Source organism: Chlamydotis macqueenii, unplaced genomic scaffold (assembly GCF_036417535.1).
Source record: "Chlamydotis macqueenii isolate bChlMac1 unplaced genomic scaffold, bChlMac1.mat HAP1_SCAFFOLD_185, whole genome shotgun sequence".
NCBI lineage: Eukaryota > Metazoa > Chordata > Aves > Otidiformes > Otididae > Chlamydotis > Chlamydotis macqueenii.
In genome coordinates, this window is record NW_028239077.1 from 199904 (window position 1) to 269690 (window position 69787).

Sequence of the window (69787 nt, forward strand, 5' to 3'; positions counted from 1 at the left end):
GTCTCTGAGCCCTCTCCAGCCCCTTGGCAAAATGGGGGGTTGGGACTGACCCCTCTTCCTGGGGCACCAAGGACCCCGGGATTAGGGAACACTGGGAGGTGGGAGGAAAACTGGGAGCACAGGGAAAGGGGACAGCCAGGTGACTGGGATCTTCAGTCACTGGAGACACTGGCAACGGGGAGCCCTGGTGAATGCTGGGCACCAGGAGATGGGGGCTCAGACTGGGGGAAGTGCTGGGGTGGTTGCAGTGCTGCGCTCCAGCCCACCCCACTGCCCTTACACTGCAGGCTGCAGACTGGTCCAGTCTCCAGCCACAGCCTCCTCAGAGCAGAGAGCAGAGGGGAATATCCCCTGCCCTGGCCCTCACTCTGCCGCTGCCCGGGGCCACCGCGCCCTCCCAGACAACATGGGTCTCACTCTGAAGATCTGCCCCCAGACACTGGGTCCCAGTCACCCCATCCCCAGCAAGGCTCTGGCTCCAGTTCTGTCCTTGGCTGGGACTTGGCTACAGCTCACCAAAGGCCCTTCTCCCCACCGAGCGTCCCTTCCACGCCCTCGTCCTTGGCCCAGGCCAGCGCTGTCCCTGATCAGGATGTCACAGGGGGTCACAATGACGCAGGTGCTTGTCCCCAGGCAGCCACTTGGAACTGATTGCGGGGACGGAGCTCCTCTGGCAGGTGGAGGGACGTTTGTCCCGCAGCGCTGATAAAGCCACGTTTGCCCACAGCCTGCGGCACGAGGAGCCCGTTGCACAAGACCGGTGCTTCACAAGAGTGCCCGTCTGGGAGGTGCGCTGAAACAGCCCGGATGCCTCGGCTCCCTCCAGCCCTGGCAGCAGGCAGAGCCCACGGAGGAGGGCAGTGCCGAGGGGACTGGGGAGGAGCAGGTCCCGGGGCATCCTGCACACCCGGGCTCCCTTGTCCTCTGGGGACAGGCTGGAGCCCAGAGGCAGGGGCAGAGATCGCGCAGAGATCAGGGCGAGCACAGGTGTCCCCATGGCTTCATATAGCATGGAACAATTTTAAATGGGTCCCTGAGCAACGACAAGCCTTTGAACAGATTAAATGGGAGATTGTTCATGCAGTAGCCCTTGGGCCAATCCAGACAGGACAAGGTGTTAAAAATGTGCTCTACACCGCAGCCGGGGAAAATGGCCCTACGTGGTGTCTCTGGCAGAAAGCACCAGGAGAGACTCAAGGTTGACCTCTCTGGTTTTGGAGCCGGGGATATAGAAGTTCCGAGGCCTGCTATACTCCAACTGAAAAAGAGATACTGCAGCATACGAAGGAGTTTGAGCTGCTTCGGAAGTGGTTGGTACAGAAGCACAGCTCCTCCTGGCACCACAACTGGCAGTACTGGGCTGGATGGTCAAAGGGAAGGTCCCCTCTACATATCAGGCAACTGATGCTACGTGGAGTAAATGGGTCACACTGATCACACATTGGGCTCAAATAGGAAACCTCAGTCACCCAGGGATCTCAGAACTGATCATGGACTGGTCGGAAGGCAAAGATTTTGGAATGTCACCAGAGGAAGAGGTGACTTGTGCTGAAGAGGCTCCACTGTGTAATAGTCTACCAGAAAATTAGAAGCTGTGTGCCCTGTTCACTGATGGGTCCTGTTGCATTGTAGGAAAACACTGAAAGTGGAAAGCTGCTCTGTGGAGTCCTGCGTCGCAGAAGCCACTGAAGGCCAAGGTGAATCAAGTCAGTTTGCAGAGGTGAAGGCCATCCAGCTGGCTTTAGATCTTGCTGAAAGGGAAACATGGCCGGTGCTCTGTCTCTACACTCATTCATGGATGGTGGCAAATGCTCCGTGGGGGTGGTTACAGCCGTGGAAGCAGAGCAACTGGCAGCCCAGAGGCAAAACCATCTGGGCTGGTACATTGTGGCAAGATATTGCTGCCCGGTTAGAGAATCTGGTTGTAAAAGTACGTCATGTCAATGCCCATCTACCCAAGTTTCAAGTCATGGAAGAACGTCCACCCCACTACTTACATCTTGGCTATAACTCCCACATCTTTCCAAGGATGCTTAGGGAAGAAGAACAAAGAGGTGATCTGGATTGAACCTTAATGTGGGCTACGGGCAAGGCACAGGTTTCTCCAGCCCCCGCAAGCTTATGGCTTCCCTGTGGCCTGAGGGGGAAACATCCTTCTTCTCCCACTAACCCCATCCCTCCAAGTTTCACCTGGGGTATCCATTCAGGCAGGGCCCAGGGTGGGGATGGAGACAAAGATAGCATGGGAAATTTGGAGACTCCAAAGAGGACGGGGGTGGGGAAGACACCAAGACAGGACACTGGGATGAATTTGCAGACCCAAAGGGACTGGGCTAGGGGGTGCTGATTGGACAGGACTGTGTGGGATGCTAGTGAAGGGTAAAGGAATTCAAGCGGAAGGAATACAAGGACTTCAATTGAAGTGGCTGGTGGGAACAGAAGAAAGAGTTCTGAGAGGAGCAAAAGGAGGGAGGTCCAAAAGTGAGGAATGTGGGGGCACAAAGGCAAGAAACCGATGAGGGCCCTTCACAGACGTTGCAGTGGGAGGTTTTCCTGAGTTTCAATGAAAACAAGGTGTCACTGGTTTTGTTTTCATGATGACAGTGGCTCCTGTTGCGACTTCAAAGAAAGATCTGTTTGATTTTATCGACATGAAAAGGGATAAATCAAAATACACTGGTAAGTGGTTCCTGAGAACTGTAAATGGCTCAGACTCTTCACTGACCTTCTATGTCATTCTTAAGGATTACGGATATGGATCTTTACGGGACACTAACTATGGATAAGAGCTCTGTTGTGCATCAGCTGTGAAAAGATTTAAGGCAATTCAGTTGAATATTTGCTTTGTAAAGTGCCTGAAGGGCAGCAGTCATCTGGAAGATTTTAATTTTGACTGCTTCCACTTTGTGTGTTATTAATTAGATAGCTAAGTTACACAGTGTTGAACTCTTTGTCATATTTAACTGTACTGTGACATTATTTGAGTCCTGAAGATATTTTGAAAAGAATTGATGAGTTGCATGCACCATCATAATTTAGGAACATTGACTTAGGAGATGTCATGGTTGCTTTTGAGATAAATGCCAATCAGGTGAACGACATTTGATGGCCACTGAACATTAAAGGTGCCCTTCAGGAAAACCCACCTGCTGGTTTAATGGTGTTTAAACGCTCGTGGTTTTGTAACAGTAGTGCACTGAAAGAGTAAAATGTCATGAGTTTGCCATTTTGACAAAGAGATGGACAAGAGACTTTGCGAGGTTGATCTAAAGTGTAGCTAATCCTACTCGTGCTGTCCTCCTCCGCGTTGTTCCAGCAGGGCTGAGAGTACTCCCGATGGTTTCTCGGTTTTCCTGCAATCACCTCTGTGAGGCAGTGGAATTTTTACCACAGTTATTTTCCACATAAAGTTTTAGCACGGTTGTTCTTCTCAGGCTTTGACCTGCGATGAGATATCCCGTTGTTTTACAGGTGAAATGGGAGAAAAATAAAAGAGCATGTACTACTTCTTCTTTGGTGGAAACGCTTAGTTTACCTGTTCGTCTTGCATACGTATATAGAGTTGGAGCCTAAGCAATCGCCCCAGCTCTCCCCTGTACCGTTTGGAGATGCGTCTTCCCCTGCCCCATTGCAGGAAACTCGGGGATGGAGGCAGGGAGTGAGAGGGACACCAACAGAGGCAGGCATGAAAGGGGAGTGTAAGGGATGGGGAGGTAGAAGAATCACAGAATCATAGAATGGTTTGGGTTGGAAGGGACCTTCAAAGGTCATCTCGTCCAACCCCCCTGCAAGGAGCAGGGACATCCACGACCAGATCAGGTTGCTCAGAGCCTCATCCAGCCTGACCTTGAACGTTTCCAGGGATGGGGCCTCCACCCTCTCTGGGCACCCTGGGCCAGTGTTCTACAACTCTCAGTGTAAAAAAAATTTTCCTAATATCCAATCTAAATCTACCCCCCTCTATTTTAAAACCATTACTCCTTGTCCTGTCACAACAGGCCCTACTGAACAGCCTCTCCCCATCTTTCCTGTAGGCCCCCTTGAAGTACTGGAAGAAGAGGGGAGAGGCTACTCTGCAGCACAGGCAAACACGTCACTGGGGACAGACAGTGAGGGCTCTGTGGTCCCCATGATTTCATCTTGTTTCCCATCTCCCAGTACCCTCCAGTTCCCTTAGTACCTGCAGAGAGTGGAGGGGAAGGATAGCACTCAGCAGGTGATCTGTGTCCTGCTGTACCGCTTTTGGCTGGGATAGAGTTAACAACAGATTTGACCAGAGCGTATTAGAGGAAACTTACTATTTTTACATCTGTTTAACAGTTGCTGGTCATTATATCGACTTATCTGCTCTTGACATGAGTTTATGTGATCTTTGCGATGCTCCCTGTTTTGTTGTACATGTTAAAGACTGGTTTTGGCTTTCGCAGTTTGCTGTGCCGTGTAGCAGTTCGTGGTGCCTTGCCTCGGAGATATACTATAAAAGCACCGGCCTTGAGCTTGATCTGGTATTGGAGCTCTGCTCTTACGGCGTTACTCCGCTTTGGGAACCACCTCACGGAGACAATTAACAATTACACTTTTCACCTTTTCTTCTCTGAAAGCTTTTTGGTGGAGGAAACACAGAATGTCACCTTCACTACCTCCTGAGTGGCAGATATTTTCTCCCTGATTACAATAGCTCTTTGGGATCCTCAGCACCATTGGGTAACCAATGCTTCTCAATAATATTTTTTTAGCTTTTTTTCTAAAGTTAACCAACTATTTAGGATTATCACTCATGCTCCAAGGCGGTGTGGTTATGTGTGGCAAGACATATGGGAGAACAGAGGCAGATAATGGTTGTCACCATTGATGGTCTGGGACTTCAACCCGAACAAGTGCAGGATCCTGACGGAGTGACAGAACATTTGAAAAAAGGGTGCCCTGGCCCTGGCTGGATGCTGTGGTTTAGCCCTAGTCACCGCTCAGCTGCTTGCTCTCTCTCCCACCCTGCAGCGGGGGGGGGGAGGGGGTAGACAACTAGGAAGAAAGGAATACCAGTGGGTTGAGATTAAGACAGTTTACTTGAATAGCAAAGAAAAATGACAATGGTAACAAAATATCAGGATACTAAGATATACAAAAAAAGAACGATGCACAATTTCTCACCACCTGACATCCCGATGACTGATACAGGCTGTCCCAACAGCGATCACGGGAAATGAAACTGAGCAGCAAGCAAAGGACAGAGAGAGAGATGCTCCCCATGCCAACCCCCACTTCTATACTGAGCATGATGTTTACGGCATGGAATACTCTCTTTGCCCAGTTTGGGTCAACTGCTCTCCCAGCTTCCTGCGCCTGCACGTTAGCGAGACCTGGGAAGCTGGAATGTGCCCTTGGTCTCTCTAGCAATAATTTATAACATCAGTGTGTCCATCAACATACGTCACATACGAAATCCAAAACACGTTGGCTACTGAGAGGAATATTAGTTCCATCCCAGCCAAAACCAGGACACTATGCCAAAGAGACACAGCTTGTGGCGCTGTACTGGGGCCTGGCCCACACTTACTGAACACTGTTCTGCACTATTCAGCACCCTCACGAGGAAGAGAGTGTCTCTGGATCTAAAGACATACAAACAGACAGGGTGGCCAAACCAGAGAGCCAGCCCTCCATGGTACCAACTGCCCCCATAGTCGAGACGGAACAATGGAAGATGAGGTCAACTTATGAGATATGCAAAAAGATTTCAGCCATCATCCAGGAGAGCAACTTATCAGCTGGTTGTTCTGATGCTGGGATATTGGGACCAATAGTCAGAATTAAAGGATAAGGAAACCCGATATTTGGGATATCTCCTCAGTTTCATCTGTGGCAGGGAAGTATCCATCCATCAAATCCATGTCTCTCCAGTGTAGAGGATGCCATGCAGGATAGTGTCAAATGTCTTGCACAAGTTCAGGTAGATGATATCCGTTGCTCGTCCCTTGTCCACCGATGCCGTCACTCCGTCATAGAAGGCCACCAAATTGGTCAAGCACGATCTGCCCTTGGTGAAGCCATGTTGGCTGTCACCAACCACCTCCTTGCTCTCCATGTGCCTTAGCATGGTTTCCAGGAGAATCTGCTCCATGACCTTGCCAGGCACAGAGGTGAGGCTGACCGGCCTGCAGTGGCCCATCTCTTCCTTTTTAAAAATGGGGGTTATGTTATCCTTATCCCGGTCATTAGGGACCTCACCAGACCGCCATGATTTCTCAAATACGATGGCCAGTGGCTTGGCAACTTCATCCGCCAGTTCCCTCAGGACCCGCGGATGCATCTCATCCACTAGGCAAGTCACCTGGTCATGGAAGGAGATCAGGTTGGTCAAGCAGGACCTGGCTTCATGAACCCCTTCTGGCTGGGCCTGATGCCGTGGTTGTCCTGCATGTGCCAGGTGATTGCACTCAAGATGAACAGCTCCATAATCTTCCCTGCCACTGAGCTCACGCTGACAGGCCTGTACTTCCCCAGATCCTCCATCCTCCTTACAGACCTTCTTGTAGATGTGCATCACATTGGCAAACCTCCAGTCATCTGGGACCTCTCCTGTTAACCAGGACTGCTGATAGACGATGGAGAGTGGCTTGGCAAGCTCCTCTGCCAGCTCCCACAGTACTCTCGGCAAGGGGGCATTCGTTGTTAAGGCATTTGTCTGCTCAAACCACCGCTGTGCAAACTGAGGCCCTGACTCCCACGAAGGGGCTGGACAGTTCCTGCTGCTGGGAAGCAGAGAATAATTTTTTTTTGTTTCCTTTGCTTCCACGTATAGACTTTGCTTTTCCTTATTAAGCTGCCTTTGTCTCGACCCACAAGTTTTCCATCTTCATTTCTTCCCCCTGTCCTGCTGAGGAGGGCGTGTGTAAGGGTGGCTTGGTGGGCACTTGGCAGTCAGTCAAGGTCAACCCACCACACTGATGAATGACAACTAGTTTCTTCGCTAATTGTAGTCTTTTAACAGTTCACTATTTGCTCTCACGATGCTGCTTGCAGACCTGCCCAGTGGCACGGCATACTCCAAGCGAATACTTAGAATCGGTGTGAGTATTTACAGCCTCTTCTCTGGACAGCTGGAAAGTCTTTGTTAATGCCACCAATTCTGCTGCTCGTGCACTCAGCTTCGGACTAAGCGGTGAAGCCTCCACTACTTGATTTTCAGTAGTTACTGAACAACGTGTAACCCGGTTACTGGTCAGATCACACGAGGACCCCTGCAGACTATGTACACATCGTTCAAGACTGGGATCTGGAAACGGCGCATCTGTCTAAATATTTTCAAGTCTTTTTGGTTTCACAGGCTGCTACCACACAATTGTGAATATTCCTGGGTGGATGCCTTTTGTCAGTTTGTTGGGTTTTTTTTCCTACGTTCCTGCACTAGAGCTTCTAGTCTCCAGGTAGGTTCACATTTCCACTTCCTCATGTCCTCCCCCTGGTCATGCAGATAGCACCATAGGGTGGCACGTGGTGCCCTTTCCTTTGAGCAGAAGAAGGCTGACTCTTAAGAGGAGAGATCTTGGTTGGCATGAGAGAGGAAGACATGACTTTTAAATGCTGGGACAATAGTTGGGACAGTTTCTCCACACCTAAGATGCAGGCTTGTAGGGAGGAAGTGACCTTCTCTTTCAGTTCCTGGAGCTGGCTGGCCGGTCCATACACAGTTGGTGCCTCCATGTCCATCCAGTTCATCATTGCCAGGGTGCTGGCATATGTTAAGTGCCTATCAAATGCCCAGGTGGCCAAGAAGGCCAATAGCGTCCTGGCTTGTACCAAAAACAGTGTGCCCAGCAGGACTTGGGAAGCAATCGTCCCCCTGTACTCAGCACTGGTGAGGCCACACCTTGAATACTGTGTTCAGTTTTGGGCCTCTCACTACAAGACAGACATTGAGGTGCTGGAGTGCATCCCAAGAAGAGCAATGAAACTGGAGAAGGTTCTAGAGCACAAGCCTTATGAGGAGCAGCTGAAGGAACTGGAGAAAAGGAGGCTGAGCGGACACCTTATTGTTCTGTACAACTACCTGGAAGGAGTTTGTGGCGAGATGGGTTTTGGTCTCTTCTTCCAAGTAACAAGTTATAGGACAAGAGGAAACAACCTCCAGTTGCACCAAGGGTGGTTACATTGGGTATTGGGAAAAATTTACTCGCCGAAAGGGTTGTCAATCATTGGAACGGCTGCCCAGGGAAGTGGTGGGGTCAGCATCCCTGGAGAGGTTTAAAAGGCATATGGATGTGGAGCTTAGGGACATGGTTTAGTGGAGCACTTGGCAGTGCTAGGTCAACAACTGGACTTGATGACCATACAGGGTAAATAATTCAACACTGTGTAACTTAGGTCTCTAATAAATAGCACAGACAAAGCAGAAGTAGTCAAAATTAAAATCTTCCAGGTGACTGCCTTCTCTTTAGGCAATTTCCAAAGCAAATATTCATCTTACGTCTTCTCACAACCCATCTACAACAGACCTCTTATTCACAGTTAGTGTTCCATAAAGATAAAACCAAATCCATAACCCTTATAAAATGACATACAATGTCAGTGAAGAAGCTGAGTCATTTACAGTTCTTCTGAGCCACTTATCAGTGTATTTTTATTTCTTTGCAGCTGTGACAGGAGTCTGTACCATCATGGAAAAAAAAAAACAGTGACACCTTGGATTCACAGACACTCAGGCAAACCTCCCACTGACTTCAAAACCTAAACCAGATTTTTACCACCAGCCTTTGATTCCCAGCTTCTGTCGCATAAAAATAAGTTATTCGCACAGCCTCAGAGCCAAAGGACTGAAGCAGACCACTCTTTTACTGTCAGACACGTGACACGGGCTGCTGGATGGTTTTGGAAGTGAACGGTGACTGAGAAGTAGGACGTGGCAGCTTGAATTACTGTGGCACATAATAAAGAGAGGACGAGTTTACAGAGGACCGTGGGAAGTATTCATGGCTGAATATCTGATCTACTGTCATAACGTTGATGTCCCATGAACTCAGTGTAGCCAGTGAGTCCAACGTGTTCAGTGCTGCTGTTGCTCAGTGCTGCTAGTGCATTTGCTGGTGGTGAAAAGTGGTTCCTTCTGACTATCAGCTGCTGAGAGACACAAGTAAATACGTGTGCATCTCCTCCCGATTGAGACCTTACTGACCCTATCTCCTCCCAGTGCTAGCTTACACCACCAGTAAAAATGCTAGTCTTCTCGTTTTGCAGAAATAAATAAGTTTCTGACTTATTATCTATCTCTTCTGGTAGTTGCGGGCATCTACAAAGAGGTGAAACAGGGGTGCCTGAGCTTGTTGATCCCAAAGATGCCCACCTCCATTACGGATGTGTCCCTGCTAAGAGAGGTACCAGCTATTCCCTCTGCTGTTTGGGGCACTTGCACCCTTGACGAGAGCAGCGATGGCAAATCATGAGTGTCATGACTGGAAAGACCGGGTGCATTGATGCCAGATTGCTGGAAAAGGTCTTTGTCGGCCTGTCTGAGCCGGGCCAGCAGCTTTACCCAGCAGCTCTCCCCGCTCAGAGTGGAGACCTGAACCACTTGCACACAATCGCACACTGCCCCTTCCTCACATGCCCAGGGCGCCCAGGATGGCGATGTTTCAGACAGTGGTGCCGTAGAGGACATCACCCTGGAAAGCCAGGGATAGCTGCAGGGCAAGCAGGGGGAGAGAGGGAAAGGGACACAGTGACCCTGGAGACAGCTCCATCACCCAGGCTGCTCCAAGCTCCACTCCTGCAGAACGACCCTGGCTCCAGGCTTTCCCAAAGGAGAGCAACACCTCAGCTGTGGGGCTGTTCCTCTGGACGGCCCCTGCCTCTGGGCTCCAGCCTGTCCCCAGAGGACAAGGGAGCCCGGGTGTGCAGGATGCCCCGGGACCTGCTCCTCCCCAGTCCCCTCGGCACTGCCCTCCTCCGTGGGCTCTGCCTGCTGCCAGGGCTGGAGGGAGCCGAGGCATCCGGGCTGTTTCAGCGCACCTCCCAGACGGGCACTCTTGTGAAGCACCGGTCTTGTGCAACGGGCTCCTCGTGCCGCAGGCTGTGGGCAAACGTGGCTTTATCAGCGCTGCGGGACAAACGTCCCTCCACCTGCCAGAGGAGCTCCGTCCCCGCAATCAGTTCCAAGTGGCTGCCTGGGGACAAGCACCTGCGTCATTGTGACCCCCTGTGACATCCTGATCAGGGACAGCGCTGGCCTGGGCCAAGGACGAGGGCGTGGAAGGGACGCTCGGTGGGGAGAAGGGCCTTTGGTGAGCTGTAGCCAAGTCCCAGCCAAGGACAGAACTGGAGCCAGAGCCTTGCTGGGGATGGGGTGACTGGGACCCAGTGTCTGGGGGCAGATCTTCAGAGTGAGACCCATGTTGTCTGGGAGGGCGCGGTGGCCCCGGGCAGCGGCAGAGTGAGGGCCAGGGCAGGGGATATTCCCCTCTGCTCTCTGCTCTGAGGAGGCTGTGGCTGGAGACTGGACCAGTCTGCAGCCTGCAGTGTAAGGGCAGTGGGGTGGGCTGGAGCGCAGCACTGCAACCACCCCAGCACTTCCCCCAGTCTGAGCCCCCATCTCCTGGTGCCCAGCATTCACCAGGGCTCCCCGTTGCCAGTGTCTCCAGTGACTGAAGATCCCAGTCACCTGGCTGTCCCCTTTCCCTGTGCTCCCAGTTTTCCTCCCACCTCCCAGTGTTCCCTAATCCCGGGGTCCTTGGTGCCCCAGGAAGAGGGGTCAGTCCCAACCCCCCATTTTGCCAAGGGGCTGGAGAGGGCTCAGAGACAATTCTGCTTAGAGACGTCTGGTTTGAGGCTGACAGCATCCGTGGGGGAGTCCCGGAGGCGAGGGGCACTGGGAGATGAGGGGATCTGGCTTTGGGGGGCTGTTGGAGGGTGGTTTTGTGTCGGAGCAGTGGGATGCCACCGCTGCCTGCAGATGCCTGGGCCCTTCCCTGTGGAGCCGCCTCGTGCAGGAAGCTGGACTGATGCCGGGGAAGGTGGCCAGATCAGCGCCAAAGGCGGGGGTGATCCTGTGCTGGGGCTGGGCTTGTTGCAAGGGCTGATCTCTCCGTCAAGCCTGACTTTGCCCTGGGGGCTCTCGGGGTGGGGAGGGGCAAGGAGGAGTCCTGGGAGGGATAAATCTGCCCCTCGCCTTCTCCAGCTTCACCCAGAACTCACCACATCGCAGAGGAAGATGAAGGTCGCAGTGCTCAGCGTGGCCCTGCTCTTCACCATCTTACTGTGCACCCCGGAAGACGCTCAGGTGAGTCCTCAGTGCCACAGAGAGGGGCTCAAAGTTGGGGATGGGTCTTGGCTGCAGGACATCAGCTGTCCTGTGGAATGAAACCGTAGTGGTGAGCGCAAAACCCCTTGGCTTGGCCTCTGCCTTTTGCGAGCAAGGGGCTCCTCCAGGCTCCCGTGCACCCGCAGCCCTGGGCAGTGCAGCTTTCTCCCTCCCACAGTTCCATCTGTTCCCCTCTTTCCATGCAATTAAATTTCTGGTGCCCAGAGACCAGGATCCTCTGTGATCAGTTGGACCTCTCCCCTCCCTGAGAGGGTCCACCGCAAACTCCTGTGATGGCCCCCACAGGTTTCTTGTACTGACGCTGCCACATCCCTCCCTTTTGAGCCTCCCCATCCCATCCTCTTGGTTCCCTCCGATATCTTGTCCCCAGCAGCTCCTCCTTGTCCTGTCTCCGGTCCCCAGATGCCCTCCCTTTGACTGTTCCCAATGCCTTTCCTTCAGTCTTTCCCTTCAGTCCTCTGCCTTTCAAGCTGTCCACTACCGCAGGGTCCCCAGATACCCTTCCTTGAACCCCCACTCCCAAACACTCTCCCAGGCCCCTCATTTTTGTCCTCTTCCTTCTGCTCCCACCAATAATCACCTCTCCTGAACTCCCTATATCCCCTCCACTTGAATTCCTTTACCCCTCACTGGCATCCAGTGCAGTCCTGTCCACTCAACAATCCCAGCCCAGTCATTTGGGGTCCGCGAATTCGCCCCACGGGCCGGTGAGGACACTGTGGGTCCTCCCCACCCCCATCCTCTTTGGAGTCCCCAAATTCCCCACGCTATCCTTGTCTCCATCCCCAGCCCTGCTCTCTGCCTGAACAGGTATCCCAGGTGAAACTGGGAGGAACGGGGCTGGCGGGAGAAGGGATTTCCCTCCATTTTCTGCCTCAGCGCAGGGGTAAACCATGGGCCTGGGAGGGACTGGAGACATCCGCGTTTGCCCCGCAGCCCTACCGAGACCTGATCCAGACCACTCCTTTGCTCTCCTTCCCCTAGGCATCCTCGGAAGGAAGCGGAAAGAAAATCCTGGAAGTAAGTAGTGGGGCATCCAGTCTGGGGAGCTGGAGGGCACTCTGGTCCTCCCATCCCTTGCTGCAGCCGGGGACATCCCAGTGACCGGTGAGGGCTCATGGTTTCTCTACAGGCGCAGGTAGCCGGAGTCTTGCGACTGAAGAGGGCTAAGGTGGGTACCATCAGCTCTGCCGAGCCTAAGCCCTCCCCTCCCATGGCCACGACACTCCAGGGAATCCCAGTGTGTCCCACTACACCGCGGCGCACCTCCCCGTGAGAGACCGCTCCTGCACCCCAGTGCTTCCCTAGGGAGGCAGCCTTCACCAGGGACCCCACTGCATTCTCACGCAGCCCACCAGAACCCTCGGCATGCCAGGATGCCCCCGTACGCAGCCACACACCCGGGTGTCCTTCCCCAGGACTCACGCTGCTTTCCGTGCGCCACCATACCAGCTCCTGTACCCCATTTTTTCCCTGGATGCACCTTCCCCAAGGAGCCCATTGCTTGTCCCTGCCTCCCAGCACACCCACGTGTATCCCTAACCCTCCTTTTCTCCCCAGCCCGCTGAGCCTGAGCTGGTTGGAATTGTGTCTAACAAAGACCTGCCTGTGCACCTTCATGTCTAGGTGAGCAGCACCGCGGTGTCTCCACTCGCAGAAAGAATCCTGGGGCCCGGGGGATCCCTGGACCCTCGAGGGTGGGCAGAACTTGGGTGTGGGAGAAGGAAACAGAGGGGACCTTCCACGATCCATGTCCCGGGGTGAGCTGGACAGCTGCCCCCATGTCTCTCCTTGCACCCGTTGGGGCTCTACAGGCTCCCCGTGCAGGCCGGGCAGGCGCTTCTGGTGCCGTACGGACTCTAAGGAGTACCATGAGGGCTGGGCAGGGTTCTGCGGGGTTTACGGGCGTCCCGGGGTAACGGCTCTGGCTGCCGTGTGGATCTCAGCAGAGCCCAGTCCAGTGCCGGGTGTACTGAGAGCTCCAATTCTTGTCTCCTTCTCTGGGTCTCTGCAAGGGAGACACTGGGGACAAAGCTCCTCTCGTGTCCCAGTGGACACGACGGGTCTCATTTTGGACTGGCTTTCAGGACTGGAGCTGGCGGTGACACCCCTGTCCTGCCCCCGGCCAGCGACATGAGGAGATGATCATCGCTGGATGACCCTACCCGATCCCCTGGGAGCCCTGGGCCGTTTCCCTCTAACGATCAATAAACTCCCTTCAGCAAAGCCGCTCTCTGCCCGCGTGTCTGTGTCCAGCTCCCCTCTGCTCCGCCGGCGCCTGGACACCTGGGTCCTCTCCGGCTGCATCGCCCTGATGAGCAGAGTGGCTGAGGGAGCTCGCACGCCTGGGGCGTCTCCGTAAAGGAGATCCCCTTCCCACCCTCCCCAAATCAGGGCGGATTAGGGCAAGTGTCCCGGTTCTGGCTAGGACAGAGTTAATATTCGCCTGAGCTGGGAGGGGAACTGGAGCTGGTGGCCCCTATGGCTGGGGTAGTTAACTAACGAGCTAACAGCTGGGGTTAATTTACCCAAATTAGCCCAAGGGCTGGTCCATCCCTCTGACATCGTGCTCAGGGTATCAGTGAGGAGGTGGTGGATGCCCCATCTCTGGAAACATTCAAGGCCAGGCTGGATGAGGCTCTGAGCAACCTGATCTGGTTGGAGATGTCCCTGCTCCTGGCTGGGGGGTTGGACTGGATGGGCTTTGAAGGTCCCTTCCCACCCAAACCATTCCATGGTTCTGTGATCAGAAGCAGTGGCCCTGTCTCAGTTCTTCACCACCCTCCGTGTAAAAATTGTTTTCCTTATGTCCAGTCTGAATCTGCTTCCTTCTATTTTGAAACCATTACCCCTCGTCCTGTCACACCAGGCCCTGCTGAACAGCCTCTCCCCATCCCTCCTGCAGCCCCCTTGAGGCACTGGAAGACCGCTCTCAGCTTGTTTCCGGGGGACCTCGGAGTCCAGGAAATCAAGCCCCTTCCCCCCCGCCCATGTCTGGAGGACCTAGGCCTCAAAGGGTCCCAGGCACACATGTGCCCTGTTCCCCGCCATCCCAGGACACAGATATTCAGGCAGGAACAGGAGAAGACCGGGTGCCACCGGTGACAGGCGGTCTTGGGGCTGTGGGGGCCTGGACAGCAACGTCACTAGGGTGCTGGGCAGGTTGGCCCGCGGAGAGGAGGGCAGCGTTAGGTGGCATCTGTCAGCGGGGAACACCCCAACCCCGGGGACATGCCCCACCTTTGGGGGTGGTGGGGGGGGGGATCTGTCACCTGGAGACCCCCACACCCTGAGGATACACCAGGGGCACCACTACCCACGACCTCTGCCATGAAGACACAAGTGCACCTGCTAAACCCCACACCTATTTGGCCCTACCCAGGCTGCAGGGTGGCACTGGTGGCACTGGTGGCAGAGGGGGTGAGAGTTACGTGTCAGGGAGGGGGTCTCAGATACCCCCCTGGTCCCCCATCTTGTCCCCCACTGCATCCTCACATTCTCCCCCGCTCCTGTGTCCCACTGTCCTCACCCCACATCCCCCCGTCACCCCCCGGCCCCTGCTGTCCTTCACTGCTTCCCGTGTCCCCCCGGCCAATCTCCATGTCACCTCCCTGGTCCCCAGCGCCCTCCCACACCCCCTCACTTCTCCCCATTGCTCCCCTCCAGTCCTCTTCCACGCTCCCAGTGCCCCTGCATCCCCCCTAGTCCCCAAATCACCCCCTCCTCCCCACACGACCGGCTGCTGCGCCCCACATCCCTCAAATTCCCGTACCCGCCGGAACGTCACCACCACCAGCGCCCGCTCCGCCCGGCCCTGCTGAAAAAATCCAAAATCCCGGCCCTGTGAGGATCGGGGGGGGGGCGGGGGGGGGCAAACCGTGAGCGGGGGGTGCATCCAGCCCTGGGCGGGGGAGTGAACCTAGCCCTTGGAGGGGGGTAGTACAGCCCTAGAACGGGCAAAGTGTGCCCACGAAGGGTCGATCCTGCCCTGGGGGGGTCGGTCCTGCCCTGGGGGGGTCGGTCCTGCCCTGGGGGGGGTCGGTCCTTCCCTGGGGGGGGGTCGATCGTGCCCTGGGGGGGTCGATCCTGCCCTGGGGGGGGTCGATCCTTCCCTGGGGGGGGGGGGTCGATCCTACCCTGGGGGGTCGATCCTGCCCTGGGGGGGGGTCGATCCTGCCCTGGGGGGGTCGATCCTGCCCTGGGGGGGTCGGTCCTTCCCTGGGGGGGTCGATCGTGCCCTGGGGGGGTCGATCCTGCCCTGGGGGCGTCGATCCTTCCCTGGGGGGGGGGTCGATCCTGCCCTGGGGGGGGTCGATCATGCCCTGGGGGGGTCGGTCCTTCCCTGGGGGGGGGTCGATCCTGCCCTGGGGGGGTCGGTCCTTCCCTGGGGGGGGTCGATCGTGCCCTGGGGGGGTCGATCCTGCCCTGGGGGGCGTCGATCCTTCCCTGGGGGGGGAGTCGATCCTGCCCTGGGGGGGTCGATCGTGCCCTGGGGGGGTCGGTCCTTCCCTGGGGGGGGTCGATCCTCCCCTGGGGGGGTCGATCCTGGCCTGGTGGGGTCGGTCCTTCCCTGGGAGGGTCGATCCTGCCCTGGGGGGGTCGGTCCTGCCCCGGGGGGGCCGGGGAGGGGGGGGTGTAAATCCGGGCGCACGGGGCGGGCCCCGCTGGGGCTGGGCCCTGCCTGCCCGCAGGGCTGGGCCTGGGCCTGGGCGAAGGGTTTTTCCGGGTTCTCCTGCGCCGGGGGAAGTATCCGGCCCCACAGGGAGGTGGTCTCCTTCCCCCACGGTGAGGTGTCCCCCCACGCTGGCCTGCCGCACAGCAAGCTTTCCCTTCCCCGCGGCACCCCAAGCCCCCGCTGTGAGCTCCTCTGCCCCACTGACGTGCGGAAAACGGACTCCACAACCTGTAAGACTGTAAAGTAGGTATGCTTATTCAGCGCTGGGCAGCACAGGGGGGTAGTCCCACCAAAACCGTGCGCGCCTTACGTGGCAACTCACTTTGAATTTTATACAACCAAGTGTTACATACACATGAAGTTAAAAAAACACGCCTATACATATGCATGAGCTATCCCCGCTCCGTATTAAAATTAGTTCCAAGAGGTCATTTAGGTATTACAATTAGTTCCAAGAAGTCATTTAGGTATTACAATTAGTTCCAAGAGGTCATTTGGCCAGTTTTAGCTGGCTCCTGAAGGAGGCCCCTTGGTTCTTATCAGGACTGTCCTTGTGCGGGAGGTGCAGGACTTCTCGCAGGAGACCCCTTGGTTCTTATCAGGACTGTCCTTGTGTGGGAGGTGCAGGACTTCTCGCAGGAGACCCCTTGGTTCTTATCAGGACTGTCCTTGTGCGGGAGGTGCAGGACTTCTCACTTCAGATAAAGAGTTCAAAGCACAAAGCAAGACCCCTCGGTTGGGGAATGCAAGACTTCCCCCCCCGGGTAGTTTTTACAGTAGCTAGTTAGCAAAGCATCAAACGCTATTTGTATTAGCATGCACAGCAATAATCAATAAATGCCATATCTATTAAAGTTTCCTTAGCCCCTCTTCTCACCACGGCGGGGCCTTCTGCGCCTCTCCCCGCCGACCCTCTCTGCCCCACGGCAAGCTTTTCCAGCCCTGTGGCAAGGTCTCCGAGCCCACCATGAGCCCTACGCTGAAATCTTCTGCCCCCCCGTCGCCCCACGATGAGCTTAGCCACCTCACAGCAATCTCTTAACCTCTTCTGCCCCACAGCAACCTCGCCAGCCCCATAGCCAGCTTTTCCACCTCGTGTCAAGGTCTCTCGCCCCACAGTCACCCGCTGTTCTGCCCCACAGCAACCTCGCCAGTCCCATAGCCGGCTTTTCCACCTCGTGTCAAGGTCTCTCGCCCCACAAGCAAGCTGTTCTGCCCCACAGCAAGCTCATCTACACCCCAGGAAGGTCTCCTGCCCCACGGTGAAGTCTCCTGCCCCATGGAGGACCCCGTGATCCGCATACCCCCCTACCACTACGTCCACGTGCTGGACCTCAACAGCAACGTCACCCACGTGGAGGTTGGGCCCCACACCTATATCCGGCAGGATCACGAGAGGTGGGTGCCGTGGGGCGGGGGAGCACCCGCGGGTTGAGGGGGGGGTCTGGTTCCTACATCGGGCAGGACCGGAAAAGGCAGGTGATGTGGAACAGGAGGAGACCTACGGGATGATGGATCCCACCCCTGTGTCTGTCAGGTGGAGTAAATGTGGGTGCTGTTGGGTAGGGGGTGGGTTTGTGTGGCTGTAGACCCACCCAAATTTATAGCCAGGTCTCTGTAGGGCTACGGGGGGTGTTTTGGAGGGCTCTGAAAGGCTGATGGTACCACCTGTCCACAGGCACCTACATCCCCCGCAAGGAGGTGGAGGTGGCCGAGACACTGCAGGCCACTGTCATTGGGCACAACCAGGCCATCCGCCTGCGAGCACGCAAGGAGTGCCTCAACCGCTACGGGACCCGCCGTGTCACAGGTAGCACCCGGTGCCACCTCGGTGGCCTCCCGGGTTCAGCGGCCTTGATGTCAGCTGTCATGCTATCACCCTGTGTCACTGGTGCTGCCCCCTTAGCACCCATGGGAGCCCTCTGTTGCCTGAAGGCACCGCTGGGACACCCTTTGCCACCCCACCCCTTATCCTTTGGGACCCTTTTCTCCTAGCACCTCTGGGACCCTTCTGTCATCCTCCAGCTCCATGTCATCTGACAACACCCCTGGGATCTCCACCACTCCCATCCCACCCCCCGGGACTCCTAGGACCCCCAGCACCCCCTTCCTACCCCATCTCTCGGTGCCTCTGGGATCCCTAACATTCCCATCCCCCGTAAACCCCCTCCCACCCCACAGCATCTGTGGGATCCCCAACACTCTCATCTCACCCCCTATAAACCCCCTCCCACTCCACAGCGCCCCCAGGATCCCTATCTGATCCCCCCAGCACCCTGGGATCCCCAACTTGCCCATCTTACCCCCCGCCATAAACCCCATCCCACCACACAGCACCCCTGGGACCCCGTCTTATCCCCCAGCATCCATCAGACTCTCAGAACCACCAGTACCTCCAGGACTCCCATCCCACCCTCAGGACCTCCCAACACCCTCAGGGTTGACATCCCACCCGTAGGACCCTTTGCCCCCACGATCTGTAGGACGCTTGAGATCCATAGGACCCTGAGCACCCCTAGGACCTCTCTGGCACCCCGTGCTGCGTTTTGCCCAGCACCCTCACGTCTCACCCCAACACCCCTAGGACTCCTGGTCCCTTCCCCCCCTAACAAGCACCCCAGCATCCTCAGCTCCCCCAGCACCCATCACCCTGCTCCCAGGTGAGGAGTGGCTGGTGAAGCAGGTGGGCGCCTACCTGCCTGGTGTCTATGAGGAGGTGATGGACATCGAGGACGCCTACATCCTCACTGACAAGGTACCGGGCATCCTAACCCTCACCTCCTTGGTGTCCATGGGTGGTGAGGCCCTTCTGGGCTGGGTTTGGGGGGTCCTGTGTCCCTCTTCCCCTGCACTCATGAGTGACTGGAACTCTCCAGGATGGGTGAAGGGCCCTGTCACCCCCTGATTCACCACGACCCTGACCTCTTGCACACATGGGTGATGAGGACCCCACAGAGGGGCCTTGGTATCCCTCCAAGCCACTGTGTTCCTGTGGCCCCTGCACCCATGAGTGACCATGATTCTCCAGAAGGTCCTGTCCCCTTCACCTGTGCTGTCCCTGTTCCCCCTGCCTCAGTGGATGATGAAAACCCTCCTGTCCCCCTCCAACCCACCATGACCCCTTGTCCTGCTGCACCAACCGACGGGTGATTAAGACCCCCGGGATAGATTTGAGGGTCCTACACCCCCTGCACCCACAGGGGATAAGGACGCCCAGGATGGACGTGTCCGTTGTCCTGCACTCATGGGTGACAAGAACTCTTTGGGATTGATTGGAGAGTTCCTTGTCTCCATTCCCCTGCACCCATGGGTGACGAGCACCCTCCGGGATGGATGTGGGGTACCATCAACTCCCAGCCCATCACATCCCTGTCCCACCTGCACCCGCAGGTGATGAGGACCTTTCAGAGAGTCCTCTAGCCCCCCCCCCACGGCATATCCCCATCCTTGCTTCACCCATGGGTGACAAAGGACCCTCCAGGGGGTTGTGCCTCGTCCATCCGCTCCATCTCTGTCCCTCTGTACACACAGGCAATGAGGTCCTTCTGGGGTGGGTTTGGGGGTCACATCACCCTGTCTCCCTGCGCCTGTGGCTGACAAGGCCTGTTGGGGCCGGCTTCAGGTGTCCCAACACCCGTCACGTCCCTGCGTGTCCATCTCTTGCAGAAAGCTCTGCATCTGCGAGCAACGCGGACCTTTGAGGACGAGCAGGGCCGGGTGCGGCGCACGGGTGAGGAGTGGCTGGTGACCCAGGCGCAGAGCGAGGCCTACATCCCAGATGTGTTCGAGGAGGTGGTGGCTGAGGTGGCGGTGACGACGCTGGGCCCACGGCAGTACTGCGTGGTACTCGACCCTGTGGGGCCCAATGGGCAGCCCCAGCTGGGCCAGCAGCACGTTGTCAAGGTGGGCACCCAAGGGTGTCTCCTGGGGACCTAATGTAGCCCGTAGGTGTCAAAGGTGGTCCCGAGGGACCCTAAGACACAGGTTTACTGCTACTGTGTCACCAGGGGACCCTAAGGTGCCCTAAGAGACCCAAGCGTGGCTCCCAGGACCCAAGGGTGGCCCTATGGGAGGAAAACTCATGTACGCATAGGTGTCCCAAAAAGTCTCAAAGGTGGCCCCAAGGGACCTCAGTGTACTCCTGAGGTGTCTCTGAAAGTCCTTAAGGCGTCCCTGGGGGATCCTAATGCACCCTTGAGGTGTCCCCAGCGGTCTCTAAGGTGACCTTGAGGGCCCCAGGAACCACAGGTGGCCCTGATGTACCCAAACACATCCCCCCAAGATTGCGAGGGTGGTCTCAAGGGACCCCAAGACACCTACATTAGCTCTGATATCTTTCTGAGGGACACTAAGCTTCCATAGGAACTGATGAGTGCTCACCAGAAAACAGAATTTGGCCCTGACACACCTGTAGGCACCCCTGAAGGTCTTGAAGGTGGTGCGCAGGGACCCCAAGACATCCCTGAGGGACCCCTGATGCACCCGTGTCTCTGCTCTGTGTCTGACCATGTCCTGCCTGCCCTGTACCACCGTGTGCCCGTGCCCCTACTTCATGTCCCAATATGTTCCTGTGCCCCTGCCCTGTGTCCCCACCACTTTGCCACATCCCTGTCCTGCTGGTGACGTGTCCCTGCATCCCTAGGGCAGGGCACGCAGGCGGCTTGGGCGCGTGACTCCGTTTCCTCTGCTTCGCCTTCAGCGCAGCGGTGGAGAGCGCGGGGGCAGCCCGGGCAGAGGCGCAGGCCCGGGCGGAGGCCGCCCGCATCGAGGGCGAAGCCGCCATCCTCCAGGCGAAGCTGAAGGCCGAGGCCATCGCCATAGAGACGGTGCGCGGGGCGGGGAGGGGCCGGGGCCTGCCCTGGGGTGGCGGCCCGCGCTGGGAGGCGCGGTGGCGGGGGACGGGGTGCTGTCCCGACGGTGCCGCTGCCCGCAAGGAGGCGAAGGTGTCGCGGCTGGAGCGGGTGCACGCGCAGGAGGTGCGGGCGCAGCGGGCGCGAGGGGAGGCGGAAGCGGCGCGGGCCCAGGCGCTGGCAGACGTGGAAGCTTCACAGGTGCGGGAGGTGGCGGCCGCCCCGGGACCCGACACCATCCGCGACATCGCCCGGGCTGGGCCTGAGCTCCAGGTGAGGTGGGGGGCAAGGGCTGCCTGCGGTGGGCTGGGGGAGAAGCTAACTGGAGAGGGTGGGGCGTGAAGCCGGCGCGGCCACCCGGAGGAGATGGAGCCGGTGGCGGCGGGCAGAGACAGGGCTTGGCTGGGGTCGCCGTGGGAGGGTGGGGCTTTGCTTGGCGTGGCACCTCTGGTCCCCGCGGGGTGGGGTCCCCATAGGGTGGGGTCCCCGAGGGGTGGGGTCCCCATGGGGTAGGGTCCCCGAGGGGTGGGGTCCCCATAGGGTGGGGTCCCCGAGGGGTGGGGTCCCCATGGGGTAGGGTCCCCGAGGGGTGGGGTCCCCATGGGGTAGGGTCCCCGCGGGGTGGGGTCCCTGCGGGGTGGGGCAATGGCTGCAGGAGGCAGGGAGTGCGGGGCCTTGCTGAAGGACCCTGCCCCTCTCCTCACAGGTGAAGCTGCTGCAGGGCCTGGGGCTGCAGTCCACCCTCATCACCGACGGCACCGCTCCCCTCAACCTCTTCACCACTGCCCGCGGGCTGCTGGGGCTGGCCTCACCCCCCGAAAGCTCTGCCCCCCAGGCCCCCACCCTTTGAGGACCCAGGCAGCCAGGCTCTTCTCCCTCCACGGGACCCCGGTGTCCGGAGCAACCGGAAGCAGCCCAATAAAGCGAGCAGGCGGCAGCAGCGGTGTGGGCATGGCGGCGCGGATGCAGGGCCTGGGGCACTGGTGTCACTGGTGGCACGTTGTAGTTCAGCCCCGATCGGGACCAGATTTCGCAGTCTCTCTCTCACCCTCCGAGAGAACAGGGGGAGATGATGGAAGAAAAACGGCTCGAGGTTTGAGATAAGGACGGGGGGAAATCCTTAACCCCAGTGGCGTCGGGAACGTGAGGCCATCCAGGACAGGTGATGGCCCAGTGACACCAGGGGTTGCGGTGCTGAAGCCCAGAGGGACTGCAAGGCCAGAGAGGGGTCAGTCCGGGGGGGACCTGTGATTTCACAGCAGCACAGTGACCCCCGTATTGCGTCATCAGGTAGAAGCGACCCCCTAAAACCTGGCCTTGCGCGTTTGTCTCTGGCCAATCCGGTACTGGGGTGGGGGCTGCCAGGGGAGCACCAGGCCAGATCTGGCAGCCCATGGCAGCCTCCAAGCCCTCTCCCGTGTGGTTTTCTTTGCTCCAGCCTCCCTAGTCGCTGCCCCACAGACCCCCTGCGAGCCGTGGGCTGGCTGGGGGTGCTGCGCTCGTTAGGAAGGTGTTCAGTACGCGGGATGGACGGCACAAGTCACACCTAGGCCGTGGTGTGACCAACCAGAAAGCTATTGTGCACGTAATGGACATTGTTCGATCCCTGAATCCTCTGGATCCTTCCATCTGATTCCTCTCCAAGCATCTTGCGCAAGGCCTAGATGTTCATCCCCAGCACCCCTTGAGGGGTCCCGTGGGGGCACTGGCACGGTCGCAGTTCAGCCCCGATCGGGACCAGACTGCGCAGTCTCTCTCTCGCTCCCCCCACCCTCCGAGGGAACAGGGAGAGATGATATAAGAAAAAAAGGTTTGAGATAGGAACAGGGAGAGATCCTTAAAGTTACGGGCAAAACAGACTCGACTTGGGGAAAACCATTTATTACTAAAACCAAAGCAGGAGAATGAGAAAGAGAACAAGATAACCTCCCCCCCGCCCCTCCCTCTCCCAGGCTTAACATTATCCCTACCTCCTTCCCCCGAGCGGCACAGGGGGGAAAAGGGAATGGGGGTTACGGTCTTAGAACCATGGAATGGTTTGGGTGGGAAGGGACCTTCAAAGGCCATCCAGTCCAACCCCCCTGCAAGGAGCAGGGACATCCCCAACCAGATCAGGTTGCTCCTGATGCCATGTCATCCTCTGCTCCGTCCTGCAATTCTTCTTCAGAAGCTAACAGAAAAAGGAAAAACCTGCTAATAAGCACAAGCACTCTCTATTAGGTTCCAAGCAACTAGTTCTTTATAACTTAAGGAAAAGAAGACAGAGAAGTCTTTATAGTCAAGAGGTTCAAAACGTGAACTACAATCACAATGTCAAATCAAAAAACTACGATCTGAAATTAATTTAAAAAAACCAAACTGTTGCCACACGACAACGAACCAACCGCCCCCCGCTGGGATCCCATCCCAGGGAGAGAGACACAGACACGGATGCCGTGGAGCCAGCTCTCAATTTACGTCGCAATATATAACCGTACGCCCGCGAACGCACCCGCCCCCTGCGCCCACGTACCTACCCGCGCCTAGCACGAGGCGCTGAGTCAGCAAGCGCGCGAACCGCCGCGGTCCGTTCTTCCCGTGCACGTGCAGCCCCGCTCACGGCCTTGGTGCTGCCTTGCAGGGCCCCGCACCAAGCGGCACCTGTTCAGAATTAGACTCTGCGGGAACAAAAGCAAAGGCCGATGTTTCTACGGCCGTGCCCGCTTCCACAACAGGTAAGTAAAAATCATACAAAGTGATCACCAACGTAACATGCGAAACCCCCCCGAAGTTATTGCATTAGAAGAACTCTGCAAACATGGTCTTCTAATAAAACAGAAATAGCTTAATTTTAATTCCAAGACCAGAAAAGCGTTAGGATTTTAAAGATTAAGCTTTTCTTGGAACATTTTGAAGAGAAAAGGGACTTCCTTTGAGTTCCTTAATTTTTCTTTTTTTTAATTTCTTTCTATATAAACCCCCAAAACGCTTTCCAAGTGACAGAGCATTCCCTACCCCGCTGGTGCGAACGACGTATCCGCTTACGAAGGAAACACAACGCTCCGTCAGCCGTCAATGCACCTGCGGAGAAAGGAAAAGCCGTAATGAAAATAGCTACAACTTCCCCCTCACCTTTGACAAACAAGCAGCCAAGTGTTCCACAGGAGTTGCACTGATGTCTCATAATACTTTTGATTTTACCTGACAGCACCCTTGAAAGACACGATCTAAATCTGCCACTTTACTTGGACAATCTGAATTATTTGAACTTCAAACTTAGCAGCTAAGAAAATCACACCACACGCTCCGCCAGAAGGGAGATCCATACCATCAGCCTCTTCATCTTCCTCCTCCATCTGCGCAAACGCCAACGCGAAGGTTTATTCAGCGAGCGTGCTGGCACAGGACTGACGCTGGAGTGCGGGTACAGTAATTTGCGACTCATTTAGGTCAGGCAAAAGCACCCAGAGTAGAAGACTAATTAATTCACCGTGGTCTCTAGAAGCCTGCAAATTGTTGTGTGGTTTTTTTTTTGTGGCAAGTTTTTTTTTTTTTTAATAGTATTTTTACAGAGGTCTTGTGAGAAACAATCTGCATGGGATGCGTTTTGCGAACCAGAGTTACGTAAGGAGCAGCAAGCGACGTCAGTGGGGGATGTCACAGAGCAAGTGCCACGCAAAATGTTGCGCGCTTCCCCAGGCAAGCCTTCTAAAGCAGCTCTGCCCTGTTCCTTCCCTCAAAACTGCAGCTCTGCAAAACGTTCACAGCTGGGTCACAAGTTACACTCCAATGAGAAAAAAAAACACCACCACTCTTTCAGTTGAAGATTTCCATTAAGAACACTTTTTTTTTAGTTAAGAATTATTGACTACGTCTCCTGGGCTGTCAGCAAAGCCTCCAGTTTGCCCATCCTGGCAAGCCATGGTAAAGCCGCCTGCAGTTTCTCTCCATCAATCCCACGGAACCTGCCAGGGATGCTAGCATCCACCACGAATAACACGCGTGAGGCAGCAAACAGAAGCAGAATATTATTTTTTTTTTTAACATGACATTGTCAACTGTATTGGCAATTCCGTAAACTACCAGCTGCGCTATGGTAATACTGTGACAGAGAAACAACACTTCAGAGTTTCTTCAGGGTAAACGAAGAGGAAGTTTGCGGATGCAGTCTCTTTTTAGACGACTTCTTCCCTTCTTCAGGAAGCAAAAAGGCCAGAATAACTTTTTGAAACAGAATTCACTGACGGGAGCAGCTAAATATCCACAGCAGCTTTCTGATGATTAAGTACCCAGTACCAACTTAGTATCAAGCTTAGTATCAACTAATTTAATTTTTTTTTTTTTTTTTAAAAGAAAACTAGACCAAAGCCAAACCTGTTGGTTGATTACCCGTTTGCCAGGGGAGTTTATCCCAGGTTACACAAATTTCCTACTGTGACATGAAACACTATTATACATGGGATGAACACCCATTAAAACTTTTCTACAAATCCTAAAGAAGAGAGAATTCCCAGTGACAAAAACATTCAGGTCCTGATTTAAGAGGTTACTGGTTCAGGTTGGTAAGTGTTAGTGAAAAATGAAGAATCAAAACAGAAGCTTGTTTGCAAAGCATTTAATAGAAGTCCTGACATTTTCCGCAGATACTTCAAATTTATAATAATAATAAAAAAATCTCTATCGAGCTCTGAACAAAAGCAACCATGTAATACGTTCTCTAGGTGCCCATTGAGTCCTCCAGAAGGGACCCGATGTTCACAAAGCCACCAACCCCACATTTATTTAACGTCACTGGGCTGTTACAGTCACTGATCTTGTGTAACAGTAGATCCGAAGTTAGAGAAATAAGCTGTCCTGAAAAACTAAGTCTAGTTCAGCAGAGTAAACGCTGGAATCCGGTCCTGTACACGTGACGCAAAACAAACGTGCATCTCACCATCGCTTTGAAATGAGTTTTAATCTTCTATTAGATGAATGTTGCTTTTGTGTAAAAGTTACAGTTACACAACGTAGTTGCAAATGTTCAACTAACATATGACACGAGTATGACATTTGGAAAAAGATCCTAAAACATCAGAGTACTACTATTTTCTTTAAAAAAAAAAAAAACAAACACAACCCATCAAGGCCAACCGCATCCTGTGCTGCATCAAGAGGAGCGTGGCCAGCAGGTCGAGGGAGGTGACTCTGCCCCTCTACTCTGCCCTGGTGAGACCCCACCTGGAGTACTGCGTCCAGTTCTGGAGCCCCCAACACCAGAAGGACATGGACCAGTTGGAGAAGGTCCAGAGGAGGCCACGAAGATGATAAAAGGGCTGGAGCACCTCTCTTATGAGGACAGGCTGAGAGAGTTGGGGCTGTTCAGCCTGGAGAAGAGGAGGCTCTGGGGAGACCTGATAGCGGTCTTCCAATACCTCAAGGGGGCTGCAGGAGGGATGGGGAGAGGCTGTTCAGCAGGGCCTGTTGCAATAGGACGAGAGGTAATGGTTTTAAAATAGAGGGGGGTAGATTTAGATTGGATATTAGGAAAAAATTTTTTACAATGCGAGTTGTAGAACACTGGAGCAGGTTGCCCAGAAAGGTGGTGGAGGCCCCATCCCTGGAAACGTTCAAGGCCAGGCTGGATGAGGCTCTGAGCAACCTGATCTGGTTGGGGATGTCCCTGCTCCTTGCAGGGGGTTGGACTGGATGGGCTTTGAAGGTCCCTTCCAACCCTAACCATTCTATGATTCTTCTGTTCTTTACCTCTGCTACACATAGGCGTGCTTCCCTTACAACCTGCACGTTCTCAGCACAGCAACAATCATTAAACAACTCAGCAAATGCTCCTCTCAGAGGAGCCGCGAGGAAACACAGCTGCAGCCTGCCTGCAGAGAAAGGAGTATCAAGTAATTCACCTCCTGGGCCTCAGAGTAATTCTAGAGCTTCAGATTCACGCTCAGACAATACATGCCAACAGCCATCACAGGCCCGGGGCGACCAGCAAAGCAGCTCCCTCTGTACGTCGCAGGGACAGCAGGGCAGGAGAGGAGCAGCGGGCACCCAACCCCTGACTCTCAATGAGGCAGCGAGGGTCATTACCCCTCATAAAAAAAGTCAGCCAGTACTTACAGAACCACAATTCCTTGTCCCATGCAAAACTTTCGGAGAAAGACGCGGACCACGCAGCAACACGCTTGGGTCACCGGGTTTTCTTATCACGTCCTTTCGCAGCATCGCATCGGGGCACCGAGGGGGAACCTCACAGCTACTTCTCCTGGAACGTAAGGAAGGAGGGAAGGAAATAAAAGGAAACAACTCTTCTTGCTGCACTCTTACAAGCCCTCCAACACCCAGCTCCCCTTTTCACAGCATAAGCGGGTTCGGTTATTTTGACCTTGGCATAACGTAAGAAGGCAGAGACTCCGTTAGGAGCAAATTTCCTACATGGGTGTCATGGTTTTGATCGTGAGAGGGGCCTAAGGTGGCAGCTTCTGTAGGAAACTGCTAGAAGTCGCTCCCCTTTGTTCAGTGGACTCGGCCGGGCCTAGGGCGGACCCGCTGCTGGCCAAGGCCAAGCCAATTGGTAGCAGAATGTCCCGTGATAACGCCTCTGCGATAACGTATTTAAGAATGGGAAAACAGAAAAAAAAAGGAGAGAGAAGATGTGAAGAAGCTGAGCGGGGGCAGAGGTGCAGAGGGGGAAGCGCGAGCCTCGTGGGCCTTGCAGGCCTCACCCTCTGGCCTCTTGCCAGGCAGCCGACTGGGCCCAACTCGGCCCGGCCTGGCTGCAAGAAGTGGAGAGGAGATGAGAAGTGAATAAGATGTAAAAAGGATCCTGAGAGGCGTCTGCCAGCCTGTTGTGAGGAACGGCTGCAGACGCCAAGGTCAGTGAAGGAGGAGGGGGAGGAGTAATGCGGCTCCTGGCCAAGATTCCTCTGCAACTCGTGGTGACGACCATGGTGGAGCAGGTTGTCCCCCTGCAGCCCATGGAGGTCCACGGAGGGGCAGAGATCCACCTGCAGCCCGTGGAGGACCCCACGCCGGAGCAGGTGGAGGCCTGAAGGAGGCTGCGGCCCGTGGAGGGCCCGCTGGGACAGCTGCTCTAGAGGGACTGCACCCCGTGGAAGAGATGACCCACGCCGGAGCAGTTTCACGGAGGACTGTGGCCCGTGGGAGGGACCCCACGCTGGAGCAGAGGAGGAATGTGAGGAGTTCTTCCCCTGACGATGATATAGCGGCGTAAAACAACGCGTGATGAACTGACAGCGACCCCCATTCCCTTTTCCAACCCCCCGTGCCGCTCGGGAGGGGAAGGTAGGAGAGATAATGTTAAGCCCGGGAAGAGGGAGGGGTGGGGGGAGGTTATCTTGTTCCCTGTCTCATTCTCCTGCTAGTTTTAGAAATAAATGAATAGTTTTCCCCAAGTCGAGTCTGTTTTGCCTGTGACGGTAACTTTAAGGATTTCTCCCTGTCCTTATCTCAAACCTCGAGCCGTTTTTCTTATATCATCTCCCCCTGTTCTCTGGGAGGGTGGGGGGAGCGGGAGAGAGACTGCGTAGTCTGGTCCCGATCGGGGCTGAGCTACGACAAGAGGACAACGACACCTTGGACCCACGGACCTGCACTCCGCCGCTGCTTGGATACCCGCGGGCAGACGGTAGGCAGCTGCCGAGTAACAACCCTGACAAGTCCAAGCCAGTGACCGCTTTCCGAAGGGAAGGTTTTTAATTGCCTTTCAGCTTTAAACATCGCGAGTAGAAGCAAACTGCAGCAACTTCAGGGGGGAAAAACCAACCAGCAAACCCCAGCGACAACACGATTAAACACAGACCGCACAGCGAACGCGTCCTGGAGGAAAAAGAAAGGTCGCAGTGGGGAATACAAAGTTCTGAGCTAGCACCGACTCGAGCCAGCAAGCCCCCGTGGCACCACGTCACGTGAACCCAACGGCACCGCTCCCGAGCCCCAGCCGGCTTCCTCTCCTTGCAGAGCGCACAAACTGCGGTCAAGATGGTCACTAAGAATTTCTGATAACGAGCACAATGGAAGGAACCGAGGGATACGCTTGGGGCAACCCTCAGAAACGCCAACATCCTTAACTCTCCGTACCTAGAGGGACGGCTGGAGTATCTCCAGGCGCAGCTAAGTCCTACAAAAATTCACAAGGGAACGTACAGCTCCCCGCCCCAAAAATATCTCACCGTTGCTTTTTCTCCCCAAAACCCAAATGGGAACCCTCGACTGTTCGTTGCGGTCAAAGGACGACGTGACACCACCCTTCAAACGTCCCGGATGTGCAGGCGGGATGCAGCACTGCTTGCGAAGGAAGGACACACACACTTGTGCAGACGGCCGGGTCACCTTCGTCACCAAATCTCTACGTCAGCATTTGCCGACGCTGCTCAGTTAACGCAAAAGCGTCTCCCAGCAACAGCCAGCGCGGAGCCAAGAACAACCCCTCTCCGACAGGTAAAACAGAAGAAAACTCAAACCGCGCCTGCTTCTCCGTACGCTGGGTTAGAGCCTGCGACGCTAATTTGATTCTGGTTTGGAAAAGCTCCACTTCCTTTGGGCTGGGACCTTGGCCTTTCCTGGGTCTCAGAGTAATTCTAGAGCTAAAGTGGTGACAGACATCAGCTTTAGATCAGATAATACATGCCAACACTCATCACTGACCCAAAAAGGCAACCTCCTTCCGCCCCGCCCAAGGGTTTCACAGCCAACGCGCTTTCTTCCCAAAACAGGATGCTACCTCGCTTTTTTGGTAACACCGTTAACATCGTTCTTCCTCGAGACGGGACTAGAGATTGCGAGCAATCAAGCCGCTCTTTGCAAGCACCGGAGCCTTCTGGTTACTGGTTTTTCCCCCCAGGGAAAATAAAGGAAGGAAAATAAAAGGACAGCAGAGACAGCGAGAAGTTCAACCTACAATGGAGACAGTTAGGGCGAGCAAGATGGAGACCAAGTCCTTTTTCTGAGGGGAGGAGGATGCACCAAAGAAGCGACTGCTGAGCAGGTTGCTGTAATTCTCAGATGGAAAAATAACAACTCACGCTCTCCCGAAGGGAGCGAGGGTTCCGAGTCCTAATAAAAGCAAAGGTGTGCTGAAGCCAACTGATACTTACGTAGCCGCCTTCCCCTGTCCCACATGAAGCCCCGGGTTTGTCCAGAAGGAAAGTGCTTGGGCATCGGGTTTTCTCATTCAGCCCTTTTTCAGCGCCACCTTGAAAAAGCACCAGAAAGCGTCAGCTGCCGTCTCTGCTCGGGCGGGTTTCCGTTCCCGGGGGTAATTCGGGCAACTCCTCAGCAGTAAGCCTTTCTCCGTGCACCCCGACCGCGGGGCAGGCTTCCCGCCTCGCCTCCCGGCGTGCCAAAACCCTCCCTGGGGAAGCACCCGGTCCAAATGTCCCGACGGGGCTGAAGCGAACCACCAGCCGGCCGCTGATCGATCCGATCCCCGCCCCCCGCATACCCCCCCCGCCCCGCACCGGAGGGGCCGGGGCCGCGCCCCTACCCCCGCCCCCCCCGCACCGGAGGGGCCGGGGCCGCGCCCCCCCACCTCCCCCCCGCACCGGAGGGGCCGGGGCCGCGCCCCCCGCACCGCACCGCGCCCCCCGCACCGCACCGCGCCCCCCCCCGCCGCGGGCAGCTCGCGCCCGGAGACGCGGCACAGAGCTCCGCACCTCACCGCCGCCCGCGCCGAAAAGAGCGGCAGGCCGCCGAGCGGGGCAAGATATAGACCCTTGGCAGGACCCCGTATAGGTGGCTTCGCTATTCGCCGGACCCGCGCCGGCGGACTGAGGCGGGCAGGCGCGACTGGCGCTCGGTGGGACGCCCCGCGGCGGGGACGGACTTCACCCGGAAGCGAGCTCAGGCCCGGAGCGTTCGGAAATCAACGCCTTTTCCCAATTAACGCGGGGTGGTTTAATTGCACTCTTAATTAGCAGCGCAGGCGTGACCCGTGCTGGGCCGTAGCGCCGTGTTGAGGCCGTAGAATCATAGAATCACATGGTTGGATGGGACCTATAAGATCATCTAGTCCAACCGTCTTCTCACTGCCATTGCTGCCACAGCTACTAAACCATATCCTGTAGCTTCTCATCAAGCCACCTCTTGAACACTGCCAGGGACGGAGACTCCACCACCTCCCTGGGCAGGCCGTTCCAGTGCCTTACCACTCTTTGAGAGAAAAAGTTTTTCCTCACGTCCAATCTAAACCTCCTCTGGTACAACTTGTGGCCATTTCCTCGGGTCCTGCTTGTTGCCTGGAAGAAGAGGCCAAACCCCTGTTCATCACAACCTGCCTTCAGGAAGCTATAGAGTGCAATGAGGTCTCCCCTGAGCCTCCTCTTCTCCAGACTAAACAATCCCAACTCTCTCAGCCGCTCCTCATAAGACTTGTGCTCCAGACCCCTCACCAGCTTTGTTGCCCTTCTCTGGACACGTTCGAGGGCTTCAATGTCTTTCTTGTAGTGAGGGGCCCAAAACTGAACACAGTACTCGAGGTGCGGCCACACCAGTGCCGAGTACAGGGGGATGATTACCTCCCTGCTCCTGCTGGCCACACTATTTCTAATGCAGGCCAGGATGCCGTTGGCCCTCTTGGCCACCTGGGCACACTGTCGGCTCATGTTCAGCTGAGCATCAACCAACACCCCCAGGTCCCTTTCCTCTTCACAGTCCTCCAGCCACTCAGCTCCGAGCCTATAGCGCTGCATGGGGTTATTGTGGCCAAAGTGCAGGACCCGACACTTGGCCTTGTTGAACCTCATCCCATTCAGCTCAGCCCAGCGATCCAGCCTATCCAGATCCCTCTGAAGGGCCTCCCTACCCTCAGGCAGATCAACACCGCCACCCAACTTGGTGTCATCTGCAAACTTACTGAGGGTACACTCAATCCCCTCGTCCAGGTAATCTATAAAGATATTGAACAAGATGGGCCCAAGTACCGACCCCTGGGGGACACCACTTGTAACAGGCTGCCAGCTGGACTTGACGCCATTAACCACCACCCGCTGGGCACGGCCCCCTAGCCAATTCTTTATCCAAAGAAGGGTATACCTACCCAGTCCACAGGCAGCCAGTTTCCCTAGGAGAATACTGTGAGAGACCGTGTCAAAGGCCTTGCTGAAGTCCAGGTAGACCACATCAACAGCCTTTCCTTCATCCACCAGTCTGGTCACCCAGTTGTAAAAGGAAATGAGGTTGGTCAAGCACGACCTGCCTTTCGTGAACCCGTGCTGGCTGGGCCTGATCCCCTGGATGCCACTCATATGCCGAGTGATCTCACCCAAGATGATTTGCTCCATAACTTTCCCAGGTACTGAGGTCAGGCTGACAGGCCTGTAGTTCCCCGGATCCTCCTTACGGCCCTTCTTGTAGATGGGAGTCACATCGGCAAGCCTCCAGTCCTCCGGGACCTCCCCAGATAACCAGGACCGCTGGTAGATGGCCGAGAGCGGCTCGGCAATCACCCCCACCAACTCCCTTAGCACCCTAGGATGGAGCCCGTCCGGTCCCATGGACTTGTGGCAGTCCAGATGGAGAAGGAGCTCTCTAACTGTCTCCACCTGTACCACAGGGGGTGTACTCGGCCTGGCATCCCAGACTTCCAGATTAGGGCATGAAGTGCCCTGAGGATAACTGATCTGCCTATTAAAGGCAGAAGTAAAGAAGGCGTTGAGGACCTCAGCCTTCTCCTTATCCTCAGTGATCACATTCCCCGCTGCATCAAGTAAAGGGTGTAAATGCTCCTTATTTCTTCTCTTACCACTGATATATTTGTAAAAGGATTTCTTGTTTTCTTTTACTGCAGTGGCCAATCTGAGTTCATGCTGAGCTTTTGCCTTCCTGACTTCCTCCCTGCATACCTTAGAAACTTCTTTGTAATCTCCCCAAGTAGCCTGTCCCTTCTTCCAGAGGACACAGACTCTCTTTTTCTTCCGGAGCCTCAACAATAGTTCCCGGTTCATCCACACCAGTCTTCTTCCCCTACGGCTCGCCTTACGGCGTTCAGGAACAGCCTGTTCTTGTGCCTTTAAGATCTCCATCTTGAGGAGCGTCCAGGCTTCCTGGACCCCTTTACCCTTAAGGAGCGACTCCCAAGGGACCCTCGCAACAAGCGTCCTGAACAAGTCAAAGTCCGCCCTCTTGAAGTTCAGGATAGCCGTTCTGCTAGTGATCCTTCTGACATCTCCAAGAATAGAGAATTCTACAATTTCATGGTCGCTCTGCCCAAGACAGTGCCCGACCTTCACGTCTCCCACCAGACCTTCTCTGTTAGTAAAGAGTAGGTCAATCAGGGCACCACCCCTGGTAGGCTCTCGTACCAGCTGCATAAGGAAACTATCTTCCACACCCTCTAGGAACCTTTTGGACTGCTTCCTGTGCGCTGTGTGATATTCCCAGCATATATCAGGGAAGTTGAAGTCTCCCACAAGAACGAGTGCTGGCGATTGCGCGACTCGCTCAAGCTGCCCATAGAACGCCTCGTCCTTCTCTTCATCCTGATTAGGCGGTCTATAACAGACCCCCACCACGATGTCACTCCTACAGGCCTTTCCTCTTATCCTTATCCATAGACACTCAACTGTATCATTCCCAACCCCAAGCTCTTCAACGTCAAAACAGTCTTTAATATAAAGGGCCACACCACCACCCTTCCTTCCTCGTCTATCCCTTCTGAAGAGCTTGTAGCCTTCCATCACAGCACTCCAGTCGTGGGAGTGGTCCCACCACGTTTCAGTAATGGCAACTAGGTCATAGTTATCCTGCCACACAATCGCTTCCAGCTCCTCCTGTTTGTTACTCATGCTGCGTGCATTGGTGTACGTGCACTTCAGCCGAGACGGCTGCCTCAGCCCCAGATCGAGCACCGTTCCCCTGGGCTCTTCCCTTGAGGGCCTTGTTTTGTCCCCTTCCCCCTTCGTAGCTAGTTTAAAGATCTGTCGATAAGCCCCGACAGCTCCTGTGCTAGGATTCGTTGTCCCCTGTAAGAAAGGTGGGTTCCACAAACAGAAGACAGGCCAGGGGCCGAGTAAACTGCCCCATGATCAAAGAACCCAAAGTTTCTGTCTCGACACCAGCCTCTAAGCCAATTATTCATTAATGGAACTTTCCAAGCCCACTCCGTGCCGCTCGCTGACCCTGAAGGTATAGAACAGAAGATCACTTGAGCTCCTGCTCCTTGAACCAAACGCCCTAAACCCCTGAAATCTCTTTTCATAGTTCGTAGGCTTCTCTGTGCAATTTCATCACTGCCCACTTGAACTATGAGGAGTGGAAAATAATCAGTGGGCCTAACCAGCTGTGGGAGTTTCCGGGTTATGTCTCTGACCCGGGCCCCAGGAAGGCAGCACACCTCCCTACGGGTAGGGTCAGGCCGGCATATTGGGCCCTCTGTCCCTCTCAGAAGGGAATCACCTACAACTATCACCCTTCTTTCTTTTTTGGAGGAGGCAGTCTTCAAGCGTGGCTCCGACTGCCTCACCTTATGCAAGCTAGGAGGCGGCGTTCCCACGTCATCCTCACTCGCCTCTCCCTCCGGTTTCAGGACTTCAAACCTGTTACACAGAGGGACCTGGGGAACCGAGGTAGGTCGGGATGGGGGTTGCCTGCGACGTCAACCTGGGACCTGCTGCCATCCCTCCTCTTCTCTCAAGCAGTCCCTCTCCGCTTGACTATGGCAAGGGAGAGTGTCCACTACTCCCTCAGTCCGGGGGGTGCAATCTCTGCGTCTTTCTCGCAGAGAGTCACTCCACCAGTCAATCTCCCGCTCGCACTCTCTGATACTCCGTAACCTCTCTATGTCCTCCCTAAGCTCCACCACCAGACTGAGCAGCTCATCCAGCTGCTCACACCTCGCACAGGTGGCATCCTTCCCGTCCTCTCCTGGCAGCAGCAGGCACAGGCACTCCCTGCAGCCAGAGACCTGAACTGCCGCATTTTTGGGCAGACCTTCTGTCTGGGTTGCCACAGTCTTCTTGGGGGAAGCCCGCTTCCTGGTGAGGACCATGTTTAAAGCTGTGACATCAGGGCCTGTCAATAGGAGAGCAGGTCGCCCGAGAAAAGACTAGATCCAAATGATGCACAAAGGCTCGGTGGCGACCTGCAACAGGTCCGTGGCATCACCGGAACTCGCAGTGATGAGACAGAGCCGCTGACGGGCCTCTTACGAGGCACGGACCCAAATACGCCGGTCTCCCTCCCAGCAGCAGCAGCGCTTGCGGAAATTAGGCCAGAGCCTCGGTGGCCGATAGGCGTCCCCCAGAGCAGCCCATAGGACTTCTCGTTTGCCGCCATGCGGCAGCCCCCTTGTGAATCATCTATCGGTGGCCTGCTTGGCAAAAAGAGGGAGGGGGAGATCATGCTTACCTCCGTGATTATTCCGTTCCGGTCTTCCGACATACAGGGAAAATCATCTTAACGCTGGCTGGCATTAAGCGTCGAAAAGATCTCTTTTTTGTTTGTTTTGTTTGGTTTTTTTCTTTTTTTTTTTTTTCAGGGTGAATATTTTTTTGGGGGGAGCGGGGGTCCGGGGTGGAGGATTGGGGAGGTATGGGGGAGCGGGGTGTCCGGGGCAGAGGACTGGGGAGGTATGGGGGGGCAGAGGACTGGGGAGGTATGGGGGAGCAGGGGGGTCCGGGGCGGAGGATTGGGGTCGTTCTTAAGGAAAACCTACACGCTTCCACTTGAATCATCCCAACTGAACGTTTACTTGCGTAGGAAGCGGAGCAGTTAAAGAGGCCATGCTCTCTGAAGGTGACGTTCTGTTAACCAAATCGTGTCTGAACCCTTACGACAGATGCGCGTGCAGACACCAGTGCTGCTGTTGGTCCTGCTGAGCTGGAAGGGCGGTTCCGTGGCTGGGGGCCGAGGCACAGAGAGGACCGCGATCCAGCTGTACCATCTTCCACGCACTAGACACTTTACCTGAAATAAAATTTAAATGAGGTGACAAGCAAAGTGAATAAAAGCAACCACACCTTTCTGCTTACAAATAGTTTTTTTTTATTAGACTGCAGAAATAACATTTCGATCGTCTAATTTTACAGTGAAAAAACATTGTGTTGTCAGGTTCTCCTTTCTCGCCCCTTATTGTATTTGGGCTTTTGGGGTAATAGCCAAGTTCGGAACTGAAAAGAAGACAGTTTCCCACAGATTCTTTCACAGGGGATCAGTTAAAATGAAAACATGTTTCAAACTGAATGATCCCACTTCTTTTTTTCCCTGCTACGATAACAACACGTGCGTGAATTTCTCAAGAGCTGTACTTAACATTCATCCGCAAAGAAGTCTTGCCTAAGGCACAAGAAAACAAGTATTTTCTTTGTCGGCGTTACAGGTTTCTTTGAGGCACAGAGATCATTTCTGTCTTTGCTGGATTCAGGTGAATAGGACTGCTAAGCCACTGAAAAGCAGCCCTATGAAAACAAAACGTAGGGTTTTTTTGTTCGTACGGACTCATGGATGCATGTAAAATAAATAATCTGCAAGTAGTAACCCAGCCACTGTTTGAGAAAAGTAACACCTGTGCTGTAATTCATGAGAACGTATCTTTTTTAAAAGATCCAAGTTTCTAAAGGCCACAAAAACTTAGAGACTATGAGCTGCAACATGTGGTATTCCTGAAGAAGCAGAACGGCTTTTTTAAATTTCCCTGAGGTTTTTAAATTTGATATCCACCCAAACTCCAGTACTGAAACAGTGGGAGCAAATCTCTACCATTATAAACAACAAACACCTAAAATCCAGTTCCTTGTTACATGCTGAATGCCTTCTCAGATGAAAAAAAAACAACAAAACCTGCACAATTAGAAGAAGCTCTATTTTGTTCACTTTCTTGATCATATAAATTTTAGAGGGAAAGTGTTTACCTCTTCTCCTACCAAAAGCCAATGATGTGAGTGAAAGAGTGAGCAGGGAAAGGTTACAACCAATCACTCTGGAATTCGGAAACATTCAGAAAACACCGGGTTTGTCAGTTGGAAGGAATGAAATAAGAGAGCGGACGGGGAGTACAGAAGCAGTGCTTAATCATGCGCACAATAAAAAGATTTTGAAGGAAAAGAGTTTTTTTTTCCACGCCTTTCTAATTGCATTGAGAAATGCAGTAAAATCCTAATCCGTGAGAACACAGAACACGACAGCAGTGCCAAACATGCCTGATATATTTCTTTAAGCCTTGTATTTGCCAACATGTTCACGAGCAATGATCATCCTTTGAATCTGAGCGGTCCCCTCATAAATCTGAAAAGAAGAATTACAATAATGTTAGCTTTAAAAATACTTAATAATAATTAAAAAATTTTAAGAGATCTTTCTGCGCTTGCAAACCTTTGTAGCACTGGTGTGGATTAGGATGTGCAGAAAAACAAAGAAAGCTGAAAAAATTCCGGTGGGCTAAGTGCAATCAATCCCATACAAGCTACTGAGAGACAGTCTTGTTCTCTCAGATACTCTTATCAAAACTCAGTGAGGTTCTCATGAACTTAACAGAAGATGTCTTATCTGGGGGAGGAAATACATAATTTAGGTTTTACAAATAGGTTTTAAAACAGTGGGTGGAGAGGAGGATGTAACCTGTGCTCGACGTGTTGTGTTTTGTAGCAAATGTTTCCTTTCATCCATTTATTCTCGCTCCTCCTTCTGAACTAGTACTCTCTTCAACACCCTATTTCTTCTTTTTTTTTTTTTTGTAATACCGTATATTCTTGCATTTTCCTCCAGAAACATTCTGCATCTTCCCTCTGTTCTGCTTGGCTTGCTGGCAGCAAAGTCAGAGACACACGAGGGAACACGTATGTAGGTCTAACGCAGGAAGAAGGCCGTGTACTCCACAGGTGCAGCGCAACACGATTCAAGGGCGCTGTAGCTGGGGTTTAAATCTCTGAGCTCCCACTCCTGCTAAAACTTGCTTTGGCAAATTGCTCAAAGGCATGCAAATTAAACAGGGATAATCGTCCCCAGAACCTTACAAAACTTTTAAAAAATAAAGATGGTATAGCCTCTGGGCGCATTAGGTTTTTGGTTCAGAGGAAATCGTTCATTGAGTTGTCTGACTGCTGCTGCTCACCCCGTCTTGATCTGCTTTGCAGGTGACCTCTCTAGCAAACTGAACTGGAAGAATACACCAAATACCCTCCAAATCCTAACACAGACATAATGGTCCCAGCCTACAGCTGGACCCTTACGACGACGTGCACAGCGGGGACGTTCAGCCCAAGCAGGCCTGCTGGGAACCCAGCCTCCCCAGACTGCGTACAGTAGACGCAGGGGCCTCAGCAGCTCCTTCCGCCGTCTGCTGATCCGCTTCTGCTGCACTAAACCTTGACAATTAAAGTAGAGAAGTTTTCTGAATCTGAGAAACTAAGTTCCAGTAGCCTGGATTTGCAGCCAGGGAGAAACGTGGAGCAAGCACGGACGCGTAAGAATGTCACCAGTAAACACCACAGCAGCATTGTGTCATACTGAGAAATATCAAATATGGGGAAGAAAAGAACAGGTGGAAAATAAAGTTTCTGTACACGAAACAGATGGCTAAAAGCATATACCAGCTGGAACTGGGCAGCAATATAGTTAAGGGTAAGCAAGAGACATGGATGAAGTAATTGTGAAAAGTCTCTCCTGTATTCTTTTGGGGATGAAGGGGAGCAGAAAACCACCAAAAATTTAATACTCAATCTGATTAATTTGAACAATTAAAAAAAGTCTGCCTAGCCATGCATTTGTGATGGATTAGCGTAACGTAAACTCTAAATAACTGCGATCCTGCAACTTCTCAAATGAACTTCTAACCCTCCCACCCTCTTTCTCTACAAACACATGGAACCTGACAGGAAAAAAAGCCCAATCATGACAAAGCTCAATTACTCTTCATTTCCTCACTTGCAGGAGTGCAATCAGTACCAAGAACCTTTAGATTCCACAACTGCAGTTTTCTATCCTTAGGGAAAAATTCCCGGCTAGTGAGACTTGAAAACGGAAAGTAAGAGAAATTTCAACTCTGAAGAGTGACAGCTGTTACAGCTAACGTTACAGATGACAGTCCACATGTACTTCTTGATATCATCTATTTTGGTATGTTTTATCCAATCATTATCAATGTCAGAAAGAGGTGAAAAGATAAAGATTACTGGTTTTCCTGAACATAATTAAATAATTCTCGCTGAATAAGGAACTGTAGCAGCGTATGTGCTAAAAGAGTTATGACATGGAAAGATTTCTTGGTAGTAACACTGGAGGAGAAGATCTAGAGATTATAGGTGACTATGGGCTAAACATGAGTAAATATGAGCATGTTTTGTTGGTGGTGTTTGTTTTTTTTAAGGCTAATCACTCCAGGCTGTGCCACACTTCTGCTAATACAACATTTACAAGATAATTGATCCATGGTACTCGGTGCTGGTGATATTTCAACTGAAGTAACCTGCTCAGCTTATGATACCAAAGTTTCAAACAGAAGGTTTAGAGCACAGCAAGAAGTGGTGAAGAGATTGGGAAACAGAAAGGGAAAAAAAAAACCCCAAACCTGCCACCATGACTTATGAGGAGAGAGGAAGAAGCTGCTTTAGTGTTTTCTTCTAGAAAGGTGAGAAGCACATACACAGGGTCAGAGGATTTCCATCACAGAACGTTTTCACGAACAGCGTTACGTGTAAACCATCTCTATTTATAGAACAGGAAAGCAAGCATCGGTCTTTCGATCAGTGTTTTCTACAGCGGGTTTTTTTATGAGTCCAAAAGCTTCAAAATGAAGAGTCCAAGAATTTCAGAGAGTTACCGCTTCAGAAAAACAAGACCACACCACTAGATTTACTTCTCTTGTGTAGGTTAAGTTGTAGATCTAATGCAAAGAGCTCTGTCTGCAAGAATTTGCCTGATTTGAATGCCCTTTCTTTAAACAGAAGGATTATTGCTCTCATCCTCAAAACTTTTTTTATGTGCATCCATCACAATTTCAAATAAGTGGCCATTAGTTTATTTTATATAAAATAAATGCATTATTATAAAGATCACATTCTCTCTTTTACTTACCTGGTAGATTTTAGCGTCTCTCATTAGTTTTTCTACAGGATATTCAGTATTAAATCCATTTCCTCCAAAAATCTGCACGGCGTCTGTAGCTACTTGGTTTGCAACATCGCCAGCAAACGCCTTCGCAATGGAAGCATAATAGGTATTTCTGCGCCCGGCATCGACTTCCCAGGCAGCTCTCTGGTAAGCCATCCTAGCAAGTTCCACTTTCATTGCCATTTCAGCAAGCATGAAAGACACCGCTTGGTGCTACAAATGATGAAACAAACTAGGTTAACGTTGCCTGCTTAAAATTCCGTGACATCCAAGGAGAATACAGACCTAATTTGTGAATTCAGCACACTCAGGAAACTGGACTTGAGGAGATCTACCCAATTTGGATCAGGCTTTCAGAACTGTATGCAGAATTAGATTTTTAAGTTTTAAATTCTAAAATCCACTCAGTCACAGGGACTAAGTACTGAATTACAAAGCTGTGCTTTATTTTCTTAGAAGATCTGTATTTAGTTTGATGTTTATTGATATTTCATTAGGCATGGTAAGCAGGGTGACGGGCAAAGTATCCTATTCGTATTAATACTGTGAGTCTTGTTTCATGTACCTCAGTGGGGTGTTTTCCTTTCCCAAAAATCCCTGTTCGTTAGAATTGAAGAACTTAAGTATGCCCTGACAGGGTTTTGGTGGAGTTTTCTTTGTGATTTTACTATTATCATCAATAAGTTATTGAAGAATCCCGGGAGTTACTGCATTAGCTAGATTTACTTGGATGGTGCTGACGTATATGCTTGAAAACCCAAGCAATAAATCACACATGCTAAATATCAAGCAACAACCTTGAAAATTCACTAGGAGTGCATCTGGTATGAAAACATAGCTTTTTTTTTATATATTTAACTTACTTCAACAATTGGTTTCCCAAAGGTTTTTCTCTCCAAAGCATATTTAGTAGCTTCATCGAGTGCTCTTTTTGCTAACCCAACAGCACCAGCTGCTACCTAAATTAAATACAGCACAGAATGAAAATGAGAAACTGCTATTATATTTTTAAGTAACTTATTTCTGATACTTACAGGTGGTCTGGTCTTATCAAAAGCTCCCATTGCAATTTTAAAGCCAGCTCCCTCAGCTATTAATACATTTTCTTTTGGAACTCTCACATCTTCAAAGACAATACCTCTTGTATCAGAGCAGCGCTGACCCATATTCATTTCCTGAAAAGGGAATTTTACAGAGGTACAACTAAATTGGATTCTTCCAAGGTACACACTTTTTCATTCTTTAGTTTACTCAAAGCATAAAGAAAGCTTTTTTTTTTTTTCCCCCCAAACATTTCAGTTTTATCTAAAAATCACCGCACACACAAAAATTACTAGTTTTGCATTTACAGACCAGCATGCCCTTAATTTGTCAAAGCTAGGTAGTTTACTTTCTTCATATAAGAAATTAATTCTGTAGTTGTAATCACTCATTTGTCTTTTTTCTAGTTTAATTATATCCTTTGATATATTGAGGAAAAAGTAAAAAACCTAAAATGCAGACAGAAGTAAAACACAAACAAATAAATAAATGAGATTTTAAAGTTTTCCAGTTCATTTCCTGACGTCCAATGTCCACACCTTGCTTTCTTTCTTTCTTTCCTGACAACCCCCCCCCAAAAAAGAACTAGCACGAGTGCCTCCGAGACCTATTCCTTAATGGGAGTAGCTGCAATTAAAGCATACCACGTGGTTGTGGTTGAAGTTGTCCATCTTGCTTCTTACACCTTCAAGGCATACTACTTCACGTTAATTGGCACTTGTCAATTAAATGCTTCTTAAAGAAGCAAAGTCACCTTACTTTGATCATTCAAAATAATTCCTTATCTGAATTAATAAAATGATAATCATTAAGTACATCTTATGAATAGTTTCTAGATGCTGTGAAAATGAAAAGATCACTGTACATGAGCGCATGAAAACGTCCAGCTGCTTAACAGTCTTTTTTTCTTTAATGGCAGTTTGTTGCATTATTAGTTTAGAAGCAAATAATAATTCCTGGCTTGTCAAATAAGAGGCGCTCTCTTCACCTTTCTTCCGATTTGGATTCCAGGGCTATTTGCTTCCACAATGAATCCAGTAAAGGCTTTGCTCGCAGGAGCTTTTGGATCTGGATCAGTACGAGCTAGCAAAAAATACCTAGCGTAAAAGAAAGAAGAAGGGAATCAGTTTATCCTCACAATTAACAATCAGATACCTTTTTAGCTGACGTGTTAAATGTTTTTATATAGATTTGTAGCACATGATAAATCTATCCATAAGTTAACAACCTTTTTTTTCTTTGCCCTTCCAGAAATAAACTGAGAAGCAGTGAAGGAGAGGAAGAGTCAGTGCATCTCTTACTGCATACCTCAGAGCAACACGCAAAAGTTCGTCACCTTCCATGTTTTATAAGTCTTAATATTACCATCAGCTTCATTAACAGTACAAAAGAAATCTATTCACAGCACCTACATAAAAATTATTGCTTAGGAAATACAGTATTGCACACAAAATGTTATGTTATCCTCTTGATTTCATGTATCTTGATTTTGTTCTTCTAAGTAGAAGTTGTAGGTAAGTTTTTTTCTGTTAGAATGTAAACAGTTGTAAATCACATTTATGGTGTTCAGTAACATCAAAAGATAGCTGGTAGATTCTCTTTGATGCTTCTGCCTTGAACAAGGAAATAAATAAGGAGAAAATTCAACTTTATACATAAATGTATAAAGTTTTTCCTCTTGAATTGGAAAGAATTTACGTGTTGGGGTGAGCACGATCTTAGGTGAGACACGATGACAGAGGTCTATACCATAGACACTACAGCAAAATCTGGGTTCTCTGACACTTGGAACATGTCTTCCCTTAAGAAAATAAAATGTAACACCACAATCCCAGAATTTTTCTATCTTCACTAGAAGTGAGAGACGCTTCTAGTAGAATCAGAAGCAATAGATCTCTGTCACCACACCCCCAAAGCAAGGTCACTTGTAACATGAGCCTCTGCCTCGTGAGTACTCTGCAAGTTAACTCACTGTTGCTGCCTTTCCCTGAAGAGAAAGCAGAACTGACTTTGTCTGATAGCAGCAAAATTTGAGAGGCATTCTTGAATGGAGTCGTCAGGTCATCGCTCAGTTTCCTTTTTAGGCATTGCACAGCACTGACACCGCTTTCTGACAAAGTGGTCGCCAATGACAGTGTAGTGCGGTGAAACACAATGAATGGTCAGATTTGTGACACATCTTCAGAGAAACACCAGTATCTGAGGGGACACAGGCATCACAGAGACACGCACGCACGCACGCATCAGTATAGAACAGTAACGGAAACTGCAGCACGAGTCAAAAGTCAACACACCAGTTTGCTTTCCCACCGTTTGTGATCCACATCTTCTGACCATTAATGACATATTCATCTCCTTTCTTCTCAGCCTTTGTTTTTATACCAGCCACATCAGAGCCTGCTCCAGGCTCTGTTACGCAGTAAGCCTAAACGAAAATAAACGGCAAAATCTCGAGGAATAAGAGTTCTGTTTTTAAGGAACCGCAAATTATTGCAGAATTATGTGCACCAAACTGATCTGTAAAAGTTTTAAGTGAACTGCATGGAAAACCCCTAAATACTACATCAAAAAAACCTCAACAACTGTCTGAGCAAGAATCCAAACACGTAGAGTTAATTTTCCGTATAAATCCACAATAATACTTAATATTGCCTTTTAATGTTAAACAACCATTCTGTAACTTTTAATAAGTCATTACTACATTAATAAGTCATTACTACATTAATAAGTCCTTACGCTTCACAAGCTCTGATATGAAAGCTGAGGCTCTTCAAAATCTGAAAACGAGAGCACAGAGTAACATTTTATGGTAATCGTGCTTCGTTGTTCAGATTTTAATGCACTGCGCATGAATCTTTACTTCTTTCTGTGTCACAAGTACTGCTTAGATAATATTTAAGATTCATAATGCAGTTTTTAATGCCCATCTGAGTTGCACTTGTACTCACATAAACCTTGCATTTTTCTTAAACTCCTAATGCTTCTCTTGAATGTTAATTAAAAGGTATTAATTTTCAGTAAGCGACTTATGATGGTTTCCCAGGTAATATCTTCTATTTGCTTACATCCAATTCAATATTCCTTGACTTTCACTAAATGCCAGTGTTTATTTAAAAACCAAAACAGGCTAAGTTGTGAGTAGATACCAGTGTTTTAAACAAGCAAACAAAACTGATTAAGATGATTTTGGAACGTTCTGCAGTGTTCCTAAGTTATACTGACACACATCATTGGTTCCTCTGTCATTCTTCCTAAGTATTTTTTCTGCTGCTGCTCATTTCCTGCGATGATCACCGGCATTTGCTGAAAAGAAACATTTAGATCATTAATCCATCTTTTTAAAGGACACAGACTCTAGTTGAAAGGAGGTAAGTAAAAGACAGAACTTACCCCCAGGGAGTTTGCCTCAATGGCAGTTTGGACCCCCGTACATCCGTAAGCTAACTCTTCCGTAATAAGGCACGCTTCAAAACTGCCAAGGCCAAGACCACCTACAGTTTAAATATTTCATTGACTAAAATGAGCTTAAAGTGGAACGTATTAGTGATTTACAAAAATTAATTATCAAAAAACATATTACCCCACATACATTTTGATTGTGCACTGTGTTTCGATGAGGTATTCCCACGCAAGCTTTTTAAATAAAGTTTTGTCAGATTAGTAACAGATGACTTAAAAATTACATTTCTCAGTTGCAGGGTGATTGTGTGCTTGATGTGGGACAAGTTGCACGGAACAGCGAGAATGTACCACTAGAATCTTTTGACTACTTTATGTCTGAGAATTTCCTTAAGAGTCAGGAAGCAGAGAAAGGGCCACAAAGGCTCCTGAGCTACCACAGCACTTAGGAATTATAGAAGTGTCCCTGTCAGTCAGAAAACCACCCCAGTAATCTGTTTCTGACAGGAGCCAACACTTTGGGAAGTGCATAAATATACAGCAACAATACAGCAATACTTCCTCAAAATATTTTCCCCAGCCTTCAGGGGACTTCCTCAGCCAAAAGTATCTTTGGCATCTTTGTTAGCTAACCCTCGACAGACATTTCTTCTGTGATTTTGCCCAGTCTCTTCTCGAACCTGTGTGCAATTTTGGCATTGATATCATCCAGGGGCAAGGAGTTTCAGAAATGAACTATGCACCGAGTGTAGAACCATCTCCTTTCATTTCTTCTGCACCTGCTGTCCGCTGAGCTCACGTGATGCCTTGTAGTTGTACTAAAGGGGACAATCAGCTACAAATTTCTTTTCACACTTTCCATGACACTGGTGTTTTACGTGTTTTCTCACACGGAAGCTGTTCTGTATCTTTCATCGTCTTTGTCATCTTTTTAGGAACCTTCTCCATTTCTCCAACCCCCTTTTGAGGTGGAAGGATCAGGCTACATAATGAATTTTTCCTATTTTGAATTTCATCTGCCTTTTTAACAGTCAATCAGTTTCATGACCTTCTCCTACAGCTCTCTGCACCAGCCTCATCTTTTCTATACCGAATAACTTAGCATTATCAGCAAATTCTATGACCTCACTATTGGCATCCCTTTCCAGATTATTTATAGATAATCCAAACAGCTCTGGTGACAGCAAGACTGTGCTGCTGATTTTTCCACTACGAAACCTGATGATTTTTTCAAATTCATTTTGGAAGGTTGACCATTTTATACTAATCAGGCATCGCACTCATTAGCTACTTCAGAGGACTCCAATTATTTTTTGTGCCATGACTTCCTTTTACGACAACTCTTCTCTAGCACGCCATGTTCACGCGCGTCCCCTCTATCTGTACCTCACCTTACTTGCTCTTGATTTACATAGTACACCAGGTATGTGTTTTCCCAGCTTTCCCTTGGAGACGCTGTGAGGGAACGTTGTCCAATTTGTCACTCGTAGGTTTTAATTTAATAACCAACTGATTACACATTGCAATAGTCTGGCTATTTCAGCCTTGACTTTCCATAAAATCTGTGGCTGAACAAACGCGATCCTCACAATCGCTCCTTTTATATCTGTTCCTTAACATTGCTAATTAAATTTTTGATACAAGACATACTTTCCGATGAGCCTTCGAAAAAAAAACAGGGTCTGCTATGGACACTTCCCCAGCTTCTTTTTCAGGTAATAGAAATGCAAAACAGAAAATCTAAAATTTAACGTTTTCTCCATCATTAGTCATCTACCTAAGCACTGCTGTACTGCACATCACCTAAACTGGAATAAAGTCTTAAGCTGCTTCAGCCTTTGTCAGAGACTAGATTAAAATATGACCTTCTAATTTCTCGGCCTCATCAGCTGACACGGTGCACCAGGAGAGCATTAGACAGCTGTAATCATGGTAGAAAATCTACCCATAAATTACGGACTTGTAATCTCTTTAATTTGGTGCCTGATTACCTCCACCCCTAGTAACACTTGTATGTGTCGATCTGCCTCATGACTTGAGTATTCAAGTATGCAACTCTTCATTTCATACAGAATCCATCATTACGCATACAAATCTCCCCTAAAGCCTTTGTTTTATTTTAAAGATCAAAAATAACGTTTACTTACCACAGCTTTCTGGTATGTGTGAATTTATAAGACCAAGCTCCCAAGCTCGTTTTATGAGCGGAAGAGGATACTGAAACAAACAGGGAGAATCTGCTCATTCATCACAGTTAACATTTTTAATTTTACGCAGTTTAAGATAAAAATCTCTTTTTTTTCCCCCACTGCATGCTAGATTTACCTCTCCAGTTTTGTCATATTGTGCAGCAACAGGAATAATTTCCTCCACAGCAAATTTACGAGCAGTAGCTTGAAACTCTTTCTGTTCATCAGTCAGTTCTATCGAAAAAGAAAGTAAACAAACAAAAAAAAAAGTCACAAATTCTGTACTCTCTTTAATTTTGCCAGTTATGAGAAAAGAAAAAAACAAGTCTCTGTTCCTTCCAGGACAATTCAAACTGTGAGAACCCACCTTCCTGGGCCTCTCCAGAAACCAAAGCAGCTCAACTCACACTTTCTCTCTGGAGAAAACCTCCACTGATCTCTAATGAACACCTGCAATGCACTTACTTCTGACAAACTGATCCACAAAACACTGAAAATTGAGTGGGAAGTGCCATGAAACATAAAAACATCTTACCGAAAGAAACGAGAAGCGTGCCGTGCTAGTTCAATGAAGGAGGAGACGAAGACACATACATGTTCCTTATTTGACAACTCTGGCTACTTAGTTTCAAGCATCTAACTGCAGACCCACTAAATCATGGCAAGATGAGGATGAATTTCTTTATAACCAAGTTCAGCTAAGACTACGTACAGTTATTTTAACCGTTTCAAGGCCAATGTGCCTTAAATTATTCAAATAATAATAATTATTTGTGACTTATGATAATTATTCAAAGCTAAGGACACTCTGGCAATAAAAAAGCTCAAGATAGACATTAGTTAGAAAAAGAAAATCTCATAAACATCACACCCATGTCTGGCTTTATCTGGAGAATAAAATAATTTTGGTTTTCAAATACTTTTTAAAAAAAAAGAACAGAAATCTATTCAGAATAAACATCTTCATTGTAAGTTCACACTAAACCGCAACACGGTTGTTCTGGGGCTTTTTTCCTAACGCGGCAATTTGTCCTTAACTGTTCTATTTCTTTAAAAACCTGCACTACTTACCAAAGCTAAAGCCAGCTCCAGGTTTGCTTCTATGTACGTTTTGCACAGGTTTACTAGAATGTGATCTCCATCCGTGCCCTGCAATGGTTCGGAGCATCTGCTAAAGAAAAAAAAAAAAAAAAAGAACAGGAGGTGTGAGATCTTCGCAGCTCAAGCCTCAGAAAACTCCCAGCCTGACTGTGGCGCACAGACGCACAGAGAACGCGCACGAGAATACTGAAAACACTGCTGCCACCATTACACAGAAAAAACAAAACAATCAAACAACACGAACAACATCTAGGAAGACCTTGATCCTCCCGAACGTTTTATACTTTATTTTATCTGGAAACAGACAAGAAGAAGATGAGGTTCAGAAAAAGCCAGGTAATTGTAATAACTTTTTTTTTTTAAGGATGATCCAGTCACACATGGCTTTACCACCAAAAAGTTTTATCTAAACTAGAAAAAGTCCTGAATTCTAAATAACGCTGAAGGTGATAATCCATATGAAAGAAGTTGTCAAATTTATGCTAGAGAACTTAAGTCTACCGTGGTTTTCATACCATTCAAGGTCAACAAGGTACCATACCATTCAAGGTATTCAAGGTCAACACCGAAAGTTACTCCGAAAAAACCCGAGACTCCTCCCAACGAATGAAAATACGAATTGGATGGTGGGGCTCGTACCTGGAGGTGGCACAAAGAGGTGACAAAGCACCGCACCTCACAACACGTAAGGATTTGGGTGGCCACCTGCCTGCTCTGTCAACCTCCCTACTGTCCGATTCAGGGGCTTCAGTGACGTGTCTCTGGTGGCCGTGCTCAAACCCAACTCCTCACACATCGTACCAGCTCTGCCACCATGTCAGCGCCGCGTTTCTCGGCAGAGCCGAACCCCAACCATCGGTGCTCAGGCGTCGCCCTCCGTTTCCCAGCGAGCGGCTGCCGTCGCCTGGAGCCGCCTTCTTGGACACAGCGACGCTCTGGGCGGGCGGCTGCGTCCCGCCGAGGGGACAAGAGCTCCTGCCCCCAAGGGAAGGAAGGACACGGCCGCCCGAGGGACGGACACGGCTGCTTGGCCACCCCAGCCCAGCACCCTTCACCCAATTCGGTAACGGCTCTGGAAGCGAGAAGAGTGGGGCAGGGGTGGGTGTCAGCACGGTCCTGCCAGAGCTTCGAGCCCTTTGAACTGTCTAGTGGGAGGCTGGCGGTGGTTCAGTAACTTCTTTTTATGGAAGGAATATTCTTCATTCCTAACAGGAGGACCAGTACTTCAGAAAACAATTTTTACAGACTACGTATTTAAAATTGCCACCGGTACGTGCCGGGAAAGGCAACGACGAGGCCGAGGCCGTGCGGGGAAGCTGGCTTCCCCCGGGGCCGCCTCCAGGCCCGGCGCCCAGCCATGCAGCAGCCGGGGCCGCGGCCAGCAGCGCCCGCCCGGCCCTGAGGCCCAGGGCCCCGACACGGCCCCCCGCCCCCGGGCCGGCAGTCACGGCGGGCGGCAGCCTCCAGCCCTTCACCCTCCAGCGCTCCCCGTCCCCTCCCCGGCCGCCAAGGCCCCGTCTCGGCCGCTCACCCGGCTGGCTCTTACGGCCGACATCTTCGGAAAGGCGCCGGAGGACGCGGAGGCTCCCGGCAGTGTCTGGCCGGGCGGAGGCGGGGCGGGCCGCGGGGGGCCGGGCCGGTGGGGCCGGGGCCTGCCCGCCCTGGCCCGGGCGGTCCCTCCCCGGCAAAGGCGGGGCTTGGCGGCGGCTGTCGGAACTCAGCGGCCTGCGTTTACTGCGGGCCCCGCAGCTTTTCGGTTACAGGCTCTGCGCGGCCGCTTCCAGCCCCCTCCACCCGCTCCTCTGTGTCCCCCCCCGGGCGATCCCTGAGCCTGGCTTTCGGGCTGGGCCGGGACCGGGCCCAGCTGTGCCCCGGTTCTCCCCGGCAGGGTTTTTCTCTTCTCCACACACACACAAAAAATTCATTTTTTCCCGTGCGTGCTGTGTGCCCGAAGCTGGTCCCGTTCTGGTAACCTCCGGGTTTGTGTCGTAGTTCAGCCCCGATCGGGCCTCACTAAACAGAACCACAACATTTCGTTACCACAAAAGAAATAAAGTCGACTCACACAGCTAGGCTTTTAAAATGCATTCTTTTTTTAGTACAAAGGGCCCCTGTTCCGCACTGGGGACGCCGTAGCGATGTCTGCGGGGTGGAATGCTCTTGTGAGTTCGGGCTGTGTGCTAAAAATTTTCTGCAGCGCTGTGAAGTGCACTTTTTTTTTTTTTGACTGCTGCTCCTTCAGTGGATTAGTGTTATTTCAGTGTTTAATAAAATAACACTTTCAAGAGAAATAACTACTTTGATTTCTCCATGAACAACCTTTTTTAGCGTGGCATTTTTAACAGAATTACTGAAATACAAAGCTGTTTTCTGAAAGCTAGATTTCGGTTAGCGTTATATTTTGTGTAACAGTTCAAAGTGAGGTATGCCAAATTTTTTTAGCCTTGCTGTGTGTCAGGGACCGAAAGACTTAACGTCTCAGATGTTGCTGTGGCGCTGGGTGCACTCTGCACAGGGGAGGTGGGGGATGCATGGGGGATCTCGAAGTGCAAAATTACGGCGAACACGCCAAAGGGGTTGTTTTCAATCAAACAGCACAAACTTTATTATTTTGCCCGTAAAGCGGCGTGCGATAGGTGAAAGGGAGTGAAAAGGAAAAGTAAAGGTAGGGAAGGGAAAAAAGAAGATAATAGCTACTGCCGCGGGTCCAAGGCGTCCCTATGGTCCCAGGTCCAGGCAGCGTCCCGCCGGTCCTCACGATTGATGTCGACGTCGATTCTTGGTGGGGAGAGCTCTTCGGGGGTCTCGTTGTTAGGGGTCGACCTTTTATGCCAAGTGGCAAACCTTGCTCCTCCTTACTTCCGGGATCTCCGCCTGTTCTCGGCCCTTAGGATAGAAGTGTGGTTTTTGTACATTATAATTAGCAAAGTTCCATTAAAGGGCACTTTCTCACCGTTGTTTTTGAAACAGCAGTTGTGATTCATCCTCCTCGATAGCAGCTGCGTGGTTATCTCTGCCAGTTTTGACAACAGGGCTGAGCCGTGGCACCTCCGCGCCACTCTGTCCGCCGTTTCAAGGATGTTGTATATTTTGTTGTTAGGCCAGAGTCAGCCTTGTCCATAACAGTTCCGTTCTGTTCCTGGGAGGAAAAAAAAAAACAACTGCATCTCAGGCAGGCTGCTCACAGCAACTCATGTCAAGTTGTGAGCCTAACTTTTAGGCCAGATCAAGTCCATAGTCCACCTGGAAGTCCTCGATGACAAGGTTGAGACAATACTGATTTTCTGACCGACCCTTACACCAGGCCCCTGGTAACCCAAATGTGTCACACAGTGGTCATCTGAGGAGGGGGCTTCCAACCACCCCTCACATTTAGCACCCGCTTTGCACTTTTTTTTCTATTTTCCTTTTCCTTCTTCGAAATATTCCAACAAGAGCCCCGGCTGCCAGCCCCCTTTAACGCTTTCCAAGTTTCCAAAGTTAAGTCGTTCCTTCAAATGTTGAATAAAATCCTAAATCGTTCATTTGGTGTCGGGAGGGATTCTATGAACCCTGAGGGATTCTATGAACCTGTGGTTGCTTGGGTGGTCGCTGCCAGCGACGACTTGATTTTGTAGTGAAGGCACCAGAAACAGTTCAATATGCGGCTGGCCACGTCAGAGTTATTTTTCTGGCACACGTATCAGGGGATTAAAAAGCAGCTGATTGTAATCCTGCACAGGCTTTGTACTGACAGGACTCCAGACATTTCCTGGCTGTAGTGACTGCTAATTTTTCACTCCAGTATCCCTAGGCTTTAAGGGTAGTTGAGTAAAAGGTAGTTTGTAACTTTATGTTGTTCAAATATTTCATGAAGATTTTCACACATTCTTCCAGTTTTAAATTGAGTCTTGAGTGTATGGGATTGTGCAGCTTTGGGGCTTTTAACTGTCAGCTCTCAAGCCTGCATTCAGGCTTGCACTCAGCAAGTTCGCCAACAACACCAAGCTGCGTGGTGCCGTCGACACGCTGGAAGGGAGGGATGCCATCCAGAGGGACCTGGACAGGCTGGAGAGGTGGGCCTGTGCCAACCTCATGAAGTTCAACCAGGCCAAGTGCAAGGTCCTGCACATGGGTTGGGGCAATCCCAGGCACAAACACAGGCTGGGCGGGGAATGGATCGAGACCAGCCCTGAGGAGAAGGACTTGGGAGTGCTGGTGGATGAGAAGCTCAACATGAGCAGGCAATGCATCCTTGCGGCCCAGAAGGCCAACCACATCCTGTGCTGCATCAAGAGGAGCGTGGCCAGCAGGTCGAGTGAGGTGATTCTCCCCCTCTGCTCTGCCCTGGTGAGACCCCACCTGGAGTACTGTGTCCAGTTCTGGAGCCCCCAACACAAGAAGGACATGGACCAGTTGGAGAAGGTCCAGAGGAGGGCCACAAAGATGATGAGAGGGCTGGAGCACCTCTCTTACGAGGCCAGGCTGAGAGAGTTGGGGCTGTTCAGCCTGGAGAAGAGGAGGCTCCAGGGAGACCTGATAGCGGTCTTCCAGTGTCTCAAGGGGGCTACAGGAAAGATGGGGAGAAACTCTTCAGCAGGGCCTGGTGTGACAGGATGAGAGGTAATGGTTTTAAAATAGTGGGGGGTAGATTTAGATTGGATATTAGGAAAAAAGTTTTTACAGTGCGAGTTGTAGAACACTGGAGCAGGTTGCCCAGAGAGGTGGTGGAGGCCCCATCTCTGGAAATGTTCAAGGCCAGGCTGGATGAGGCTCTGAGCAACCTGATCTGGTTGGGGATGTCTCTGCTCCTTGCAGGGGGTTGGACTGGATGGCCTTTGAAGGTCCCTTCCAACCCAAACCATTCTATGATTCTGTGATTCTGTGCACCGCTTTATATAGGGTCCTGCTCCATAGGTCATGTTTCTGACTACTGTGTGTGACTCCTGAGCAGCCCACTTTCTATTTACATATTATTTATCTCTTATTTGTATAGTTTCTGCATACCTCATATCTCAGTATTCCTCAGTTGATCTCTCATCACAACAGCCTTGTGACAGAGAAATATATTAATCCCATTTTACTAATTAAGGTTTTAACAGTTTGGGGTTTTTCTGCTGAGCAGCACGGCTTTTACTGTGAGTACACTAATAGGATTACACTCACAACACAATTCTAGAGGCAGGGGGGTGGGTTCAGTGTCCCTATGGCACTAATACATGCCATATACATGCTTAATACATGCCTAATACATGCTTTCCTGGTTTATAAACAACTGCAGGTGACTGAGTCAGGTGCCTTAACAAACACCTGTAAGGATGCCATACACTACAGATCTTTACTAGTTCTTGGAAGGGATTTAGATATAACAGGGATCAGAATTGAGACATTATTTCGAGGCGCTTTCAAGCTTAGGATCCATAACTCCTATAATTTGCGACAAAGAAATCACCTGGTGTGGAGGGCGAGAAGGTCCAGCTGTGGAAGTGGTTAAACTGTCTGGAAGCGGGGATGCCAGGGTGAAGTTTCCTTTGTTGAGGAGATAAAAAGCAGCCTGGTCTTGCAGCCGTCCTGGAATGCAAGCAAGCTCAGGGGCCACCTCTGGGCAGAGCTGGGCTGGGGATGGACCCCAGGCCGGGCTGAGCCCCCCCCATGCCAATGGTCATGGGGTGGGCGCTGGTCCCAGTGTATATGCTGCCCCCTCCCCATCGGTTCCTGCCCTATTTGTGCAGATTCCTTGTAGAACTGCTTATGGCTGTAGGACTCTGCCCCATGCATTGCTCATTGTTTTATTTTTATATGTATATATTTAAACACAAACGTGTTTAATTCACCCCCTTGAAGGGGTCCAATAAAAAAATCCCCGACACTGCTAAGTAGTGGGGAAAAGAATGATATGAACAATAGCAAGGGTATCTGTGAAAGCCTGAACCACTCAAACCTTGGCTTCCAAAGCTGTTTACCTCAGAAATGACAACAGAAGTTTCTGTTGGGTGTATCTAGCATTTTTAGCCTTTCTTAAAGAGGAAGGAAGTACAGCATCTCTCTTTCCTCTTTATCTTGTTCTGTTTTTTTTTCTTGAACTTTTTTTGTAATAACTCCAGTATTCCGTACTTCTTATTCCTCTGTTTACTTTTACTGCAGTGTAAATTATAAAACGCGCAGTCCCTTGCATGGTTAGGCTAGAATCTTCTCTTTTATACTAACCACCAGAACACCCGATGCTTGTTATGCTAACGTATAAATTAGCAAGTAAACACAATGAGAATATTACACCAGAAAATATATTTCATTCCTTAAAGTTAGCAATTCTAGTTTAGGCTCAAGTGTTATTTTTTTTTAGTAGTAGTTTTACTATTTGGGTTTTTGAATTGTTAGGAACAAACTGGATTCTAGCATTTGCTAGTGAAATGGAAAGCAACTTGAATGTTACGCAGGGATTGATGTAGTGCAAGTTACTGAAGCTACTGATGTGAAAGAGCGTATTAAAATTAAATTAAAATATTTTCAGGTGTATTTTTAGCTTGTTTGATGCCTTGGTATCACAAACATTGCTTCATTTCAAATTTTCAATCTTTTTAAAATTATAAACCATATCTGCTCAAAGTCTTGGAGGCTTTTGGCTACTGTATGTAAAGACATCTTTTTTTTTAATGTAATAAAAAGTTACATTTCTATTACTATCTAACATGAACTATAAAGAAAAGGAAGGGACAGATATACAGAGCTCCAGAAGAAATGAAAACCATTCCGTTGCATCTGGTAAAAACCTTGGCTTGTATGGCTTCCTGAAGAGGTCAGCGTAAAGCTCAGAAGATAGCTTCTGCATCGTGCCCTGGAAGAAAGGTCACCTGTCCCGACTTTTTTCAAAGTATGATTGTCGTAGTTCGGCCCCGATCAGGACCAGACTACGCAGTCTCATTCTCACTCCCCCCACCCTCTGAGAGAACAGGAGATAATATAAGAAAAACGGCTCGAGGTTTGAGATAAGGACAGGGAGAAATCCTTAAAGTTACCATCACAGGCAAAACAGACTCGACTTGGGGAAAAACACTCATTTATTTCTAAAACTAGCAGGAGAATGAGACAGGGAACAAGATAACCTCCCCCCACCCCTCCCTCTTCCCGGGCTTAACATTATCTCTACTACCTCCCCTCCCGAGCAGCACCGGGGGAAAGAGGGAATGGGGGTCGCGGTCAGTTCATCATACGTTGTTTTACGCCGCTATATCATCGTCAGGGGAAGAACTCCTCACATTCCTCCCCTGCTCCATCGTGGGGTCCCTCCCACGGGCCACAGTCCTCCGTGAAACTGCTCCGGCGTGGGTCATCTCTTCCACGGGGTGCAGTCTCTCCAGAACAGCTGTCCCAGCGGGCCCTCCACGGGCCGCAGCCTCCTTCAGGCCTCCACCTGCTCCGGCGTGGGGTCCTCCACGGGCTGCAGGTGGATCTCTGCCCCTCCGTGGACCTCCATGGGCTGCAGGGGGACAACCTGCTCCACCATGGTCGTCACCACAGGCTGCAGGGGAATCTTGGCCAGGAGCCGCATTACTCCTCCCCGTCCTTCTGCACTGACCTTGGCGTCTGCAGCCGTTCCTCACAACAGGCTGGCAGATGTCTCTCAGGATCCTTTTTACATCTTATTCACTTCTCATCTCCTCTCCACTTCTTGCAGCCGGGCTGGGCCGAGTCGGGCCCAGTCGGCTGCCCGGCGGGAGGCCAGAGGGTGAGGCCTGCAAGGCCCATGAGGCCTGCGCCTCCCCCTCTCTGCCCCCGCTCAGCTTCTTCACATCTTCTCTTCTCTCTTTTTTTCCCCTTCTTAAATACGTTATTGCAGAGGCGTTATCACGGAACATTCTGCTACCAATCGGCTCGGCCTTGGCCAGCAGCGGGTCCGCCCTAGGCCCGGCCGAGTCCACTGAACAAAGGGGAGCGACTTCCTGCCACCTTAGGCCCCCCCTCACTAAACAAAACCGGAACAATGATAAAATTTGCTTTAGGGTTTTTCAGGACTAGCTACTTCAAGGAACAACTGTTTACCTAGACAACAGTGGCTTTATCCTGTGTGAAATATAAATGAGTTCATCGTTAAAAGAAATACAGTGCAGGAAGGGCTATCTATGTGTAAAGAAAACATCCAGGACATTTTAGCAGTAAATCGGTTCTAGTCGTCATATTGAAATGTGCTGATCAGGATGCAAACTGGAGGGTTGGGCATGGGGGTGTCACCGAAATTGGGAATCAAACTCTGTAGCCCCAACGTAGCAGTAAGAAGCAGGCATTCTTTATTGCGGCGCTGGATGCATGGGGCGTCCTTCCACCCAGCGTGCGCGCCGGTCTGAAAATCCAGGTGGACTGTATTCAGTAACCTCATACATAATCATCAACAATTCCCGGAATATTGATATGTAGTTATTAGATTTCCTAGAAATCATTATCATATTCCCCACCTCAGTCTGACTGAGGCGCATGCTCAGTCTTTTGAGCCGATGGTGGTCCGGTGGTCCCGCGGGTCATCAGAGTGCCCCCTCCTCGTATCTGCTGGTCGAACCTTCCTTAAAATCTCCAACTGTGGTCTTGAGAACAGGTCACGGTGTTGATCTTCTCTGCCTCGAAAGTACTGGCTCAGGGCCTGTTTTACACTCCACCCTCAAGGCCTACCTTTGTTCTACCGTTCCTCTTAGTCACCCCAGCTATGCTAGGCTAACTTTTAACAAACAGAATAATAAATTTTGCTGACAATTCTAAAACTAAGGATTAATAGATTACATATGAAGTCTAGCTTATGTGACTGCAGCTACATAGATAGCAAAAACTGCCTAATATTTATATAATTTTCAGAAATCATATTGTTCTAAAATTATATTGCTTAATCATTTTATGTCATTTAACAGGGGGAAGGGAGCTGGGGAAGGGGAGAGGGCAAAGGAGGCAGAGACAGAAAGGGATGCAAAAGGGACCAGCCTCGGATGAGCCCTGCCCCTGATTATGGCAGTCTGTGCTGTCTTCTTCGATCTTCTTGTTACATCTTTTTTGACCTGTCTCTTAAACCCTTATCTCTCAAAACCTTAACTGTCTCTCTGTGTAATCTCACTCTCTAATCCCATGTACATGTGTTCTGCAAGGACTGAGTGCCAGCTGCTGGTGAGATCTGCATCAGAGAGTGAAAACTGGTGCCAGGTAGTGGGGTCAGACCAGGGGTGTGGGTGCCCCTGGCTGTGGTGTCAACTACTGGAGTGAGCGGGGTCCCAGTGCAGCCACTGGAGTGAATACAAGGGTCCCAGTGCAGCCACTGGAGTGAACTTTCTCAGCCTGTCCTTATAGGAGAGGTGCTCCAGCCCTTTTATCATCTGCGTGGCCCTCCTCTGGACCTTCTCCAACTGGTCCATGTCCTTCTTGTGTTGGGGGCTCCAGAACTGGACACAGTACTCCAGGTGGGGTCTCACCAGGGCAGAGTAGAGGGGGAGAATCACCTCCCTCGACCTGCTGGACATCGAGCCGTTGACCACCACTCTCTGAGTGCGGCCATCCAGCCAACTCCTTATCCACCGAGTGGTCCGTCCATCAAACCCATGTCTCTCCAGTTTAGAGAGAAGGATGTCATGCAGGACAGTGTCAAAGGCTTTGCACAAGTCCAGGTAGATGATATCCGTTGCTCGTCCCTTGTCCACCGATGCTGTCATCCTGTCATAGAAGGCCACCAAATTGGTCAGGCACGATCTGCCCTTGGTGAAGCCATGTTGGCTGTCACCAACCACCTCCTTGCTCTCCATGTGCCTTAGCATGGTTTCCAGGAGAATCTGCTCCATGACCTTGCCAGGCACGGAAGTGAGGCTGACTGGCCTGTAGTTACCCAGGTCGTCCTTATTCCTCTTTTTAAAAATGGGGTTATGTTCCCTCTCTTCCAGTCATCGGGGACCTCACCAGACCGCCACAATTTCTCAAATATGATGGCCAGTGGCTTGGCAACTTCATCCGCCAGTTCCCTCAGGACCCACAGATGGATTTCATCAGTTTCCATGGACTTGTGCACCTTCAAGTTCCTCAGATGATCCCAAACCTGCTCTTCAAGTACAGTGGATGGTTCTTCATCCTTGCAGTCCCTGCTTGCGCCTTCTACAGCTTGGGTGGTGGGACAAGAGCCCTTATTGGTGAAGACTGAGGCAAAAAAGTCATTGAGTACCTCAGCCTTCTCCATGTCCCGGGTAACCAGGAGGTTCCGGAGGGGGCCTACATTTTCCTTGGACTTTCTTTTGTCCCCTACATACCTATAGAAGCTTTTCTTGTTGCTTTTTATATCCCTGGCCAGATTCAGTTCCGTCAGGGCTTTGGCCTTCCTTACCTTATCCCTGGCCACTCGCACAGCCTCTTTGTAGTCCTCCCAGGCTACCTGTCTCCACTTCCACCCTCTGTGGGCTTTCCTATATCAATATTGGGTGGGTCAGTGCGTTTAAGATCTTGGTAGCAGACGGGGAATAACCCTTGAATACATCCCACCAATAGTGCTCCCCATCTGACTTCACTCATTCCGTTATTTGGTGCGTTCTTTCTGCATCATGTTGCATAGTAATTAAAGTCTTTCAGCCGCTTTCCTGAACTTGCTTTATCAACCTCTTCAAATTCTCATGATGCAGTAGTTCCCTTACCAGAGCAAGATTCATTCCAATAGGGGTGGGCTGCAAATCTTGAATCAATTAATGACTAGATCATAATTAATAGGTAATGACAGGAGCAGTATAATTAAAATCACTAACAAATTACAGATGCAAATATTTGAATGGTTACTTGTGTCCACTATTAGGTCATCAACTTGTACAGAATCACAGGGAGTCCTCAAGCAAACACATCCCACACCCCTGTAAATCACAATGGTTCCTAGGGTCTCATTGGGGTGCATCTCAAAGTGACAAACATTTTGTTCCGTATCCAGACAAATATCCTGCGCTTTTATGGTATTACCTTCACAAATAAGTCCCTGCTGGTCTCGCACAGCACAGGCCTCGACATCAATAACATCAGTAATTTGCCATTTTTTTCCCATTTTTCATAGCCCATACCCTATGTTCTAAGGGATAAAGTACACTTCCATGGTGATTTAATCTTAATGCAACGATCAGATATCTATTATACACCAAGGCTTTAGATGTAGTTAGTACAAAAGCCGTGGCTGTGTTGCTGGTAGGGTCAAAGGTAAAATTAACTCAGTGCCACCACGACTGGAATTTCCTTTCAAATTCAGTTGCATTATCCCAAATTACCTTTCGGATTTCTCTTTGGCAGGATTCCGTGCTCTCCTTCCCTGATGATTGCCGCTGCTATTGACTGTACCCATAACTGGGCTTGGATACAACTGAGTGCTTTAGTGTCGTGGTTTTGTTTAGTGAGGGGGGGCCTAACGTGGCAGCTTCTGTAGGAAACTGCTAGAAGTCGCTCCCCTTTGTTCAGGGGACTCGGCCGGGCCTAGGGCGGACCCGCTGCTGGCCAAGGCCGAGCCAATTGGTAGCAGAATGTCCCATGATAATGCCTCTGCGATAACGTATTTAAGAATGGGAAAACAGGAAAAAAAAAAAAAGAGAGAAGATGTGAAGAAGCTGAGCGGGGGCAGAGGCGCAGAGGGGGAGGCGCAGGCCTCATGGGCCTTGCAGGCCTCACCCTCTGGCCTCCCGCCGGGCAGCCGACTGGGCCCGACTCGGTCCAGCCCAGCTGCAAGAAGTGGAGAGGAGCAGTTGAAGTGAATAAGATGTAAAAAAAGATCCTGAGAGACATCTGCCAGCCTGTTGTGAGGAACGGCTGCAGACGCCAAGGTCAGTCCAGAAGGAGGGGGAGGAGTAATGCGGCTCCTGGCCAAGATTCCCCTGCAGCCTGTGGTGACGACCATGGTGGAGCAGGTTGTCCCCCTGCAGCCCATGGAGGTCCATGGAGGAGCAGAGATCCACTTGGAGCCCATGGAGGACCCCATACCGGGGGAGGTGGAGGCCTGAAGGCAGCTGTGGCCCGTGGAGGGCCCGCTGGGACAGCTGTTCTAGAGGGACTGCAGCCCGTGGAAGAGACGACCCACGCCGGAGCAGTTTCACGAAGGACTGTGGCCCGTGGGAGGGACCCCACGATGGAGCAGAGGAGGAATGTGAGGAGTTCTTCCCCCGACCATGAAGAAGCGGTGTAAAACAACGCGTGATGAACTGACTGCCATCCCCATTCCCTCTTCCCCCCTGTGCCGCTCGGGAGGGGAGGTAGTAGAGATAATGTTAAGCTTGGGAAGAGGGAGGGGTGGAGGGAGGTTATCTTGTTCTCTGTCTCATTCTCCTGCTGTTTGTAGTAATAAATGAATAGTTTTCCCCAAGTCGAGTCTGTTTTGCCCGTGACGGTAACTTTAAGGATTTCTCCCTGTCCTTATCTCAAACCTCGAGCCGTTTTTCCTTATATCATCTGCCCCTGTTCTCTGGGAGGGTGGGGGGAGTGAGAGAGAGACTGCGTAGTCTGGTCCCGATCAGGGCTGAACTACGACATTTAGAAACATTAGTTTGAACTGTGTCTAATTCATTATAACGATTTTTACAATAAAATGCAGTCCTCCATCTGAGGAGATTGTTGCAGGAATCCCGAATCTCGGTACAATTTCTTCTAGTAATGCTTTAGTTATCTCTCTAGCTTTATTGGTTCGGCAAGGAAATGCTTCTGGCCAGCCTGAAAAGGTGTCCATCAGGACCAACAGATATCAGCACCCCCTTTTCTTGGGAGTTCTGAGAAATCGATTGGCCATTGCTGCCCTGGATGGTTTCCTTTCCCTATTTCTCCGAGTCGGGCTTTAGGCTTTTTCTTAGGATTATTCTGCAAACATGGTTCACACTGCTGTGTCACTTGTGTAACAATAGTGCAGAGGTTCCGGGCAGCCGTACGCTGACTCAAGTATTTATACAATGCTTCAGCTCCCCGACGGGATTTTCTGTGTTCTGCCATAACTACGGCCCACAATGATGCAAATGGAATTATTATTCTGCCTCGCATAGTCTTTGCCTACCCACCCTTCTCTGTTTCTCCACCTAAATCTTCAATTAATTTTCCATCCTCTTTGGAATACTTGGGTTCACAATCAATTTGTATTTTACCCTCTGGGACCAAGGACTGCACCTCCAATTCGCCCCTCTCAGCCGCTCTTTTGGCTTCCGATCCGCCATAGCATTGTCCAATTCCTGAGTGGTATTTCCTTTCTGATGAGCCTTGCAATGCATGATAGCCACCTTTTTGGGTAGCTGCACTGCTTCCAGGAGCCTAAGAATTTCTTCAGCAGGTTTTATATGTTTCCCTTGGGTGGATAGGAGTCCCCTTTCTTTCCATATCACCCCATGGGCATGGAGTACCCCAAAAGTGTATTTGGAGTCCATCCAGACATTAATCTTCTTGTCTTTAGCTAATTCCAACGCTCAGGCTAAAGCTATTATTTCTGCCTTTTGTGCTGAGGTATTTGGGGCAAGGGCTGCAGATTCTATTACCTGATCCATAGTGGTTACCCTGCTTTGCGGATGCCTTGTCAAACAAAGCTGAGCTGCTTCCATCTGTGTACCAGGAGCCTTCAGCATCTTCCAGCTTTCAGGTCCGGTCAGGTGGAATAGACTGCCTCAATCGTTTCCAGGCAGTCATGCGATAGTGGTTCTCCTGTGCTTCCGCTGAGGAAAGATGCTGGGTTGACAATGTCAGTAACCACGATTTCCACATCATCCTGTTCCACCAGAACAGCCTGGTATTTAAGGAACCTTTGTGGTGAGAGCCAAGTGCCTCCCTTTTATCTCTAATCCTGTGGATACAGTATGAGATATCAACACCGTCATCTTTTGGCCTCATGCCAATTTACGTGCTGCTTGGATATTTAGCACCAACGCTGCTATGGCCCTTGGGCAGCAAGGCCAACCTTTACTTCTTCATCAGGTTGTTTGGAGAAGTACGCCACTGCCCTTCTATATGGTCCCAAGTTTTGGGCTAGGATTCCCAGGGCTATTCCCTGCTTCTTGTGAGAGAACAGCCAGAATGGCTTAGCAGTATCTGGTAACCCCAAGGCAGGGGCATCCATTACTTTCCTTTTCAGTTGCTGGAATGCTTTTTCTGCCTCTCCATGCCAGGTGAGGTCCTTTGGATTAGATTTCAACAGTTCATAGAGTGGCCTTACCAAGAGTCCATAGTTGTATATCCATAGGCGACACCATCCCGTCATTCCTAAAAACGTGCGGAGTTCTTTAGCTGTCTGTGGTCGAGGAGTCTGACAGATGGCTTCCTTTCTTGCTGTTCCTAGGGGCCTTTGGCCAGCAGTTATCTCGTATCCGAGGCGAGTCACCTGCCGCTGAGTCACTTGTGCTTTCTGTGGAGAGACTCGATAGCCATGAAGTCCAAGGGAATTTAGCAGGCTGACTGTCCATGTTATACACAGTTCTTTCGTTTCAGTGGCTATCAATAGGTCATCTACATAATGTAATATTATTCCATTTCCATGTGGTTGCTCCCACCGTTTCAAGTCTTCAGCTAATTGGTTTCCGAAAAGAGTGGGGCTATTCTTAAACCCCCGTGGTAACACAGTCCATGTTAATTGTGTCCTTCTTCCAGAATCAGCGTTTTCCCATTCAAATGCAAACAGCAGCTGGCTTTCTGGGCTCAAGGGCAGGCAAAAGAAGGTGTCTTTCAGGTCCAATATGGTAAACCAGGCCAATTCCAGTGCCAATTGAGTTAATAACGTGTATGGGTTTGCTACAACAGGGTACAGATCTTCAACAATTCTATTAATAGCTCTGAGATCTTGTACTGCTCTGTAACTACCACCTGACTTTCTGAGCGGTGGAATGGGAGTGCTATACTCTGACTCACACTCTGTTTACAGCCTGTGTTTGATAAACCGGCTGATTATGGGTCGTATTGCTTCCCTGTCCTCTGTCCTGAGGGGATATTGCCTGATTCTTACAGGCCGTGCCCCTGGTTTGAGTCTGACTACTATTGGGGAGGCATTTTTCACTTTTCCTGGTATTTCTGAGGCCCATACCCTCGGATATACTTGGTTCTGGATTTCCTCAGGTATTCTTGAGTTAACAGGAGTATCTGTATCTATGAGGGCCAGACTTAAAAGTTCAATTAGCTGTTCATCTCCCACTCGGAGTTCCACTTTTCCTTTTTCAAATTTTATTTCCGCCTTTAGTTGTTCCAATAGGTCTCGTCCTAATAGGGGTTTTGGTGAGTTAGGCATATATAAGAATTTGTGTATTCCCAATTGTTTTCCCAATTTAAATTTAAGAGGTTTCAAAAAGTATGCCTTCTCACTTTGGCCAGTAGCTTCCCTTACCGTTACAAAGTCATCATCCATAGCCATCCATGTTAAAACTTGGTTTAAAACTGAAAATATTGCCCCAGTGTGATGGTTTAGCCCGAATTACCACACAGTTTCTCGCTTACCCCCCCCCTCCCCAGCAGGATGGGGAAGAGAATTGGGAAGGAAGGGGGTTGAGATGAAGACAATTTACTAAAATAACAAGGGAAAACAACAAGCACATTAGAGAGACTTGGAAAGCAGGACGGTGTCCTTGTTCCTGTTCACAACAACTCATATCATCAGGGTGTTTTATCAACATTTTTCACACCTGAAATCCAAAACACACCACCTACTGAGAGGAAAATTAACTCTATCCCTGCCAAAACCAAGACACCCGGTATCAACTAGAAATTCTATATTCAGTTGTTGTTTCCCTAGCTTCAATATAACCGGTGGATCTGCTAGGGTAGATTCTCCGGGTCCTCGTCAATCTTCTTTGACGTGGGCCTGTATCCTTCCTTGTTGACGCAGAAGTAACGGACACTGCTGACGACCAATATGATCAAGCAAATGCCAATTTATTGTTGATACATCCCGGTTAATATAGCCCTTCTAATTCTGTATCATGCGCAAGCTCTCTACTAATTGGCTAACTATATCATACACGCGCTCCTAGCTAAAATATGATTCGTTAAGTCTCTATGTTCACGCGCGCGGCTCTCTCCACCTGCACCCTGCTTCACGTTCAGCCCCCAGTCATGTATGCCAGCTGTTTTCCTTCTTCTCAAGGTTGCTTCGTTTACTTTCTCACAGGAAGCTTCATTACTTTCTCACAGGCGGCCTCATTATTTTCTCACAGGTGGCTTCAGTACTTTTCTGACAGGCAGCTTCAGTACTTCCTCACAAGCAGCTTCAGTGATGTCCTTGAGGCCTGCTGCTCACAAACGTAACAATTCCATTCGGTCTGGATTGTTCACTAAGTGCTCCTGGTACTCCAGATATCCAACACTTCCTCTCCCTTTTCTCTTTGGACATTCACTTTTCCAATGTCTCCTTTGTTTACACCACGCACACTGGTCCTTTTCCAAAAGTCTCCCAGGTCCCCCACCTCTAGATCCCTGACTCTCTTGCCACTACCAGTATCCGTTTATCCTTCCTCCGATCCTCCTCTTCTCTATTGCTAAGCACTCTCCGAGCTTCATCTAACAGAGTCTCCAAATTTCTGCTCTCTGTCGCTCTTAATTTCTGCAGCTTCGTCCGAATATCACTTGCTGACTGTCCTATGAATAGAGACACTAGCTGCTGTATTCCTGTTTCCGACCCTGGGTGCAGAGGAGTGTGTCGCCTCCCTCTGGCCCCACTCCCTCCCTGTGGGGTGCCGGCACCGCTATCTGTTCTTTCTTACTTTGGGTGCGAGAGGATACTGGACTGTCTGGAGGGGCTTCCGAATCGGAACCTTCATGTCCTCCTTGTTGTGCTCCTCCTGGTGGTTTATAATGCTCCGGCAGGTCTCCCATCCCAGGACCTCTTATTTTCCCCAACTTTGTACATCTCTGCCCTATGCTGCACACCGAGCAACACCTCTTCATCTTTCCTTTTCCCTCTTTCTTATTTTCCTTCTCCAAAGCCATCACCATTGGGTCCTGTGGGGGGTGCTAATCCGCAGTCCGTTTGGTATTCGGGATGATTCCGGAGGGCAAAAAACATGTCCGCATATGAGACCTCATCCCATTTCCCTTCTCCCCTCAAAAATGACATCAATTGCAACAAGGTATTATAATTCAGTGTTCCGTTAAAGGGCCATTTCTCCTCATCATCTAATTTATACAAAGGCCTCCATTAATTGCAATACTTTAATGAAGTCTTTTTGTTTACACTTCCCCCTGCAGCTCTCCTATCTCCTTCCAGGGAGCTAAAATGCAGCCCAGAGGGCTCCTTTTCACTTTGTTTGCCCCCCATAACAGACACTCTGCTTATTCTTCAGCCAAAGAATACAACCTGATTAAATTGACAACAATAACACCTTAGCCAAGGCCAAAGATGCAAGGGCGTACTCGCCCCACAGCGAACGCGCCTCAATTCAAGACAGTTGTCGAGACGAAATTCCTGTCTCCCGTTAAAAGAAATAATGAGCTTATGACACTTCAAACACTTGCTGCAAACAAACAAGCAACAGCGGGCAGGCACTTGTCCGTGCTCCACATCAAATAAACCCGGCACTACTCTGTTCTACATTTCCTCCCTTATACCAGTGGCGTTCTTACTAATTCCTTACACCTTTTAAGTTCCCACCGAATACCTGCTTAAGCTGGCCTGAACGCTCAGTCCTATCCCAGTCAGACCAGTTCCCTTGGCATTCGCCACACCAAAAATCCAAAAATCGTCCCCAAACCGTACCTCAACGTTCTGTTTACAACCAAAGCATTCAAAACCATATATTGGGTTGCGTGAAAAATCCTGATGCATGTGTACAGGACAATAAAGGGTTAACAACTGGTTCGACTAATGCGGTCTCAAAGCTGCTCTCCTCGAGGAGAACACCAAACTGCAGGTATCCCCTCTCCGACATACCTGGTCCGCTGATGGTCCTTGTCTACTCCCGCAGTGATCGGGCGAGGGAGGGAGTTCTTCTGAGGAAGGCTCGGGGTGCGCCAAAGACGTCCCCCTCTCAGCGGGTCCTGCGGTCGAGCAGAGAGGGTCCCACCTGGGTCACCAAATTGATGCGCGGATCAAACTCTACAACTCAGAGAGAGTTACAAAGCAGGCACGTTTATTCGGCACTGGGTGCGTGGGGGATCGCTCCTCCAAAAGCACGCACACTGACAGCACATTTTACCCAAAATGTATCCGGTGCAGGTACACACATTCCTAGGATTGCACAATACAGACATACATGTGCATGAGCGAGGCGGGGCTATTAAAAAAACCCCACCACTTGCGTTAGCACTTCAGATCTAAGGGGTCGTTCACTTCTTCAGGGGTCTGATCTTCCTCGAGATGAGCTTTAGTCATTCACCCACGCTCTCCTTTCACTGGGGGATTTCAGCAGTTTCCCGACTTCTGACCGGATTTGTGGTGGAACTGACATTCTGTCCTTTGCTAGACATATCAGTCCTTGATGAATACCAGTTCATGAGGGGACGGCATAGGAGACACTGCCTCCTCCCAGCCCTGCCACTGCCAATCCCTACAGCCAACACCCCTCCCGGAAGGGATCAAATGGCTCTTCTCAGAGGTGCAAAGGAGGAAGATGAGAGGAAATGAGCCCAAGGGATGAAGGGAGGAAGGAATAAAGGAAGGGAGAGAGGGAGGAAGGGAGGGACAGAAGATCCTAGTGTGTCCAGGACTCCCCACCCGCAGGCTCCTTTTGCTCTCTGGGCAGGCAGAGAGGGAGCGTGCAATGATCAGGGACCTGGCCTCTCCCTGTCCTTGCGGGCAGCAGCTTCCCAGCCCCAGCCCCATCGACTGCTGCCCGGGAGAAACGCCTTGAGCAGCCCTGGCTCCCTCACTGCAGTCCCTCCAGCTGGCAGACAGGATGCTTCTGCCGCTCACACAGCAGCCACATCCCAGTGTCTCCCAAGTCTTTTCCACCAAGGTTCAGCTCCTGCAGGCTCTGGTTGGTGCTGAGCGCTGCAGCCAGGTCTCCACAGCAGGCGCTTATGAGCTGGGTCCGCCACAACGGGCAGGCACTGCAAATCCAACGAGCCTTGTCACAGTGGCATTGACGGATGCACAGGCAGAGGCACACACGTCACCAGGCCCAAAAGCAATGGTCACACATCCCACCTATACATACAAAATGCACACCCCTTGGCCAGCGATAGGCCAGCGCTGGAGACAACACCTGCTCCCAGTGCAGCCCAAGAACAGCCACATACATTAGGAAGTGCCTGTTGGGCACAGTGATGGGTACAGCTCCCGCATCCTGGGAAATCGGCATGGCTGGGCACCTCTCTGAAGTGCTGTTACACATATGGATGCAGGACAGGGAACAAACAAGAGGAACTGGAGGTCTGTGCGCAGTCACAGGGCTTTAGTAGCTCACTGGGATCACGGATTGATACCAGGATAGCTCCCATGATCCTAGTGCTGGAGTGGATAGGAGTGCTGGAGCTCCTAGATAGGAGTGGATACAGGCTTTTTTGGAAGGACATGCTGGGAAAGCAAGATAGAGGACTTGCCCTTTTCATGAGAGTAGCAGATCATAGCTCTGGACTTCAGGAGAGATGACTCTGGCCTGCTCAGAGATCTACATGGAAGAATCCCGTGAGAGATTGTCCTCCAGAGCAGAAGGATTAAGGAGAGGTGGCTTACCATCAAGGATCACCTCCTCCAATCCATCAAACATGAAAAAGAAGCATACAGGAGGTGGAAGCACAGGCAAGTGACATGGAAAGAATGCAGAGATGCTGTCCAAGTGTGCAAGGATCAGGTTAGGAAAGCCAAAGCCCAACTGGAGTTGAATCTGGTGAATCTGATGTGAAAGGCAACAAGAAAGACTTCTATAGTACATCTGCAGCAGAATGAACAATATAGAAGATGTGGACCTGCTGCTGAACGGGATTAGGGACCTGGTGACAAAGGACATGAGAAGGCTGAAGTACTGAATGCCTTCTTCACTTCAGTCTTCACTAGTAGGACTGGCCTTCAACAGTTGCAGGTCCCTGAGACCAATGGGAGAGTCCAGGGCAAGGCGGACTTATCCTTGGTGCAGAGAATAAGGTTGGGCAATGTTTAAAGAAACAAGGCATAGGTAAGTCCATGGACCTGATGGAATGCACCCACAAGGGCTGAGGGAGCTGACTTGGTGCCACTGCAAGGCCGCTCTTGATAATCTCTGAAAGGTCATGATGGTCAGGGCAGATTCCTGAGGCCTGGAAGAAGGCAAGTGAGACAAGTCTTCAAGAGAGACAAGAAAGAGGATTCAGGGAACTACAGGCAGTCACCTCCCTCCCAGCAAAGGACAATCCTAGGAACCACTCCTGAACGCAGGATGGACAGGAGGGTGACTGGGAGTACTCTGCATAGATTTGCAAAGGGCAAATCACGTCTGACCAACCTGATAGCTGTCTTTGGTAAAATGAGTGCCTTGGTGGATGAGGAGAGAGCATTGGCTGTAATGCAGATCAGCTTCAGAAGGGATTTTGATGCTGTCTTCTGCAACACCCACTTAGACAAACTGATGACTGTTGGCTAGAAAAGCAGGCAGCGAGATGGATTTAAAAGCGACTGAACAGCTTGACTCAAGGATTGCGGCACTGAGTCCACCTGGAGGCCGGTCACCAGTGGTGTGCCCCAGGGGTCGACACTGGGGCTAATACTGGGGCTCCCCCAGAGTCAGGCTGGTGCTGAGCACTGCGGCCGGGTCCCTGCAGCCAGCACGGGTGATCTAGCAGCACTGCAGTCTGGAAGGGAGGCACACAGACAGGAGCTGTGGGATTGTCACAGCCACCAAAAGACAGAGGCACCTACTCATCAGCCTTCCCAGTTCAGTCGGAATGGGACAGACACATCTGAGATACTCTATTTCCTCTTTGGCTGAGTTACCACCAGCAAGGTCTCCCAGGACTTTGCGCTTTGAGGTAGGTCCCTGGAAGAGAACAACCAGAACAGCCTTGGGGATCAAAACAGGTGTTATTGAGCAAACTGCACTTTTACCAGTCCATGGGACCAGAGAGGTTCATCCAAAGGTGCTGAGAGAGTGTTTTTCACTAAGAGGCACTGGTTCCTTCTAAGTCCAGTAAGAAAGGCACTCCGACTCTGTAAAGTATCTTTTAAAATGCTGATCCTTAGTGCTAAAACACTCTCCTTACAGGAGAGAATAATAGAACCATAGAAGAGTTTGAGTTGGAAGGGACCTTTAAATGTCATCTAGTCCAACCCCCCTGCAAGGAGCAGGGACATCTCCAACCAGATCAGGTTGCTCAGAGCCCCGTCCAACCTGGCCTGGAATGTTTCCAGGGATGGGGCATCCACCACCTCTCTGGGCAAATTAGATGTGGTGGGACAGCTTGTTCACCTGGGCTTCTGCAGTGGAGGAATATAGACTCTGCTGGAGAGACTGACAGAAAGGATGAGTATGAGGGATGCCCCCTGTGCTAAGGGGACCCCCTCTGTGTTCTGCTCCTGTGGAGGAGGACAACCAGCAGTGGATGGGGATCAGCTCAAGGGTTACTTGAGCAAACTCAAAACAGCATTGCAGAAATAGAAATTAGTGTTTTGACCACATCCCTGAACACTAGTATTGGTATTCCATGACACCTGAGATTCCACTTTTTACTCCAGAGGAGTGTGATGCCCCTTGAGGTGTGCTGTAATATCTCCTGACATATGTGGTGCTTAGGCTGTGAAGAGAATCAAAACACAACCTCTGACAGGAGTAATTTCACCTTCAGTGCTGATATAGAGGGTAGATGGAGGACGTTCAGACCTTCCAAGCTCTCTGCTGAAGGGTTAGGTCTTCAGAGATCCAAAGTGAAGACAATGGTGTTGTATCAGTGTCCATCACATAAAATTCGTTCCACTTTGTGCTTTTCACCAGTTTGGAATCTGTTTCTTGATATTTTTTTGGTAAAAACCCTAAACTTCTCACACACATGACACACACACACACGAAATAAAGATGAAACATAAAGAGCAGAAATTAATTAGGGGCAATATTGTCTGAGAGGTGGTACCATGAAATGGTAACAAAGAGTTAGCAATGAGAGAAAAAGCACTGTTCTAAAAACTTCATGCCAGAGGCTTAATACCTGTTCAGTTGTATCTGTCTTGTTAAGTAAGAATGAATGACAAAAGTAAAATGGAAGAAATTAAATTTTACATCATCAAGAAGGAGGAGAAAGTTTAGAGTATGGTACTGTTACTGTTTGTAGTGAAAACAGAAATAAGTCCGTAATGTGGCCACTAAGCCCTCGCCCAGCC

The 69787-nt window shown here is 50.6% G+C and overlaps 2 protein-coding genes, 1 long non-coding RNA gene, 2 other non-coding genes and 1 pseudogene across 7 annotated transcripts; 1 reads left to right on the forward strand and 5 right to left on the reverse strand.

The window, feature by feature from the left end:
- Window positions 1-17032: 17032 nt before the first annotated feature.
- On the forward strand, window positions 17033-21773 carry MVP (major vault protein). Its single transcript, XM_086771675.1, has 7 exons — window positions 17033-17416; window positions 17665-17796; window positions 18647-18741; window positions 19653-19889; window positions 20663-20812; window positions 20921-21109; window positions 21543-21773. Exons 1-7 carry the CDS (start codon window positions 17266-17268, stop codon window positions 21684-21686), a joined length of 1098 nt encoding a protein of 365 aa, XP_086627801.1. The 5' UTR covers window positions 17033-17265; the 3' UTR covers window positions 21687-21773.
- A 1189-nt stretch (window positions 21774-22962) lies between these two features.
- On the reverse strand, window positions 22963-30202 carry LOC147596086 (uncharacterized). 2 transcript variants are annotated; one of them, XR_015261617.1, is made up of 5 exons: window positions 29923-30202; window positions 26927-27071; window positions 23831-23896; window positions 23349-23493; window positions 22963-23029 (listed from the first exon to the last, which is right to left on the reverse strand). It is a non-coding gene; the product is annotated as an uncharacterized LOC147596086 (long non-coding RNA). The 2 variants fall into 2 exon arrangements; XR_015261618.1 differs by having other exon boundaries at window positions 22963-23026; window positions 29923-30199.
- Window positions 26717-26786, reverse strand: LOC147596087 (small nucleolar RNA SNORD45). Its single transcript, XR_015261623.1, has one exon. It is a non-coding gene; the product is annotated as a small nucleolar RNA SNORD45 (small nucleolar RNA).
- On the reverse strand, window positions 29390-29474 carry LOC147596088 (small nucleolar RNA SNORD45). Its single transcript, XR_015261622.1, has one exon. It is a non-coding gene; the product is annotated as a small nucleolar RNA SNORD45 (small nucleolar RNA).
- Window positions 30203-33728: 3526 nt separating the features above from the next.
- On the reverse strand, window positions 33729-34811 carry LOC147596089 (uncharacterized; annotated as a pseudogene).
- A 681-nt stretch (window positions 34812-35492) lies between these two features.
- ACADM (acyl-CoA dehydrogenase medium chain) lies at window positions 35493-49230 on the reverse strand. Of its 2 annotated transcripts, none has more exons than XM_086771686.1 (13): window positions 49130-49230; window positions 47569-47668; window positions 46634-46731; window positions 46456-46525; window positions 44300-44400; window positions 44132-44212; window positions 43204-43334; window positions 41898-42006; window positions 40903-41043; window positions 40732-40827; window positions 39833-40081; window positions 36961-37045; window positions 35493-36219 (listed from the first exon to the last, which is right to left on the reverse strand). In XM_086771686.1, exons 1-12 carry the CDS (start codon window positions 49151-49153, stop codon window positions 36974-36976), a joined length of 1272 nt encoding a protein of 423 aa, XP_086627812.1. In that variant the 5' UTR covers window positions 49154-49230; the 3' UTR covers window positions 35493-36219; window positions 36961-36973. The 2 variants fall into 2 exon arrangements, with proteins under 2 accessions (XP_086627812.1, XP_086627813.1); XM_086771687.1 differs by having other exon boundaries at window positions 47569-47665; window positions 49130-49208.
- Between the last annotated feature and the right edge of the window lie 20557 nt (window positions 49231-69787).

Coding starts and splice junctions, on each gene's coding strand:
- MVP (XM_086771675.1), top strand. CDS start 17,266: ATGGAGGACCCCGTGATCCGCATACCCCCCTACCACTACGTCCACGTG. Junction 17,797..18,646: donor CGGGACCCGCCGTGTCACAG/GTAGCACCCGGT, acceptor CCCTGCTCCCAG/GTGAGGAGTGGCTGGTGAAG. Junction 20,813..20,920: donor AGGCCATCGCCATAGAGACG/GTGCGCGGGGCG, acceptor GCTGCCCGCAAG/GAGGCGAAGGTGTCGCGGCT.
- ACADM (XM_086771686.1), bottom strand. CDS start 49,153: ATGTCGGCCGTAAGAGCCAGCCGG. Junction 47,669..49,129: donor CGGCCGTAAGAGCCAGCCGG/GTGAGCGGCCGA, acceptor TTTTTTCTTTAG/CAGATGCTCCGAACCATTGC. Junction 37,046..39,832: donor GAGACGCTAAAATCTACCAG/GTAAGTAAAAGA, acceptor TCTTCTTTTCAG/ATTTATGAGGGGACCGCTCA.